Below are 72,089 nucleotides of genomic sequence, written 5' to 3' on the forward strand. Positions count from 1 at the left end.
CATTTAATATGCATATCTTGATTTTTATACAATATATTAAATCAATACCTTGCAGTTATTTCTTAATATTATGGAAATTACCCTGTCCAAAGTATGTTCGCTTCGCAAAGCAATGTATATGTGCTTTAACGTGAAAATATACGTGCTTGGTATTACGATCCGCTACAAACATTTCCAAGTTCCGTGCATTTTGCAATGGCTTATATAGACCATCTAGCATACGAGTTCACGTTTGAAATATGCTTATAATGTTTAACGTTACTCATGGTCATCATTTTTCCAAATAATTACATATATTTGAATGCACACTTATTTACGTATGTATAATACTGTACCAAACGTCTGATATTTAAATTAACATTATAACTTTATGAAATTACTTATACCATACATAAAGCTCACTCTTCATTGTGCACGTCAAGTTTAGGTCTTTAAAAAGAAGTCCTCGGGACTGTCGGTATGTGTCCATTGTTAAGCCCTCGCCACATCGGTCAATATACGCATGTTCACTGACAAAGTGGTAATTTCATTTGCTTTTTACCGAATATTTCAAACTGCTGCACCGAGTAGATAGTGTTTGATTTGACAGTGTTGCACGCATAAAAAGGTCTTTGAAACGTAATCTAGAGGAACGTATAAACAGACCCGCGAAACAATTATTACGTATAAGTTATTGTGTTAAACAGTTTTTCTGACATGACATTCGATACCGTCCAACCCAATTCTTAACCATTTCCAGTGACCAATTTTAATGTTATGTTTTGTAGTTAATCAATAACATGTAATTTTAGAGCGAACATAATCAATAACAGAAGCATCAGAAACGTATGCCCCACAAACAGGGCTTTTAACCTCGTGACCCGAATTTCAATAGGGGTCTTTACTGTCCTAGGACAATGCACATGTGAAGAATCAAGCCAAATCGTTCAATTTGTTGGCGTGTTATTGATTGGAAACAATGTTAACACTTATTGTGACAGACCTTGACCTTTTGACCTAGTGACCCAAATTTTCAATAGGTGTCATCTACTGTCCAAGGCCAATGCACATGTGGAGTATCAAGCCAATCGGTCAATTCGTTGATGAGTTATTAATCAGAAACGATTTTCACACTTATTGTGACAGTGACTTTAGAACCATATTTCAATAGTGGTCAAGCTACGTTTAAGGTAAATCACATGGGAAGTATCAAGCCAACGGTAAATTTGTTGATGAGTTATTGATCAAAACGATTTTTACACTTATTGTGACAGTGACCTTTGACCCCAATTTCAATAGTGGTCATCTGCTGTCAAAGGCCCAATGCACATGTGAAGTATCAAGCCAATCGTCAATTCGTTGATGAGTTATTCATCAGAAACGAACTGATCTACCGACAAACAGACGGACAGACAGACGACATCCAGCAAAACAACATTCCCCGTCTTTCTTTGAAGGGGGGCATAATTATACAAAAAGCAACACACTTTTGATTAAAATATTTTAATCAACGAGGTGGTAACACTACTCAGGTACTACTAAATATTATAAAGCTAAAAATGTCAGTTATATGACTTATCAGCTTTTGTGTTACTGAACACTGTTTTATTAAAATAATAAATATTTTTCGGTATTCCAATTTTCTTATTAGTATTAAATAAAATTTGTAAAACAAAACACAACTCTCAATTGAGATGTTCTTTTTTAAAACAATCAGAAAGAAGCAGGTTACCATAATTGTAACACTGAAATATTTTGAATGCAAAAAGTTACGTAAGTGATCTTTATGTATTTTGGAAAATATGCTGTCTTGAAAAATCCACAAAATGTCTGTCAACACAATTATTACATTCGTAGATGACATGTATGTTGTACTATATTTATGTAATAACAGTAGACGACATGTATGTTGCATTATATTAATAAGTCAAAACAAAATGATAGTATGGTCATGAGATCATGTACGACATTATCATCTTCTAATTCCAATCTATTGACATTCATGTCCACACGTAATGAGGCGAAAAATACCAACCACTCATACAATAACACACTCCAACATATATCGCCCCATTGGTGCAAAAAGGTACCATGTGCCTTCTAATTTCAATGTAACATGGTACCTTTTTGCACCAAGGGGGGCGATATGTCTCTTGAAACTTATAAATTGTAACATTTAGTGAAATTAAACACATCAAATATTAAGAAATAGTCCACACACTAAACCAATTACAGTCATCAATTTATCATTATATTTGACGAAATATAATTATTCAAACAAGTAACCCAGCACAAAACATATGGGTTTATTAATGAAACATCTTTAGGAGATAAAAAAAAGCTATTAACTCATTTTTTAATAAAAGGGCAGGGCGGGGCCTCAGAAGGGCAGGGCGGGGCCTCAGAAGGGCAGGGCGGGACTTCGGAAGAGCAGGGCGGGACACCCTTCCATTAAGGCCTAGCTGGAGCACTGCATGTAGATAATACAGACATTGAAATCACATGAAACTAGCTTACAGAAAAAGTTTAACTTTAAGCTACATGTAGTTCAAAGGCTGAAGATGGGGCAAGAAGAAAAGCCATTTCTTCAAAATATGGAGCTAAAAGCGCTTAAAGATACCATTGTGGGTTAAAGGTTTGTTGTACTTTTGCAAAATAAATTTAACAAAGAACATGCCTGTTGTTACAAAAGCGTATAATAAAAGTGCAGATGCTGATCAATACATTTATATGTATACTACTCTAGCAGTAATCCTTTTGAGTAATATGCAACACAAATCCAAAAAGTAATTTATACTAAGAAAAAACAGCTGCTACTACATATGCGCCATAACACACTGTCAATAATGTTACAAATCAAGTTACAAATCATTGGAAAGGAAGGGCGGGGCAACCTTCCATTAAGGCCTTGATGGAGCACTACATGTAGATAATACAGAAATTGGACTCACATGAAAAGCAGTCCCAAAAATAAAACAAAACTTTATGTGAGCACATCACGCATATAAAATGAAGATAAAAAAGAACAATTCAACACGTGTCCTAAGGACACTGATTCCCCTATATTCCAGTTGTCTCATAACTCCAATTATGTAGAAAAAAGGACCAAAATACACAGGGGAATAAGTTCTCATGCTGGGATATTAATGTTTGTAAAGTTTCATTCCTAGCATTTATCCTTTTGATTATGCGCAACAAAAAATCCGAAGGACATGAGTACAAGGTCGAATGTTAATGTAAATACGAACAAAAGATAAATAGTGATGAATGTTTATACACAATAAGCCTTGTAACTAAGGCATGCTTTTCAAGGAAATAAACCAGTAGTTCACCCCTGCTGGCTTGACACAAAACACACAGCTTGTTTAGTTTGCACTGTTTAATCTTCTCTGCATTGAAACTTTACATATTTTAATGTAGCTTTTCACTTGTTGCCAAGGTCTGTTCAACAATACAGGTTCTTTTTTTCGGCTCTCCTCAATCTCGTGTTTATCTGGCAGCTTTGAAGTGTGAAGATATTTTCCCAGTTGTCGCTCAACAGCAGCTTGTTCTTCAACAGACCACATTTTTCTTTTCTGCGCTTTCTTTCCGACAAAGCTGGTTGTTGCTTTGGTTGAAACTTTGGACTGGCTGGTTGTGGCTTTGGACTGGCTGGTTGTGGGTTTGGACTTGTTGGTTGTAGCTGTGGACAGAGCAACTGTATCAACAACTGGTGTATCTTCTTCAGATCTTCTTCCAAATTACTGTCTTCTTGGCAGCCGGCTCTACAATAAAAGTACAGTTTTTTAATTAACAATTAATTAAACTTGTATCTATAGGAAAGGAATACCACAAGGATTAAGATGATAAGCCTATTTTAGTTAGAGAACATTAATTTGGTACATTTTTTGGTAATTCAAGGGTAATTTAAAAGTGCTTCAGGTTATTGCACTTCACTTGGCTGAGAGTATATGCCCACAAACATTTTGACCACGATTGATGATAGGATTAAAAGTAGTATCTGACTGCTTATAAAACTTGGCCCAGATTTTATCAACAAGTTCATGATGATACAACTAAAACCTTTATGAGTAAGAGTTAACATAGTTCTCCTTGATGCTGCAGGCCAAACTGCCTGCTGCAGGTGTCCCTATAATATGATCAGTTTTTCAAGAGTGTATTGTTGTTCCTAAATAGGGCCATTATTATGATTGTGTTAAAAATATGACCAGCATTTTTTTGTGCACATTTTTACATGCTAGTGATAATAGTATGTTGGTTAAGTTTCGTCACTTTAGTAGCAATACTCTTTGAGTTAACAAGACACCAAATTAATCACCAAAAGGGACTCATTATTTAAGAAAAGAACTAGTACATGTTGTTTTGTTTCTACTTCTACACCAATATATTGATTTGCTAAGATTACTGCTAACATTCCAGATGATACCTAGTGTGTTAATTATGGCTGCTTAATAGTATAAGTTTGAAGTTTGAAGCAAATAAGATGTGTTTTGCTCTGGATGAACAATTAATAACAAGCCCATGCCCCTTCATATTATTGTGAACAATTATTCTTGTCACTTGTCAGTGGAAGGCACTACCTGCAACACATTTTAATATTAACACAATATTCAGCTTTTACTCAAGAAACATGATCATGAAATGCATAAATATACTCATATAACTATATGTCATGAAATGATACTCTCAAAGTTACATAAAACCTTCCATGATTGAAAACTTCATTTACATTTTATAAGTGACTAATTCAGCCCAGTGAAATGATTCTTGTCTGTGAAACTGATCATAGTAAACATAAAATATCAAAATATGTCCACCATCTATTACGCACTACAACTTCAAATTCCCTCAATGTCCTGTTCTGGACACAACCGACAGGTATTGAAATAATTTCAAGATTTATAAACATTTGTACTTCAAGTGTGACCTTGATCTGAACCAAGGGAACTTAAACTTGTTCAAGACACATCTGATGGTGATGGTGAACATTTGTGCCACACTTAATTATCTCCATGCATAAAGAAGACCTATACCATGAGCACGACACACACATATACACTCAATATCTAATATTAGTTATATGTACAATTATCAAGTGTTCACTGTGACCTTGACCTTGAGACGAAATTCAGCTGTACGAGTCATTAATTGTAGATGACAATCTGGGCTTCCAAAGAATAATAATTGCTAAAACTAGGGATGTCAGAAAATTTAAGGTTTTTGGAAACTTATGAGTAATTACGGTACTTATAACGAAACCCATAACCACGACTCACCACAAAAGGCATGTCTAAACCTGTCCCCAGCTGTATAACTGAATTATTTTCTTAGGTCTACCATGGAAATGTTTTTAAAAATTGAGGACCAACAAGTTTTACAAAAGTAAACACACAACAATTCCCTAAAACTGAGGTTTCCACTTTTTGAGGATGTTTTATAAAAATCAAATAACAAACTCCAACAAAATGAGGACTATACATTTTGATGACTTGCACACATGCTTCCCAGAATTCACGTCACAACAAACTTCAATATATACTAAGGACTTCAATATTTCATGGATATCACACATATGTGTTTCGTTATCAAACACACAGTCAAACAATCCCTACAGTAGGAGGACTAGAAATATAACAAATGATTACATATTTCGAATCACAACAAACTCCTAACAATGAGGACTACACCTTTTAAAAATCTATTCAATACTTCCAGTTCTACTCCATGCAAGAAGCGGGAAAGACTGATGGATTGATGGACGGACTGACGATTCTATATGCCTCCCTTTGGGTTCATAAAATCAACAGCAAGGAAATTGATACTAGAAAATGGAGCTGAATTGTTCCAAGGACACAAATAACAACAACTACAAAACACATTTGTTAACTGAATTTATGAACACTACTAGAAAAAAGCATTTTCTCACCAAATCGATTCTTGACTAACACTGGGCAGTCTGTCTCTAAGGGCTCTGCTATTCCGTATATGTTCTCAGCCATGACCCTGAACTTGAACTTGACTCCAGTCTTCAGTCCAGTGGACTATTCTGGACTTGCACATCGGTATGCCAGGCACCTTTTCCCAGAAGTCTGAGCCCTCCTGGCATTTCTCTACTGTGTAACCTAAATCAAGAGTGCATTCCATAATCTGTTTACATGGCAACATCCAAAACTGGAATATTGTTTCCAATTGATTGAAATAGGGAAAGGTAACTTAAAAGATATATTGTTGTGTCAAACACTAACACAAATATATTTTCTGTCATTAAATAAGTTCAGTTTATGCATTGAAAATGATTTCTTTACAAAACAAGAATATCAGTGAAACAGATGGATGCTCCCCGTTGATGCGCTTTGTCAATCTATGTGTTAATATCCACCTAACAAAATCTATGTTTAGCCTCGGTGACCTTGACCCCAGTGACCTCAAACCTCATCAAAAGGTAGTGGTCCATGCAAGGTACCTACATGCCAAATATGTAAGAGATCAGTAAAATATTGAAGGCGCTATGAGAAACTGTAACTAAAGTGTGACGGAAAAATCTATTACTAGCCTCGATGACCTTGACCTTGACAACAGTGACCTCAAACCTCATCAAAAGGTAGAGGTTCATGCAAGGTACCTACATGCAAAATATGTAAGAGATCAGTAAAATATTGAAGGAGCAATGAGACACTGTAACAAAAGTGTGACGGAAAAATCTATTATTAGCCTTTGTGACCTTGACCACAGTGACCTCAAACCTCATCTAAAGGTAGAGATTTCATGCAAGGTACCTACATGCCAAATATGTAAGAGATCAGTAAAATATCAAAGTCGCAATGACAAACTGTAACAAAAGTGTGACGGAAGGAAGGAAGGAAGGAAGGAAGGTAGGAAGGAAGGAAAGAAGGAAAGAAGGAAGGAAGGACAAACTGGCAGCTATATGCTCCCCGAAAATTTCCCGGGTGAATAATGCCCAAGAACAAAAATTTCATTTTCAATAGTTGTATTCATGGTAAACGAGCCTAAATCAGAGAATATAAATTGTAATTAATAGGACTTACCGATAATTGGTAAGTTTCTTTTGTCCTGAGGTGGTTTCCATGCCAATCAGCAGGAGTCCGCAAACACATCACTGACCTCCAGAGGACCTTCGGGGGGTCCACACTTGTCTGCAAAACAATTAGACTACTTGTAAATTTTATGAAGAGACTATTTGTTACAAAACAGAACACTGGCACGGAAATTATGGTAACAAACAAAACATTTTATGCATATAACCCTTTCCCGCTAGAAGCAAAGTGAAAATGGCTATGTGCAAACAGCATAAAACTGAACTGGTAAATGTTTTTTTTGTTACTGACAAATTGCAAAATTTAACATACCAATAATGATGAACGGAATATCTGCAAAATCTCTGCCATGATCGTTTTCAACAATCACAAGGTAGTTTCCAGTGTCCCCATGATGTGCTTTTAGGAGCTCTAGTGTAGTACAGTCATTAGTGTTGGAGGTGCGCGCCTACAATATGTCAACCAAAATAGACTTGACTAATAATAAAATATGTTGCAGCTGATGGAGGTTAAGGTAGGTTTGCAAATTGTTTATATTTGATGGTTAGTTTAAAACTAGAGCCCAGACATGGGGAATGCCTGTCCGTAGGACATTGCCGACAAACATTTCAAAAGGCCGAAGGTGAATGCAAGATCGTTAGCCTTACTGTCCAATAATGTTTGATACCAAAGATTGCAACTCCATTGCGGTGTTCAAAACAACATTATATCGTGATTAATGGTTCCTGATATTTCCGGAAATGAAAAGACAATTCTCGTCATATATCTTAACAACCGACATTAGAACACTGCAGCATCAAAACATTCTGGTAATGATTCCCAAAATAAATGGAGCTTCTTGAGTTGTCGGGAATGCAGAAAAGCCCGCCACATGGTCGTATATGATTTTACATGGCGTTGCACAAAAAATGTGCTTCCAAGATGGCAGACAATAAAAGCAAATTACGAGGCTCAGAAAATTATAATTGACGATAAAATTCATGACAGACATGATATAATTAGTATTTATTAATGTTAAGTGCGTGTCATTCAACGATGGAGGGAAACGTTTTGCATACACAAAATATATTTTAATTAGAAATAATCAGTAGTATTTTTAATCTGTTTAGGTGAGTACATGTACAATTACTTTTGTTTCACTCGGAAATGGCGAAACAAATTGAATATTATTCAAAACACTAAACTGGTCCCAAAGATTTAAATATCAATACATAATTACCCTTGGGATGGGTTTTCCTTTTTTGGTCCAGATGACAGTGGGAGTAGGAGAACCGGTAATGCCCAGTTTCATCGTAAGTGGCTCCCCAGCACATACACAAACTTCAGACGCTCAAGAAAGAGATGTGTTGGTCAGGTGAACCTTTGGGGACTCTGTAAAAACAGCAAAAGGAAAATTAAATAGGTAGCTGTTTTCAAATTTTGCTCTTTGTCAAGTTTAAGCTTCTCTAGCTAGTATAGTTGTAGGTGCAAATCAAAATATTTTTCTACACAAATATATTAAAACAAGAAAATTTCTCTTTATCTGGGTATTAGTCCACAAGTGTCGTGTTAAATGAGACAATTATGTTAAATGCGAACTTTGCTTCTTGGCATTATCATTATTTTAAATCCATTTTACATCCCCCAATTTTTGTTTTGTAGTGTATTTACAAATGAGTTTGAAAAGCTTATCTGCAGGCTCAACGTATTTTTTAATGTATTCATTTACAAATGGTTATCATTACCTTGGCTTGATTTCACATATTTATTGCTTTCAACCACCTCCTAAAACAAGTTTTTTTTAATAACAAATAAAATGTTCAACATATTATTTAAGTCATGAAAACTCTTTAAAATATAACAAATTAACAAACTTCACTTTCAATATTTTTTTTAACACAATTTTTATAACAAAATACATTCTTTATAAGTACTTTTGTTTTATAATGGTATTACATACTTTGTCTAAAGCCTTAACAAAATTCTAAACTGTGAAGACTTTCCTTTGACTGACAAATTTGTTTTATATAATTCAACTCACAACAAACTCCAACAATATGAGGACTTTACCTTTTGATATGTTTTATGTTTACACATAAGTTTTTTCATAATTCAACATACAACAAACTCCAACAATATGAGGACTTTCCCTTTTGATGACTTTTGATGACAAAAGTTCACAATATAATTAAAATACATTTGAACTTGTTCGACATTGCAAACATGTTTAAACTCACAAACAAGAAACATGGCAGGCATCCACACATGTTTCCAGAGCCACTCACCCTGCAGGGTAAGAATGCCTCAAAACCATATTTCCCCGCAGTTTAATCTCCTCGCCCTGCATTGTTTTTAAATTGAAAAAACACAACTTCTGAAAATAAGCAACCACGTCCAAAATAAAAACATCTTGATTTGCCATTCCTCAATCAATCAAACTTATATGGTGTTGAATCCGGTTTACCATGAAAATGATTTCAACTATTTAGGATTAACAAGTTTTAAAAGGTTTACACACAAAAAACTCCTTAAAACGGAGGTTTCCAGTTATTGAGAACTAAGGCAAATGTTGTATGGAAATTATTAATAAACTCACAAACCCCTACATAATGAGGACTATACATTGTTGTATTGAAATTCTTAATCAACTCACAAACTCCTACATAATGAGGACTATATATTTTGGTATGGAAATTCTTCATTACCTCACAAAAGTCCTACATTATGAGGACTTTACATTTTGATGACTAGCCCACATGTTTCTCTGAATTCATGTCACAACAAACTCCAATATTTACTAAAGACTTCACTTTTCCATGGATATCACATACTATATGAGGTCATCGTGGTGTAATTGATGTCTGCTGGGAGGTCACGTGTTCGATACCCACTGTGGGAAAGTTCTTTAGATCTCCAATAAAGACACAAGTACTGATTCTATGTCTTGGAAATGGACTCGAGAGCATTTCAATAACTCTGAGGCTTTTGATGCTAGCAAGCTAATATAAATAGATTTAACAAGAGCTGTCTCCATCGGAGGACATATGCCCCGAAAAAACGCTTTTTCGAAACCTAAACACAGATTTCGAAACCTAAACGCGAACCCTAAGTTCAAGTCAAAGGGGTCAAAATTTGTGTGCGTATGGAAAGGCCTTGTCTATATACCCATGCATACCAAATATGAAGGTTACATCTGAAGCGCCATAGAAGATATGAGCATTTTTTAAACCTAAACGCAAAAGTGCGACGGACAGACAGATGGAGGGACAGTGCGACTGCTATATACCACCCTACCGGGGGAATATAAAAAGAGTTCAATTTTGATATAGGACAATAATAATCCAACATGCACAACTTCATAACGTAAGGACAAAAACTCAATTTTCCGATGATTCAAGGACCGTAACTCAGGAGTGTCCTAGTCGATTTGGTTGATTATCATACTTGACCTAGATTTTATGACCTTACACATTTTCATGAAGTGTGGCGGAGATCCTATGAAATTTGCTTGAGTTATTGAGCGGAAACATGAAAAACCGCAATTTTTTGATGATTCAAGGGCCGTAACTCAAGATTGTCTGGTTCAATATGGAAAATTATCGAACTTGGCCTAGATCTTATTGCCTTACACATTTTTATGAAGTGTGGTAAAGATCCTATGACAATTGCTCGAGTTATTGAATTGAAACGAGAAAAAACACAATTTTTCAATGATTCAAAGGCCGTAACTCAGGAGTGTCTTGGTCGATTTGGCCGAATATCGAACTTGACCTTGATGTTTTTGCCTTACACATTTTTATGAAGAGTGGCAAAGATCCTTTGGTATTTGCTAGAGTTATTGAGCGGAAACCAGATAAAACCCAATTTTACGATGATTCAAGGCTGTAACTCAGCAGTGTCAGGGTGTCAGGGTGAATTTGACCGAGAATCGAACTTGAAATAGATGTTATTGCCTTACACATTTTCAAAAAGTTTGGTGAAGATCTGATGACAATTGCTCAAGTTATTGAGCGGAAACAAGAAAAACCCAATTTTATGATGATTCAAGGGCCGTATCTCAAGTGTCTAGGTCAATTTGGCAGATTATCGAACTTGACCCAGATGTTATTGCCTTACACAATTTCATGAAGTTTGGTAAAGATCTGATGACAATTGCTTGACTTATTGAGCGGAAACTAAACCGGACGGACTAACGGACTGACTAACTGACTGACAAACTAACGGACGGTGCGATTTTAATATGCCCCCAGAACCTATGTAATGGGGGCATAAAAACTATTTGTTTTGTTATTAAACACACAAGTCAGCAACCCCTACAACATGAGGGCTAGAAATATACACAATTTTACATAATTGGACTATCAACAATCTCCTACATACTGAGGACTACACCTTTTGAAAATCCCTTCAATATTTTCAGTTATACTCCACGCATGAAGAGAGCAAGACTGATGGATGGATGGAAGGACAGACTGACTGACAATGCAGTTACTATATGCCTCCCTTTTGGGTCATGAGAAATACAGAAAGCAAATGGATACTAGAATATGGAGCTGAATTGTTCACACAAATAACAACAACTACACAAGACATTTGTTAACGGAATTTGTGAACACTGACTAGAAAAAAAGCATTAACTCACCAAATCTATTCTTGACTAACACTGGGAAATCTGTCTCTAAGGGCTCTCCTATTCCGTATATGTTCTCAGCCATGACCCTGAACTTGAACTTGACTCCAGTCTTCAGTCCAGTGACTATTATGGACTTGCACATCGGCATGCCAGGCACCTTTTCCCAGAAGTACAAGCCCTCCTGGAATTTTTCTACTGTGTAACCTAAATCAAGAGTACATTCCATAATCGGTTTACGTGGCAACATCTAAAACTTGAATATTGTTTTCAATTGAATGAAATAGGTAACTTAAGAGATATATTGTTGTGTCAAACACTAACACAAATATATTTTCTGTCATTAAATAAGTTCAGTTTAAATCATTGAAAATGATTTCTAAACAAAATATGCCCAAGAACAACAATTTCATTTTCAATAGTTGTATTCATGGTAAACAAGCCTTAATCAAAGAATAAAAATTGTAATTAATAAGACTCAACGATTATTGGTTAGTTTCCTTTGTCCTGAGGTGGTTTCCAAGCCAATTGGCAGGAGTCCGCAAACGCATCACTGACCTCCAAAGGACCGTCCGGGGGTCCAGGCTTGTCTGCAAAACAATTTGACTATTTGTTAATTTTATGAAGAGGCTATTAGTAACAACACAGAACACTAGCACAGCAATTATGGTTACAACAAGAGATGTGTTCGTCAGAAACACAATGCCCCATATTGCACCGCTTTGAAATATTTTTATTTATTGACCTTTGACCTTGAAGAATGACCTTGACCTTGAACTTCCACCACTCAAAATGTGCAGCTCCATGAGAACAACGCTTTGAATTTTTTTTTGACATTTTACCTTGAAGGATAACCTTGACCTTGAACTTTTACCACTCAAAATGTGCAGCTTCATGAGATACACGTGCATGCCAAATATCAAGTTGCTATCTTCAATATTAAAAAAGTTATGGCCATTGTTAAAGTTTTCGGACAGACAGACGCCATATATTTGACATTTGACCTTAAAGGATGACCTTCACCTTGACCTTTCACCACTCAAAATGTTCAGCTCCATGAGATACACATGCATTCAATTATCAAGTTGCAATCTTCAATAGTGAAAAAGTTATAGCCAATGTTAAAGTTTTTGGACGGACAGACAGACGCCATATATTAGACATTTGACCTTGAAGGATGACCTTGACCGTGAACTTCCACCACTCAAAATGTGCAGCTTCATGAGATACACATGTATGCCAAATATCAAGTTTCTATCTTCAATAATGCAAAAGTTATGGCAAATGTTAAAAGTTTTTTTTCGGACGGACGGACAGACTCACATACACACATACTGACATACACACATACTGACATACACACATACTGACTGATGGACAGTAAGTTCGACTGCTATATGCCACCCTACCTGGGGCATTACAAGACATATTATGCAAATAAATAATATATCTTTGATAGAGAAATTATTAGCAGTTTGTTAATTTTTTATCAACTCAGATATTTATTGATGCTTTTGACAATTGCCAGTGTAGAAACTTGAACTTGCTATTCAGACATTGCAAAATTTAACATACCAATAACTAAGACCGGAATATCTGCAGAATCTCTGCCATGTTCGTTTTCAACAGTCACAAGGTAGTTTCCAGTGTCACAATGATCTGCTTTTGGGAGCTCTAGTGTAGTATAGTAATGAGGTGCGAGCCTACAATATAAGTCAACCAAAATACATTTGACTAACAATAACATGTGTTGCAGCTAATGGAAGTAAAGATAGGTTTGCAAATTGTTAATATTTGATGGTTAGTTGAGAACTAGAGCCTAGACATGGTAAATGCCCGTCTGGCCGTTGGAAATTGCCGACAAATATTTCAAAAAGCCAAAAGTGAAATGCATGAGCGCCAGACTTACTGTCCAATATTTTTTGCTTCCTAAGATTGCAACCCCTTTGCAGTTTTCAAAACAACATAATTTCTTGATTAATGGTTCCTGATATTTCCGGAAATAAAAAGGTAATTCTTGTCAAATAATGTATCATTATCAACCGACATAAGAACACTGAAGAAAATATAAAAAATCCGAGAATGATTCCAACGTCAATGGAGCTTCTCGAGTTGTCGCGAACTTTGGCGGTTGTATACGATTTTACATGGCGCTGCACAAAAAAATGTGCTTCTAAGATGGCAGACAATAAAAAGAAATAACGAAGCTTAGCAGAAATGACAAGTAACCATAGCATTAACAACGGGCATCATATAATTAATATTTATTTTATGTGAAGTGCATGTCATACATGTACAACGATGAAGGATACGTTTTACTTACAAAAAACACATTTTAATTAGAAAGTCAGTGGATTAAGTATTATTTATAAACCGTTTAGGTAAGTACATGTACAATTACCTTTGTTTCACTCTGAAATGGTTAAACATATTGAATGGGTTACTGGTTTAATATAATTGAAAACACTAAACTGGTCCCAAAGATTTAAATACTAATAGATAATTACCCTTGGAATGGGTTTTCCTTCTTTAGCCCAGATGACAATGGGAGTTGGAGAACCGGTAATGCCCAGTTTCATTGTAAGTGGCTTCCCAGCACGTACACAAACTTCAGACACTCCGAAAAGAGTTGTGGTGGTCAGGTGAACCTTTGGACGCCTTGTAAAACAGCAAAAGGTAAATTAAATAGGTAGCTGTTTTCAGAGTTAAAACATGCAAATTTCTCTATATCAGGGTATTTGTCCAAAATTGTCATGTTAAATGAGATAATATATGTTAAATGCAGTCTTCACGGTAATATATTTCAACCACTAGCCCGGCATATGATGCTTTATTAGAAACAGACAAAAAATCCAATAGCCCAACTATATAAATTATTAATTTCTAGTAGCCCGATTAACATTTACCCAGTCCCGGGCTGTCAGGCTTATAGTTAGCGTGAAGACTGGTTAAATGTGAACTTTGCTTCTTAGCATTATCAATATTTTAAATCCATTTTTCATGCCTAAATTTTTGTTTTATAGTGCATTTTCAAATGAGTTGGAAAAAGCTTATCTGCAGGCTCAGAGTATTTTTAAATTTATTTATTTACAAATGGTAATCATTACCTTGGTTTGATTTCAAACATTTATTGCTTTCAACCAACTCCTACATTGAGGATTTTTTCCAATGACATAGAAAATATTTATCATATTATTCAAGTCACAAATACTCTGACAATTAAACAAATTAAGGAATATCACTTTCAGGATACTTTTAATATAATTAAAAAAAACACTATAGTATAGGAGGACTTTTGTTTCACAATTGTTTTACATACTAGAACTCACCAACAATCATGAACTGTGAGGACTGTCCCTTTTGATTTCTTACACATTTTGTTTTACATTAGTCAATACACAACAAACTCCAACAATATGAGGACTTTACCATTTGATAACTTAACATGTTTTTTCATAATTCAACATACAACAAACTCAATCAATATGAGCACTGTCCCTTTTGATTACTTACACGCTTTTTTAACATTATTCAACACACAACAATCTCAAGCAATATGAGGACTTTAACTTTTGATAACGTTCACATTAGTTTTTTCATAATTCAACATACATCAAACTCCAACAATATGAGGACTTTCATTTTGGATGACTTACACACTTGTTTTACATAATATTATATACAACAATCTCAAACAATATGAGGACTTTCCCTTTAACACAACAAACTCCAACAATATGAGGACTTTCCTTTCTGATAACTTACACTCTTGTTTAACAGAAATCAATGTACAACACACTAATTTTAGATTTTAATTAAAAACAAAATCAATCACAACCTTAGGGCTGGAACACAAAATATGTACAAACTTTCACAATATAATTATAAAACATTTGAACTTGTTCGACATTGCAAACATATGTTTCAACTCACAAAAAAATAAACATGGTAGGCATCTACAGATTATTCCAGCATTGATTTTTTTTGCCCAAAATTACAGCCGATAGTCGGCTGCTTCCCAATTGCAAAAAATGACGTCTTTTCCCAAAAATTGATTAAAATTTCCCCAAAAAAGACAAAATTTTCCTCATAAAGCCAATAAGATTAAAATGTAATTTATCAATAATTTTCGAACGAGTGCCGATCGAGCTTGTCGAGTCGTCGCCGAACGACAACTAACTTACGTATTGTTCGCGAATTTAGCCGAATACAATTTTACGTTACTATCCACATCTCTCTCACTATTGCGGAGGATACCGACGAGAGTTGATGTATCCCGATTGTAAACGCCTGTTATTTTACACACGTTCAAGATGGCGGCAAGCAGAGGAGAAATTTGCGATGAGCGGCGAAAATGATTAATGACATTCAAATTAAAAACGGATATCATATGGTTATTACGGAATAATTTAATGCGTGTGTCCATTAACGCAAAATACAATGTTGAGATAAAAACAACAAATATTTATTAGAAATCTTCACAGTGAATGTGCATCACGGAAATCAGTGTTGGGAAATTGGCATAAGTCTACCTAAAGATGAGTATCGTTCGAAAATGGAAAGAGACAAACATGATATAATTTATATGTTAGTAATTCTGTGTATAATCAGATTCATATGCATATTCTGCTTTATTATGTTTGTCACGCTTTACAGTTTACCGAAATAGCATTTAACAGAGGATGTCAAGTGCAAGATGTTGAAAGGTAAAGAAATGAAATAAATTAGTTTAACTCCATTTAATACATCATTGACATAGCAATACCACTAAAGCGTTTTTTTTTAAATATTTGTTCATGTTTTCACCATATGATATTTAATTAAAAAAATACTGAATTAAATTCTTACTGTTAAAGAGGTTATGATTAAATGGTATAATCAAGAATCTATATAGATTATTGCAAGTTCAATATGCATGTGGAAGGATATTAACTTAACATTGACTTCATTGTAAGAACACATTAAATTAGCACTTTATAATATAAAAATGCTGTCAAACATACTTTAATAATTTTAATTCTGTTCTTATAATCATATTTACAATTTTTCCCAATTTCATGGTTTATCGCGCTATTTTTCCCAATTTCATGGTTTATCGCGCTAATTTTCCCAATCTAAATGGCACAGGCTGTAACAAAAATAAATAAAAAATCACTGTTCCAGATCCAGTCACCCTGCGTGGCAAGAAGGCCCAAAATCTAATCGCCCTGCAGTTTAATCTCCTTGCCCTGCATTGCTTTGAACCCGAAAAAAAACGAACTTCTGAAAACAAGCAACCAGGCCCAAGATGAAAACATCTTGGTTTGTCTTTCTACGGTCAATTAAACTCATATGGTGTTGAAACCGGTTTACAATGGACATGATTTTAACAATTGAGGATTAACAAGTTTTTGAAAAGTTTACACACACAAAAACTCCTTAAAACAGAGGTTTCCACTTTTGAGAACGAATGCAAATGTTGTATGGAAATTATTAATAAGCTCACAAAGTCCTACATAATGAGGACTATACATTTTGATGACTAGCCCACGTGTTTCTCAGAATTCATGTAACAACAAACTCCAATTTATACTAAAAACTTCACTTTTCCATGGATATCACATATATGAGGTCCCCATGGTGTAATGGATGCCTGTCCGCCGAGAGGTCACGCGTTCAATACCCACAGTGGAAGCGTTTTTTAAATCTCCCATAAAGACACCAAGTAGTGGTTCTAGTCCAGGAAACGGACTCAGCATTTGGGAAACGGCATTTTAAGGAGTCTGAGGCTTTCAATGCAAGCAAGCTAAAATAAATAGGTTTGAAACTGTCTGTTATGACCTAAAGATTTTTGCAAATTTATTTTTAAAACTTGAGATATCTGCAAAAATAAAGTTGTTAACTGTGTGTTTATATTATGTCTACCCCATATGTAATCCCCTTAAAACCCCGTTGATCCTGCACCCGGTTATACTAGTACCATCAACTTAAGAGTCTAAAATAAGTTTCAGCTTGAGTGGCTCATCAGCATGTACACAAACTTAGGATGCTTCAAATAGAATTGAACATTAGGGGTTCTGCAAAAAACAGCAAATAGTACATTTTAAAGGTAGTTGTTTTCAGGGTCTGCTCTTTGTTTTTGTTTCTCTAACTTTTTTACATGTATAAGTAGTAGGTGCAAGTAAAAATATTATTCTACACAAATATAATTTATTCAAAACAAGCAAACTTCTCTATTTTGTTTGTCCAAAATGTTCATGTTAAATGAATCAAATTATGTTTGATTAAAACTTTGCTTCTTGACATTATTAATATTTTAATTCAATTAATCATGCCTCAATTTTGTTTTAAAGTGTATTTACAAATGAGTTTGACAAGCTTATCTACATGATCCTTGAAAAGCTTATCTGCAGGCTAATTGAAAAGATTTTCTGCAGGCTCAAAGTATTTTTTTAATGTATTCATTTACAAAGGTTTCATCACCTTGGCTTGATTTCACACATTTATTGCTTTCAACCAACTCCTACCATGAGAACTTTTTTCCAATGACAAATAATATGTTTTACATATTATTCAAGTCACAAAAGCTCAGACAATTAAACAAATTATAGAACTTGACAGTCAGGATATTTTTTACTTAATTTTTGTCAAAACAACTATACTATAGGACTTTTGTTTTACAATTGTTTTACATACTATAACCCTACACACCTCAACTGTGAGGATGCCTTTTTGAGGCTTAAAAGGGCCTTTTCACAGATTTTGGCATGTTTTGAAGTTTGTCACTAAATTCTTAATATTGATAAATGTAAACATTTGATCTTAAATTATCCAGGAAAAATCAAGAATAAAATTTTAAAATGCAAAAAAAGGTAACCCTCCGCAGGGCTCAAACCACTGACCCCTGAGTCTTGGAGTAAAAAGTCTCCCATTTAAACCTCTCGGCAATCCTTTATACAATGTCGGATGCATTTTATACTTTATATAACCATTCCTCGTAGTTTCACAGAATATAACAACAACAACAGAACTCTCCGACTATTAATTTGTTTCACGTTGCAATGCTTTATAATTTTCAGGTTTTTAAACCATCAAAAGATGCATATAATGGCTATTTAAGAGCATGGTAAATGTTCAGAATTACACATGTACTGTTTTCTCACAAATATCATAACCAAAACGAAAATTTGTGAATCTGAAACAACTTTTTTCAATTTTGTCAATTTACCCAAACGTGAACAGGCCCCTTTAATAGGATAAATGTTGAATTCGAAAATTAAATATATTTTTTAAACCTTTCATTTTGAATTTTTAGGTCATATTTGGGAAAAATTTATCCTTTTTTCTATTTAGAATGTTGCAGAATACCAGCCCCAGTTTGGATGAAAAAACACACTGTTATGTCACGCTATAAATCAATAATTTTAAACTTTATATAATGGCAATAAAAACTGCAAGTATGTCGGAATAAATTCTTGACATGTGGGGTGTTTTGCTATTCCAAATAGTCAAATGCATCTAATAATACCATATAGTATAAAAGTCACATGACTGTTAAATACTGCAAGATTATCATTTTACAAATGAATTCGATCTGGATGAATACAGATCTGATACATTAAGAAACAGAACAGTTATTTAGAGATGTGTTGGGGCAGTATTTTGTTAAAAGTATGCTGTACATGTTAAAATTATCCATCTTCCCAATTACGCTGCCTATTTTAATCAATTCTAAACTTACTTAACCGTGATTGTCATTCGTAACTTAAGAGATGAGGTAACATATAAACATGTTGGGACTGTTGCAAAAGGGAAATGTGTTCGCAGCTGACCAGTATAATGTTTAGATACTTACACACTTAAAATATTGTTTGTTTGCAGTATTGATCTAACAAGAATGTTAAGATAAGGTATGTTTGCTACATTTTCAAGTTACAAAATATCCTACAATGTTAGGACTTTACCTTTTGAGTACTTACACAAGAGGTTTGCATCATTCACTTCAAAACAACTCCTACAATGTGAGGACTACATTTTGGGGAGTAAAACGAATGCTTAACAGATGTCAACTCACTACATCTCTCGCAATACAAGGACTGCATTTTGTTGAATAAAACAGATGTCTTACTGACTTCAACTCATATTAAATTGCTACAATATGAGGGCTACAATCTCTTAACTAACACAATAGCTTTGCAGAAAACAACTTATAACAACTCTCAATTTACTCATACAATAAGAGGACTACATGTACCTTTTGAGGACAAACAAATGTTTTACAGAATCAAACTCACAACAAACTCCTACTGTGTGAGGACTTTACATTTTGAGGAATAATCCCAATACCAATAATTTACAGATTTCAACACACAACAAACTCATGCAATACGAGGACTAAACCTTTTGATAAAATATACACATATTTGTATTGTTTGAGATCATTCAATATGATGACTTAACAAGCAACTTTAGAGGCCAGGCACACATTTTTAATATTTCAGGTACCTATACAAACATATTGTAGAGGTCACTGACTGTAGGTATTATGTGGATTAATAGAACCCGATAGTACATGTAATAATTGTGTTAACACAATATTACTTGTTGCACGCATGATAGCTATTTTGTATGCACTCGATAGCTAAAGCTAACAAGAGCACCGCCTTGCGGGTGCAGACCGCTCATCTATTTTCTTTTAAAGGTGAAGGGACTCTCATTTTCAATCACAAAGGAGGGAGGGGTGGAGTGAAGAGGGGTGTATAGTGTGGGGTTGTGGACATTTATTACATTTACTTCCAAAAAAAGCGAGAAAAAAGTGAATAGTGTGAGGGTGTGGTGGTAATTTGTGAGATGATCTTAAAAAAAAAAAAAAAAAAAAAAAAATTGGGGTGGGGGGGGGTGGGGTGGGGGTATAGTGTGAGGGTGTGGTGGTCATTTGTGAGATGATCTTAAAAAAAAAAATAGGGGGGGGCGGGAGGGGGGGAGGGGGGGGGAGGGCACGGGGGACGGTTTGGGTGGAGTCTATTGTGGTATGTCAGGTAAGAGTAGTTTGGTCAAAGTATCAATCAAATCTAATCATAAATAAAAAAGTTATGGCAATTTTAGCAAAATTTAATAATTTGACCTTGAGAGTCAAGGTCATTCAAAGGTCAAGGTAAAATTCAACTTGCCAGGTACAGTAACCTCATGATAGCATGAAAGTATTTGAAGTTTGAAAGCAATAGCCTTGATACTTAAGAAGTAAAGTGGATTGAAACACAAAATTTAACAATATATTAAAAGTTACTAAGTCAAAAAAGGGCCATAATTCCGTAACAATGACAACCAGAGTTATGCAACTTGTCCTTTTACTGTACCCTTTTGATAGTTTTTGAGTGTTCCAAGTATGAAAGCAATATCTATGATACTTTAGGGGTAAAGTGGACCAAAACATAAATCTTAACCAAATTTTCAATTTTCTAAGTATAAAGGGCCCATAATTCCGTCCAAATGCCAGTCAGAGTTACATAACTTTGCCTGCACGGTCCCCTTATGATAGTTAATAAGTGTTGCAAGTATGAAAGCAAAAGCTTTGATACTGTAGGAATAAAGTGGACCTAAACACAAAACTTAATCAAATTTTCAATTTTCTAAGTATAAAAAGGGCACATAATTCTGTCAAAATGCCAGTCAGAGTTACATTACTTTGCCTGCACAGTCCCCTTATGAAAGTTAGTAAGTGTTGCAAGTATGAAAGCAATAGCTTTGATGCTTAAGGAATAAAATGGACCTAAACACAAAACTTAACCAAAATTTTCAGTTTTCTAAGTATAAAAAGGGCACATAATTCTGTCAAAATGCATGCCAGAGTTATCTAACTTTGCCTGCCCAGTTCCCTCATGATAGTAAGTAAGTGTAACAAGTTTGAATGCAATAGCATTGATACTCACTGAGAAAAGTGGACCTAAACGCAAAACTTAACCAAAATTTTCAATTTTCTAAGTATAAAAAGGGCACATAATTCTGTCAAAATGCACGCCAGAGTTATCTAACTTTGCCTGCCCAGTCCCCTCATGATAGTAAGTAAGTGTACCAAGTTTGAATGCAATACATGTAGCATTGATACTTTCTGAGAAAAGTGGACCTAAACGCAAAACTTAACCGGACGCCAACGCCGACGCCAAGGTGATGACAATAGCTCATAATTTTTTTTCAAAAAATAGATGAGCTAAAAATGAAGTTGTTTTTCAGGCACTTTTTCAACAAACAAAATGAGACAAGGGAGGGAATTTTTGTTTTATAATTTATTTAAGATCATATTTTATTGTGTTTTTTAAAACTATTTTTCTATATAAACCTTGAAAAACATTATCAAACATATCAAAAACAACCTACAGATTACTTACAGTTTTAAGTTTTTATACTAACACAGTATGTATTTTAAAAATATTATGATTTTCAGTTACAACATAGCTCGATCAAAATGTGTATTGCCATGGATGTTATTTCTTTTATAATTAAGAAAGCAAATTTATTCATAAAACTCGTGTAACAAATTCGCTCTTAAAACTCACACTCAGTCTCTATCATTTCAAAAGGTAATATTAAAATTTACGTTTAAATTTAAAAAAATGCTTTAAAGGGGCCTTTTCACAGATTTTGGCATTTTTTAACTTATTCATTAAATGCTTTATATCGATAAATGTAAACATTGGATCGTAAAAGCTCCAGTAAAAAATCAAGAATAAAATTAAAAAAAGGAAAAGAACATTGCCCGGACCAGGTTTCGAACCAGTGACCCCTGGAGTCCTGCCAGAGTCCTGAAGTAAAAACGCTTTAGCCTACTGAGCTATTCCGCCGAGTAATTATACATGGAGTATTTTATACCTTATATAAGCAATCTTCGTAGTTTCACAAAATTTAACGACAAAAACAGAACTCTCCAAATTATTCAATCGTTTCGCGTTGCAACGCTTTATAATTTTTAGGTTTTAAAATCGTCAAAAGATGCATATAATGGCTATATTAGACCATGGTAAATGTTCAGTATTACTGTTTCCTCACAAATATCATAACTAAAACGAAAATTTGCGAATCTGAAACAACTTTTTTCAATTTTGTCAATTTACCAAAGCGTGAAAAGATCCCTTTAAGACTTTAAATAAGTGGTGACATATAAGTGGTGATTGAACATGCTTAAACACACCAAACAACATGTCACCACAGGGCCCTCGTTTTTGGAACCCATTTCCCCCTTAAAATATTATACTTTTGTCCCCTTTTTCAGCTAAAAATTCCCCCTCCTAATTTTTTTAAATACTTTTATACCTATGTTGCCAGCTGGTATCGTACTATTGACCTTTGATTTCATGTATATTTATGCAAATTACATTAACATATAGCTTTTTTAAGTGTTGAAAAGTTGGTGAAAAGATCTTCTAAAATTCCCTTTTTGCCCAAAACGACGCGAAATTCTCCCTTCTAAGGGCCCCAGTCCCAATCACCCAAAGTGAAGTAAGGGCCCTGCATCATCACTTAATGATGCTGTCAAATAGAACTTATCCCAATTTTGGGACATATATACAGCCATAGAGACATGGCTTAAAGCCTCCCACTTCCATTTATGGAAAGCAATGGCAATTGATATGTGAAGCAAATATCGAGCTGGGTACATCTAGAATAAATGTCTTCAGAAAATTGACATCTTAGAACCCTGTAATGTACATGTACCAGTCTCCTCAACATCAAACTGAACAAATTTTCCAAAACCCAGACGGCACCATTTACAATAACATAAAATTCAACAGTTTTAAAAGTCATTTATGAATCTAAAAACCTTTTCAAGAGATTAAATAATGTGTCGTCTTTACAGACAGTATATCCAATGACTCCAATATCCAATAACGCTTTCATTGCTTTGACATCAACTTCAAGGGAATTTCTGGTCAGGAAGGCTTTCCCAACAAACCGAATGTACACAAAAGTATACAGAATTGTACATCTGCCAGATTTTTCAGCCAAGTTAAAATGTAAACATGAATATTTTTTTTGTTATAAAATAATTAAGGAGCAGGCCATAATAAAACAAAGCAGCACTGCCTGAAAACTAAGTCATTACTTTTTTTTCCCTAACCCAATTTAACCAATGTTTAAATATATGTCATTATTGATTACTTATTACATGCAATCTTAATAAATCGCATGCAAACGTTATAACTATTGCATGGCCAGGTAATAGCTATCTCAGGTGCACTGATTAGATACAGCTAAAAAAATATTTCTTATGTCTTATTTATGCCACTGTAGATTTTTGTCATTAAATAAAAAATATACCAAATCAGTCACTTAATTAAAGATTTTTTTTGGAGATTGCATGATAAGAAAGAAAGAGGCATAACACACTTAAAATTATAAAAGTTGCATCTGAGCAGTGAGAATTTTCGACTATCTGACCAGTTTTTGCATAATTTACTTAACTAGTATATATCATAGAAACATTGTTATTTTACAATCATGAAAACAAATCAGATCACTATACATCATAGTCAATGATCATATTGCGTCTTTACAATTTCGAAACTATGTTTTCTGTAATTGTATTTACGTCTTTAATATGATACTTTAAACGTAGCGTGGAAAGAAAACAATTTAAATTTAGTTGGCCTTAGTCCCTTTTCCGCTACCCTAGTGTTGAAACATACCCTTTGCCCCTGAAACTTTGATGACAGGGCCATAGGTTTGTGTAATGTCGCGTGTGTATCTTAAACATGAATAATGAAAAAGAAAACAAAAGATTGTGAGAACATGCTGTGGCTTAGGTTCAATGATTCAACACCCACACATACACCAGACACCTTTTTTAATGGATGGGTCCAGAGGGGCATGGGCTTTGAACTGGATACAAATCATTTATGCTACTTGTAATGTGAAACAAAGCCTACTTGTTGCTAAAGGCTAAACAGTGATGGTCAATCTTAAATTGAGTGTTCGCAGCTGACCGGTATAATGTTCAGATACTTACACACTTTTTTATGCATTTCAATCAAGAATGCTAAGGTAAGGTATGTGTGTTACATTCTTTAAGTTACAACACCTCCTACAATATAAGGACTTTAACTTTTGAGTACTAACACAAGAATTTTGCATAATTCACTACAAAACAATTCCCACAATATGAGGACTACATTTGGAGGAGTAAAACGGATGCTTTACAGACTTCAGTTTACAACAACTCCTACATACTTGAACTCATATTGAAGTGAATATGAGGACTATAATTTGTTGACTAACACAATTTCTTTGCTGATACCACTCATAAAGACTCTCCATATACTCCAACAATACGAGGACTTAACCTTTTGAGGACTTACATGTTTTACAGAATCCAACTCACAACAAACAAACTCCTACAGCATCAGGGCTCCCACTGTCATTCGCAATTGGCACCAAATGCGAAAGTTTTAGAAAAGTGGTGATAAAATCTTTCAATTTGTAAAAACAACTGGCGCTTAAAGTCAATTGTATGTTGAGGCCAAAAGAGCAGTCTCTGGCATTGTTTGCCCCATTTACAGGTCATGCAAAGTTAAAAATTTAAATGGAAAGTTAGGAGCCATTAGACATTGAAATTGTTCATAGATGATTCCTTGATTAATTGCCTTGACAAGTTGTGCTATTTAAATATGCTTCTGCAAATTTAAATGAATCATTAATATGGCACTCAAGAATGAGAAAATGGGAAGAGATAACCTCTGCTAAAATATAGCTGTTTTCCTGGCACTAGCAAATTGCCAATAAATAAGGGACTCGTGTACAGGTCGGTTTTGGAATAGCTGATGTTAAATGAGATTTTAAATGATTTAATATATATATATATATATATATATATATATATATATATATATTTATATAAATTTGTAACAAAGTATACATTTGATACAACATTAAATTGCTGAATATTTACAAGGAAGTGAAAAAAGATACTAAACATTACTGGTTTAATTACATTTTTTGTAAGATACTAATACACCTGTACAAAAAAATCACAATCATATGGTTTTATTTTACTTTTGTCTTAAAGAATTGAAATGCAGCCTGTTCATTTTTTTTTTCGTTAAAAATCGTGTCTTGTATTCAGCCCAATTCCAAATTGAAAAAAGTATATATTTTTCCAAAATGGGACCTAAAAATTTACAATTGAAGTTTTCAAAAAAAAACATAAAAATATATTTTTTTCTTTATAGATTTCCAGCCATAAATATAACTAAAAGGCTCATATTTTTTAAAAGTGGCAAAATAAGGCGTTAATGTGTGGCAAAAGAAAATTTCAACCTAACCTAGCGAGAGCCCTGCAGTATGAGGACTTTATATTTTGAGCAATAACTAAAAAAAACAATATTTTACAGATTTCAACTTACAACAAACACTACATTATGAGGACTCAACCTTTTGATGAAATGTACACATTTTTTAGATTATTCAAGTCATAACAAATTATTTCAATATGATGACCTTGCATGCACCTTTAGATTTGTTTGCATATTTAAAATCTGCTATAGTGCGGGAACGTAATACTATCACATTCACATTATTGTAATAAGTATCACATACATTTTGTACAATGTAGTAACAATGGCATGCAAATGATAAACCACTACTGTACGAAAGTTAGCATGTAATATCGTTCGCATGAAACTGTAATAGATACCGCTAAATTAGAAAAAATATGTGTAACAATTATGCCATTGTATTAAAGAGAATATTAAATGTTCTCTTTATAATCCAATTTATTTAAAGCCGCACACAAGGCGTTGAAGTAAGCTCAACTTTAAACTGGTCATCTCACGTAAATAAAATTAGTAAAGCAAGCCAGAGCTTAGGATTCTTAAAACGAAACATTCATTCTTCTAAAATGGAAACTAAGGCAGCGGCATATAACAGCATTGTTAGACCATCCTTGGAATATTGCTCTAGTGTGTGGGACCCTTACCATCAGAAAGATATTGATAAAATTGAAAATGTTCAGCGTCAAGCTGACAAATTTGTAACGCATAATTACAGCAAGACACAGGGCACGGTCACAAAATATAATTAAGGATTTGAATTGGAATACATTGCAATTAAGAAGACAACAAGCGAGACTCATTTTGTTCTATAAAATAGTACATAATCATGTTGGCGTCAATCCCCTTCACTATCTCACTCCATACATTAGACACTCACGCCATCACCATCACATGGCATACCAAATACCACCAAGTACAGCTGATTACCACAAATTTTCTTTCTTTCCAAGAACAGTTGTACGATGGAACACACTTTCATCTATGTAGTCAGCGCTGATACGATCGCTGGATTTAAATCAGTGCTGTCTACATCAGTGTTCCTTCCTTATATCACATGTTTCTGCTTTTATCCTGGTTTTAACTTGACTAATATTCTCACCACATGCACAGTTGTATATGTATATATTTAAGTCTTAAGGGCTTAAAGTGTTAGGTTTTGCATCTTTTTTATCACTGTCGATAGGATTTTCCTGAGTGGATTAAGTAACTTGGGAAACCTATCAATCTATTTCTTTTTAACCCCCCACGCATGGCTATAATGTATATGTATTGAACATAGCCATTATTATAATAGAAGAAGAAGGAGAAGAAGAAAGAAGGTGTCGCAAGGAAAAAACATGATCATAAGTATTTAACCAAGATTGAAAGTCGGGGATATTTTTTTACTTTTTGACCATAAATATCCTATTATGCGGACATGTTACACTGCTTATTTTCAGGTACATTCCGTAACTGCTGTGTCTATGCAGACCTATTTCGAACTACGACCGGAGAGCCAGCAAGCGCTTGGTTTGTTTACCTACCTACATGTATATATAAACCGGTATTCTAAGTCGCGAAAACGTATTACCTTCTTCGTGGACGAAAATCAGCAGTCAGCACGAAGGAAGATTTGGGTATTTTGTGTTTCTTTTGCTCTTTCGGCTCCGGTAGAATCCAATGTGATTCTTTTCCGCGTCAGAATCACTTGTCGCGACTCTTTGACGAAAATTTATTTTCGATTTCTTGAACATTTGCGCCAGTTTACACACTACACTAGTTTAGAGGTTACACTACACTAACATTGACGAGTTTGAACAGCCGCACACGATTTAACCAAATATATTTGCAAGCACGATTCTCAATAAAAGCTCGATAAGACCATCGATTATTTAATGTTGTACAATTCTTTGGAAGCTAGTATTTATCCTGATTTAAAATGAGAATAATCATTGCCATTTAATTAACCGTTTTCTTTAATCTGATAACAACTGTTTGATGGCAACTAAGCTCAGACTTTAGTGTTTACGCAAAAGTCGACAAAATCCATCACATACAAAAACAAAATGACAATAAAATGATTACAGAAATTATTTGATCTAATTAAAGTTCAACACCCGATACATTGTCTTTTTGAAAGGTGAACAGAAAACACAAAACAACAACCATCCTGCTACAATATACAGAAATTGAACAATAACCAGAAAAGCCATTTGAAATCTAAGCCCAACCTCATCAACTGCAGGTATTACGTGAATCTTAAAATGAAGAAAATCTTAAAATGAAGAAAATGAACTTTTAGGAAAATATATTCAGAACCAGACTCTGTAACTAAAAATAACTCTTTCACCGTGAGACATAAAAAGCCGAATAAGCGCCTTAAAATTAGTGATATTGTTTAACCTCCCAGAAGTGTCTCTAACGACCTCAGAATTCATCGTTTCATTCACGTTCATTTTTTCGGCCGATTTTCAAAATAAAAGTGTCCATTTGTTGGAAATTGTATTACAATTGCGACAATATTAAATAATTTATTTTAACTTGCGAAATAAAATCACCAGATTTCGACTTTAAAAAAAGAACGAAAAAATAGGCCAAAAAACGCCCAAAACTTCATTATTACACGCCCCCCTTATCCCCGGGCGGACCTCCCGGGCCTTGTAGAGATTCACACCTTGTACGTACACACCTAAAATAAGGGGTCTATGTATGCAACCTACAGAGCACTAACATTAACCAGATCAAAATTCGGCAAAAAAACCCATAGACTTTTAACGTTGGGTGCGCCAAGGTCCATAACTCTTGAACGAAAAGTTCGATCCTCAAAATTCTTTCTGATCCATAATCGGGGTGCAACCAGCTTTCAAACGATGCCCATAGTATGAAGGTCACTTTAGTATGAATAATGCCCCCTTTACTTGCCATTTCCTAGCCAAGAAAATCTTGAAGTGGGAACTTCACCAGTACTAGGGATAAAGTCCTGGATTTTGATTTTTTTAATTAGGGGACAGGTATATGGAACCGTATATTGGGTGGACCGGTATGATTTGGCTATGAGTTTGGCACCCGGAAACTTGGTTTTACCACCCACAATTTGACCTTCACCCCCATAATACATTTGTTCAAGTTCAACTCTCAACAAATTCATACAATATGAGGACTTAACCATTTGATGAAATATATTAAGCATATATTGTTACCGAATTGTACCCAACCTCATGAAAAGAAAGTCATACGTAAAGCTTAAAATTAATACGATAACTTTTTGTAAATAACAAGGCACGGTTACAAGAAATAACTCGTTCACCATGAGGCATAAAATGCCAATGAAACGCATATAATCATATTGTTAACATAAAATAAGTTTGCATAGAATAACATAAAAATCGTCAATCAAGTGTTCACGATCGTTCCTCCATAAGTTTTGACCCAATACAACACCATATCAAACTTAAAAATCTTGCATAAAAAATATATAGATCGAAATTGCAGCGCTCAGTCAAATTCTTCTCTGAAGTTACTTCAATCTTGTTTGTATGATAGAGAATCATTGTTTACTTTATAAGAATACTTGAACCCCAGTATAAGTTTCAGGAGAGAAATTAAGCTAGTGTTTTATTTATCTGGGACGAACCTTTACGCAATTCATTTAACCCAGTTTTCCCACAGTGCGGCTCATCAATAAACAACATGAGACCTCTGCCTAGTCAACTGGCGCTAATATATGAGCCGACTATGACAAATGACGCACTACCAACAAACACACATATTGCACGTCTTTTTTTGAAATTACCGTGTTGTTTGAAAATATGTTATGGGCATCGTGCCCCTCCCATTTAGCACTGTCAGTTTTGTTCAATTCCTAAAGCAATTGTTCAAATGACACCATGGTTAACAAACTCTATCCAAAAAGACACACATGTTAGGGCTGAGTATCGGTGCCTACCAATCTCATATCTGACCTAGATTTATTTATAACGAATTCCAAATAAAACAACACTAAACATCTATTTGAATCTCGCTATAGTAAAACGGTGTTTAATGCATGTGCGTGCAGTGTCGTATCGCACAGACTTATTTGTAACGACACTTTCCGCCGAAACTGTATTTTCGTTTAGAATAGACTTCCTTTGAACTACACAATGCATAAGACCGTAAATTACTGTCTGAGATAAGCCTGCGCGGACTTCACAAGCCAACCTGGGACGACACTTTACGCACATGCTAATGTTGGATGTTAGGTTTATGCCTTCTCATTACCATTGTCGTGCTCGGAGGTGTGACAATTTTCGTCGCCTTCATGATTGCGATGATTGGTGAAACGCTTATACAGGTACGCACAAACATATGGGCCGTGCTCTGTGAAAACGGGGTTTAATGTATGTGCGTAAAGACTCTTTCCGCGTTCGTGATATTTTGCGTTAAACGAAAGTCTCTTCCCAGCTAAAATCCAGTTTAGACGGAAAGTGTCGTTCCTGATTAGCCTGTGCTAATTGACCGCTGAACTGAGCCTGTATATGCGCATGCAAAATTGAAGGGTCTTGTCCACAGTTTCGTGAAAAGTGTCAATTATTTAAGAAAGAATGTGTATATTATGTTGAAACAAGCAAAATAGCACTCCGGACTTTTACTAATCGTTAAAATATTGCTTCATTAATGAGCAATCATCGATACTTTCGAAAATACTTTGAGGACTAGCACAGTGTGTATGTTACTGTTTCGTTTTTCAATAATAAATCCAGCGTGGAGAATTAATACATTATCTTATGCTTCAACAGACGTTCGAAAACCGGTATTTCAATATGTTTTAGCCAAATGTTTGTTATTTCTATTATAATAAGTTAAAACTATTAAACAAATAATATATTAGTACGTAAACAGTGTTCATGATGTTTGTTAAAAATACGAACATCTGTGATTAAGTTCCTTGAAACCGTATCCTCCCAAAAACCCGTGCTCTAAAATATCCATTTCATCTCTAACGGTTGGCTACCTCATTGTGCAAGATTCCCGTGCCCGAACGTACATGCCGACTGTGGTTGATGACTTATTTGGAAAGATTCCCAGTGTAGTCAATACAAACATAGGTCGCCATTGCGTAGTGGATATGGTGTCCGCCTAGCGACCGGTAGATCATGGGTTCAATACTCACTGTGGGAGCGTTCTTTAGATCTCCTCACCCCCCAGAGACAGCAAGTATTAGGTTCTAGTCCCAGGAAACGGACTCGAGAGCTTTGCGAATAAGCGGTAGGCATTCTATGCAATCGAGCTGAAATAAATGGGTTTGAGCCGAACGTAGTACACACAGCTACTGTACAGAGTGAATAATTATTAGAATAATGCATTCAAATGATAAACGTTACGGTAAGTACATGTATTGTTAATTTAATCCGACTGAAATGAGAATTAAAAAAAAACGTTTTATATTACTTTGATAAACGTGTTTAATGCGATGATAAATTGCTTGACAACTAAATTAATTTGTATCTGCTTGCTTTTCAAATATTGTTGGTGCATTTACAATAAATCGTGTTACATTACACACAACTTTGACAACTAGCATGAACTTACTTAAAGATTGAAATCAAGCCGTGTTGCAGTTACTGCACCCTTAGCCTATTTTTAAGCCGCTCTGGGAAAAGTGGACTAAATGCATGTGCGTTAAGTGTCGACCCAGATTAGCGTCTTCATGTTGCACAGTATTATTAGCGACATCACCTTCCGTTTGTATTTTTTTGTATTTTTCGTTTAAAGTAAGTTTCTTTTAAGCAAGCATCTTGGCGGAGAGTGTCGTCCCTGTTTAGCCTGTGCGAATGACATCGTAAGCATATGCTTTAAGCCCCGTTTTCGCAGAGTGTGTCTCATATTCACTATATTTCAGATCGCTGGAACTCTACCTGCCGCGTTTGGCGGACCATTGACGGGGATGTTCACGCTCGGCGCGTTCGTGTCCATGGGTTAACTCCCATAAGGTAATATTATCTATGATAATATTCAGCTTACCGTAACTCGCGTATGAGCCACGTTTTGAGAAAACAGGACTAATTGCATATGTGAAAATTGTCATTGCTGTCCGCACAGGCTAATCATGGACGACATTTTCCGGTTTCATAGAATTTGTCGTTTGTGGGGGGTCTGTTTTAAACGAAAATCCAGTTTTGGCTTAAAACGTCGTCACTGATTTTCTATTAGTCAACGACATTATGTTGCATTAGGCCCTGTTTATCAAAAAACGCTACTTTGGATTTGTCTAACTCGAGTGTAAAAGTGTTGGTGTGTGTTCATAGTTTAGTCCTCGTAATATTGGTAAAACAAGCGCAGTCGTGTCATGTCAATTTACATCAGTAAGATATACGTTTATGTTGACTTGTTAATTGCGTATTTCGTATCAGTGTATACGTTAAACAAAATAGTTTTGGGTCTTAACATATAGAAGGGCGATCTTGACCACTCGATCGACGATTTCTGCTTTCAAGTATGTTCACGAAAATATAACTCTTCTCACTGTTCTATTGTTTCCAAACAGAGGATTGAAAGAACATGTATCTTACTAATTAAACATTTTTTTAAAAACAATATCACTAATTTTAAGGCGCTTCATCTGCTTTTAATGTCTCACGGTGAAAGTGTTATTTCTAGTTACCGAGTCTGGTTGTGAATATATTTACCAAAAAGTTTATTTTCTTCATTTTCAGATTTACGTAATACCTGCAGTTGATGAGATTGGGTACAAATAAGTAACAATCATTGCTTCACACAACCACGCGCTTTTTGCATAGCTTGTTGCAGATTGACTTGTAAAATAGTATGCATATAATTCCATTTACGTTAGATCAGTTTCATAAACAATATGTGTTTGTAATCAATTTAAAGGCAACCAGGGCTTCGATTTCAACTGGCTTTTCTGGGTATTGTTCAATTTCTGTATATTTTAGCAGGACGGAGTTTCTATTGTGTTTTCTGTTCACCTTTAAAAAAAGACAACTTATCGGGTGTTGAACTTTTTTTAGATCAAATAATTTCTATGAACTGATGTCATCTCAAGATGCTGATATTGTTAGGAAAGTCTCTCTTTATGTGTACCACTTGATGTTATTGATACCTCATGAACATTGAAATTTGACACAACTCATACTGTTACAACTGTATTAATTACATGGTTTTTGGACCGGAGGCCTTTATTTTAAAATAAAGAATGCTGTTTTTATTGTGTTTTCTGTTCACCCTGCAAAAAGACAATGTATCAGGTGTTGAACTTTTTGAGATCAAATAATTTCTGTCATATCATTTTGTTTTTGTATGTGATGGACTTTGTCGACTTTTGCGTAAACACTAAAGTCTGAGCTCAGTTGCCACACTGTTTTGTTCATTACCGTTATAACAACGACACAAGACAGATTATTATGGTATTTCAACAGATATCACCATATATTTATAGATAAGTGATAATTCAAATTTTCAACTGTACCAAGAAAGACCAAAACGACAAATTGTTCAGTCTGTTACTGTCAACAACATACACACACACGCCGTGTCTTCATTTTCTGATATTGTGAGGACATTGGCACTCAACTTAAGGTTCTCCGATATTTTGAGGACTGGATTTTTTTATACTAGCACCGGTTTAGAAGCAAATCTGATTGGTCACTTTCAGCTCACAAGTAGACATTTGATTGGTTACCTCTACGCACACTTTATGAAGGAACTGTAAAAGGTGTGTGGCTAGATGCACAAACTCGTAACATGTCGACTTTATGGGGACCATTACGAAATTGCAAATTTCAAACGAAGTCCTTATCTAGATGATATTCCTGAAAAAAACATTTCGAGGACTCGAGGGTAAGTCCTCCCAACGAAAACAGTCCTCTGAGTGTTGGTGTGTGTCAATAGGGAAGTCCTCGTAACATTGGTAATACAAACGCACACACACACACACACACACACACACACACACACACACACACACACACACACACAGAGTACGTTAGTTGATCGACTCTTTTTTAATTTTTGAATATAAATCTACATCACATGGAAACCAGGATATGTACACTTGTAATGCTATATATTAGGTAGAAAACGACTTTCGCTATACAGTGATTTTTTTTTTTTTCAAAGAGTCATCATCCATTGAACGGTGTCATATATACGTGTTTTTTTTTCAGATCACTACCTACATTTATACGATGTTGACAGAACCGTATTTAATCATCATCCCTTAACATAATATTTGTATTTTGTTTGTACATATAACCTTTTGTGTTGTTTTCTTTTAATCTATGTATGTTTGTTTAGAAGAAAAATCTTCTTACATATGATAATGTTTAGCAAAACACAATGTTTTTCTTTATGAAATAGCTATTTTTGTAACTTGGATGGTGAATTGTTGTGTACAGTGTACTTATCTGACCTTTATTTCTATTTCACTAAAATATCTTTTGAAGAAGAGACAAAAACACTGTCTTTATAATTTAATGCCACCTATTTTTGTCAATGAATGATATAAATATTGCGTCGTTGAACTGTCGCGGTCTATATGGGAGCAAAAACGAAAGGATAAAAAAAAAGAAAGAAAAGGACTAGCATATTCATGTTTGCTATAAAATTATTATTATTATTATTACTATAAGCTACCATATAATCTACGGTGTTATACATATATACTTTTTGTATCTCAGATCACTAATTCAATTAGTTTGTGTATTTCCAGTGTAAGGAAATGCGCTGTTTATGTCTCTATTGGAGACCAGTCGTTTATTATTGTTATAATCTCACATTTATGATTATTTTTTTTTACTCCTTCTTTTTTATGGAATATTCATCCTTTTGTATCCCTTATTTTTGTTTTCTAATTTTGTTTGTTTGTGTAGACATCTTACTTCTTATAATAGAAACCAACTGGACACGTTTTCAAATAGAAACTAACTGGACAAGCACACATACATTATCACTTACATCACCCTTTTTTAAATGATCAAGCTATGTACTTTAAATGTAAAAGGGCTAAACAGCAAAGATAAACGCATAAAAATCTTCAAATGGTTAGACGAAAAAAAATATAATGTATGCTTATTACAAGAAAGTCACTTGACACACACTTTAGCGCAAACCTTAAAAAATGAATGGGACGGGGATATCTACCTCAGTGGACAATGTACTAATAAACAAGGCATTGCCTTTCTGATAAAAAGTAACATAGGGATCACAGTTGATAACCTTAACGAAATAATAATTGGCAGACTAGCAAGTATAGATATCAAAATACATGAAACAGAACTTACATTACTCAACGTTTACGGTCCCAACATAGATGATTCCGCATTTTACGAAACATTACAATCCTTTATAATTAGTAACCAAGATAAAAATATCATAATCGGCGGTGATTTCAATACTGTCCTGAACCCATTATTAGATAAAAAGAATGGAAACATTTATACTCATCCTAAAAATAGAAACATTTTAAATAACATAATTGAAAACTACAATATGATAGATATCAGGCGTACAGTATACCCAAACGAAAGCAAATTCACCTGGCACTCAAACACAAAACCAACAATATTTTGTAGATTAGACTATTTTTTAATATCTGAATCTCTTTGCAACATTATTGACACATGTAACATAAAACCAGGATTTATGACTGACCACTCTATAGTTGAACTTAAACTGCACAATATACAACCTGAAAGAGGCCCAGGATACTTTAAAATTAACAACAGCATCTTATTGGATACACAATATCAAACACAAATAAAACAGGAAATATTAAATACAGTTCAAAATAATAAAGATGCAAACCCAAACACCTTATGGGAAGTAATTAAAGGAAATATACGTAACACAACAATTAGATACACATCATTTAAACGTAAAGAAACACACAAACTTGAAACTGAAACCATCAAAACCATTGAAACACTTGAAAAACAATTGCATCAAACAAACACAAAGGATACCACCGACATTGAAAATGAAATAACATTAAAAAAACAAATATTAGACGGAATTTATCATACACATCTCAATGGAATAATACTAAGAGCGCGTGCACAGCATGTTGAACACAATGAAAAAAATACAAAATACTTCGCAAACATTGAAAAACGTAGAAGTGAACAAAAAACTGTACACAAAATAGTAGTCAATGGCAAAGATATAACAAACATGACTCAGATACTAGAAGAACAACGTTTATTTTTCGAAACACTCTATAAACGAAAAAATGTTGAAAATAACACCCTTTTTAAAAATACACATCACGCTTTAAACCAAGAGGAAAAACAACTGTGCGACGGATTACTTAATGAATATGAATGTGGATTAGCCCTAAAAGATATGCAAAATAACAAAAGCCCAGGATCTGATGGCATCACAATCGAATTTTATAAAATATTCTGGAATGATATAAAAACACATCTAATTAATTCACTTAACTATTCATTTAACAACGAAAACTTAACTACGCTACAAAAACAAGGTATTATATCACTCATTCCAAAACCTGGAAAAAACTTAGAATCCTTATCAAACTGGCGCCCGATTAGTTTACTAAATAATGATTATAAAATTGCAACTAAAAGTATAGCAAACAGAATAAAAAAAAATATTACCATCAATCATTTCAAAATCTCAATCTGGTTTCATAAAAGGACGTTACATTGGTGAAAACGTTCGTCTTATCCAAGAATGCATAAACTATTTTAACAATTCAAACAATCCTGGTCTTATATTCTTTGCAGATTTTGAAAAGGCATTCGATTCACTCGATCATTCATTTATGTTCTCTTGCTTAGAAAATATGAACTTTGGTGAAAGTCTCATTCAATGGGTTAAACTATTCTATACCGATATTAACAGTATAATCATTAACAATGGCTTCTTTTCAAATAGTTTTAACATCGAACGAGGGGTTCGACAAGGATGTCCACTCTCATCATCGCTATTCATTATTTGCATCGAGTATCTATCACATCACATCCAATCAAATAATCACATAAAAGGCATATCACTAGATCCTGATAAAGATATCAAACAGTCCCTATTTGCTGACGATGCAACTTATTTCTTAAACGACAATTACGATTCTTTCCATAACCTAATAGAGTCACTAACCATCTACGGAATGACATCGGGTCTTAAACTAAACAAAAGTAAATGTACTGTGCTACGAGTAGGTAAATTAAAACAAAGTAATGTCGTATATAAAAAAGAAATGAAATTTAATTGGACATCCGATGAAGCCACAACGTTAGGAATTACTTTCACAAATAATGAAAAGGATACAGTTCTTAAAAACATACTACCTAAATTACAGAATTTCAAAAACTGCTTAAAATCATGGCATCACCGTAAACTTACACTAATCGGAAAAAACACAGTATTGAAAACATTTGCACTTCCTAAACTAATTTATGTATTAACAGTTCTCCCAAATCCACCAAATGATGTTATTAACGATATAAAATATTTAATATTTAATTTCATATGGGACGGTAAGCCTGATAAAATAAAACGAACTCAGTTAATTCAATCTGTAGAAAATGGAGGTATTCAATTAACGAACATTGACTCATTCTTGAATGCAATCAAATGCAGCTGGGTTAAAAGATACCTAGATAATACCAATACGAGTAATTGGAAATTATTCTACCAGAAAATCCTAAAACAATATGGTGACTCCTTACTCTTTGAATGTAACATCAGCAATACTATCTTACACGAAATTGCAAACAAAAACATATTTCTGTCTGATGTTCTATCAGCATGGAGTGATGTCACTCATAACCTAGAAACCAAAACCAGCAGTAAAACTATTTTATGGAACAATAAAGACATAACGTCAAACAATAAGACGTTTTTCTATAAAGATTGGTTTGAACGAAGCATTAAATATGTCGACCAATTATATGACTACAGAATCAAGGATTTCTACTCTTTTGATGATAAATGCTACATATACGGAATACCTTCAAATAATTTTCTGAAGTACTACACACTAATCAAAAGCATACCCATGCATATTAAATCTGAAATCAATACAAATAATACACCATGTACTCAAACAACATTCGTAGAAAACATACTTGGAAGAAAAAACAAACCGAATAAAATATTTTACACACTGCAAATTAAAAAACCTACAGAAAACTCCAAAACCCAAAATAAATGGCAAGCCCTTTTCGGAGAACATGAACTTAATTGGAAACACATATTTACCATGCCATATAAAGCAACTATTGAAAGCACACTGAGAAATTTTCAATATAAATACATCCATAGAATAATAGCTACAAATAAAAATCTCTTTAAATGTAAATTATCTAACTCAAATCTGTGTGACTTCTGCGGTGAAAACATCGAAACTATAGAACATCTTTTTTGGGAGTGCAAACACATCCAGCCTATTTGGAATCAATTAGTATCTTTTCTTGAACAACAGCAACTAAACGTTAAACTATCTTTCTTAAATGTAAGTTTCGGAATTTACTCATTGAAATCAATAGACTGTAATAATATTGTGAATTTTATTCTTATATTGATGAAATATTTTATCTTTAACATGAAGTACAAAAAACAAGTACCAAATTTTAATTGTTTTGTCAATAGTCTTAAACTAAAAATCCAGATTGAGAAAGAAATAGCCCTCAGTAATGACACATTACAAATCTTTGAACAAAAATGGAATCGGATTAAATTCTTATAATGTTTGTCCACTTATATACATTTCACTCTAATGTTAGTTTATATTTCTAAAATATTTTTGTATATAATTTTTTCCATCTTATAAGATCATTGTGAATATACAACAAAACACACAAGTCCAGTATGCTTTCTTCCGACTTTATACAACTCATCATTTTTCATAACTATTCTTCTGTTGTTCTTTTTTTTCTCTTTAAAAAAATATATATTAGCATATCTTGTATAACATGTCTAAACTTAATTGCTTTGTACAACCACTATGTTGTATGATAATATACATGTATACATTGTATGTATTATATTGAATAAAAAAAAAAGAGTGAAAAAAAAAAAAAAAAAAAAAAGTTATCATTTGACGCTGTGTCGTCGACTGGGAGTGGCTGCGGGGTAATAATATTATCAATTATTTGCTTGTGGTCAATGTTTGTAGAGTCGATTACGTTAATTTCGCGTGTTTGGTCTTGTTTATTTATTTGCGAATTGATCGTAAAATGTTTATCGTTAATATCTAATTCTAGTTCTGTTTGATCGCATTGATTATTCTTTATTTTGGTTTTTGGAGGTCGGCTTAGAAAGTCGGCAATAATATTCTTTTTTTCCCGGTATATATTCAATTTTGCAGTTGTAACCCGCTATACTTAAGGCCCATAATTGTATTTTCTTGTTTTGCATCGGACTTTCCAATAAATACTTAAGCGGCTTGTGATCACTCTTTATAACAAATTAAGCATTGTGTAAATAATGGTGCAATTTACTTAGACTGTAAAATATGCTGTAACATTCTTTTTCAATGGTACTATATTTGCATTGTGTGGGGCTTAATCTGTGCGATATGAAAAATATCGGCTTTTCGCCCACATAATCCCCGGTCTCGTTACTGTCGCATTTTTGAGTCAAACAGGCTCCGACGCATTTATCAGATGCATCCGTATACAGAATATAACCTTTTTTTGGATCAGGGTATGAAAGATAAGGGATTTGCGTAAATGAGTCTTTTAATTGTAGGAAACTATCTTCGCATTGTTTTGACCATTTAAATGGGACATCCTTTCTCGTGAGATTAATGAGTGGCTCGACTACTTCTGAATACGACGGACAGAATCTCCTATAAAATCCTGCAGCACCTAAGATGGATCGTACATCGCGCACGCACTTTGGCCTAGGGAATTGTCGGATCGCTTCCACTTTTAACGGATCCGGCCTTATACCATTTTGATCTATGATGAAGCCTAGGTATCTAGTCTCTCTTTGTAAGAATTGACATTTTGATAGTTTTAGCTTTAGGTTATGTTTACTGAGACTCTGTAGTACTGTATCTACGTGTGATAAATGAGATTGCAAGTCAGGTGAAAATATTAGAATATCGTCTAGATACGCCACAGCGAAGCTCTCACAACCTTTGAGTACTTTATTAGCCAATTCTTGAAATATAGCACCGGCGGAGGAGGCACCGAAGGGCATAACATTAAATTGAAATAGACCCCTGAATCCCGAAGCGAAAGCCGTTTTTTCTCTGTCCTCTTCCTTTATAGGTATTTGCCAATATCCCGATATCAAATCTAAACTGGTGAAATATTTACTTTTACCTAATAACGCCAATATATCATCTATTAATGGTAATGGATAGGCAATTGGTTTTGTAATTTTGTTTAATTGTCTAAAATCAACACAAAACCTTTTCTCGTCTTTATTATCTTTGTTTGAGTCATGGTTATTTTTCTTTTTATCTACTAAAACAATAGGGAAGCTCCACGGACTTCTTGATGGACTTATTATGTTTGCGTCTAGCATTTCGTCGATGGCTTTATCTATGAATACCTTATTGTTTAATGGTGTTCGATACGGCCTTAATTTAATGGGCGGATGATCCCCTGTATCTATGGTAAATTCTATCGCTGAAGTTTGTGTTAATTCTAAATTTTTTCTTGCGAAGAGAGTTGTGTTTTAAGAGTATCGGTAGAATATTTTCTTTTTGATTTTCATCTACACGCAAATCTGATAAGATTTCATCTTTAGATAAACCTGATTTCGGCTGATTATTTTTAATAACTTCTTGTACTGAGCATATTTCATTATCATTTACCGAAGTTATTCGCCCTATGGCACAGTGTCGTCTAAGCCTTATTGTTTTGTGCGTATTGTTTATAATTAAAATGGGAAATTGTCTATCACGCGTTGTCTTGACGACTGAATTAACAATTGTTAAACCGGGTTCATTATCAAAGAAAGAATTGCTTATTCCATTGAATTCATAATTCGTATTTGAACGTATGCAGTTTCTTTTAGCTTGAGCAAAGAGTCTATATGCAGTTTGTGGTTTTAACACAGTATGCCTAGTTAATCTCGCTATCGTTGAAAGATGTACATCTTCTTCTAGAGGTACATAACAGTTATCAATCCTCAGACATCCTAAATCAAAGTATAAACGGACACCATTATTTTGTAAAAAGTCTCTTCCTAAAATAACATTTACGTTATTTACGTCTATTTACGTTACTTACTACAAAAAACATGTGCTCTTTATATATGCTCCCTATTTTGAATCTCAATTTTACACTTCCGTGGACATGTAATGAATTTCCGTTTACCGACTTTAGATTTACTTTTTTTATTATCAGTGCTGGTTTGTGTTTTAACATATCATAAGTACGTTTACTTATCAATGAAACTTCAGCGCCGGAGTCTACCAAGCTCCTAAATTGATAACCACCTGTTGAAATAACACAAGAATTTGGACTACCACACAAAGCGATATTATATGTCTCGACTTTTTCATTCTTACCATAGACCACTTTTTGGTAAGAATTTCCTAGTTTTTTCGATTAATGTACGTTTTTCTTTGAGTACATTCTCTACTAAAGTTTCCTAATTTACCACAATTCCAACAATCAATTTTATTTTTCCAATTTTTGTCATATTCTTTCTTGCGCCTTTTATCGTTTTGATTTATCGTATGACCGTTCCGCCCTACCGTATATGCACTTATCTCGCGTTGCCTACGGCGACAGATTTCAATAGAATGACCGTGTTTCTTACAATATGTGCAAACAATAGATGACCTAATATAATCGATACCCGTCTGAATATTATCGGTCGTAATGTTATCAAGTCCATTTATTTGTGATCGTAACTCAAACCTAGCTCTGACACTTTGCTCATGTATAGCGCTTTTTAAAGCATTTGATAACGTTGCATGATTTTCGCGCATTAATTTAAGTCTCAAATAATCGTGCGATAATCCGTCAATAAAAATTTCTACTAACTGTTTTTCTTTATATTCTAAATTTCCTTCAATATTTTCGTATGCATCCGTCGCAAGAGATAAAAGTCGCTCAGCGTATATTTGAACATTTTCGTCGGTCTTTTGTTTAGTCGTCTTTAATAATGAGAAAGCGTATTGTGGGTCTTGAATTTCCGCGAATCTTAATTTAAGCTGATCCTTTAAATCAGTCCATGTCCCTGTCGGATCATCAGTCAAAAAACGATGTATGTAATCACTAACAAGCCCTTTACTAGATTGGTAAGCAACAAATTTTAATTTATTCTCATCTAAATTGGTAAGCATTCCATATTTTTCTACATTTTTAATCCAATTTTTAAATTCTTTTGAATTTCCATCAAATGATTGTACAACCTGTGAAATAGTCTGAGTGCTTATGGCCGTTTTAACATCTTTAATTTGTTCATTTAGATTTTGAAATAATTCAGGGATTATTTGATTTGCCATTTTGATACAAGCGTTAGGAAATAAAACAGTCACTCACCGGAAGTTGCAGAATATGTGCGGTCTGATGTCGTTGTTCCCGGCTCACGGTTGTTGTTACTGGTTACAGAAATTGCCGAAACGGAGTTTCTTCGCGTTGTTTTTCATGGCTTCGTAATCGTAAGTGGTAGTATTCCTTTGTTCGAATCCTTGGTTCACGAGCACCATTTAACGTCCTGTGTCCCGTAATCGTTCATAGTTCATAGACGACACATAGTTACTAACAATGTTCGTTACTCTTAAATTACCGGTATGTAGCCTATCATTCGATATCTCGTCATGCGCGAATTGCCAAGATGACGAGTTTTGCATTAACTACCATTTTCTCGTGTCGCGCATGGGACAAGTCGGTCCCATTCTATTTATGTTAATTTCTCTGCATTACGTAGGACAAAATATTCAACAACGCCATGTATCAGTTTCTAGTCCAATTTAATGTCTAACATACTTAATATTTTCGGTTATACAAATACAGTCTGATAGCTACATGATCGTATCTTTCTCGATCCGTACACCTCCAAGTCTAAACGCTAACTCAACCGCGGAGTGCCGCTCTCCTTCCAAACATCCCCATTTTGTCCCCAAATTAATTTGCATATTTTTCTTTTAAACTTTTGATTGGTCCTCAGCTAGTATGGTTATTATTCATTGGTTGATTCGTCAGAATATTCTAGAAGGAACACTTTTTCATGTATTCACTTGCTTGGCGGATATACTAAAATTTAATCAATATATATTGGTACTTATCAATTTTTATTGATATAGAGTAATTCTGTTACTTTCGTCAGTACTATAACTTTTGTACCCCAGACAATAGGTGACCTTTTCATCTGTGCTGTTTATTGACCATGAGTGTTACTTATAATCTCGTATCTATATGCCGACTCTGGACTCAATGTGTTCTTATTTGGATTTAATCAGGTCTGACTTTCCATGTTATTGATTCCAATTATACCCCACCCTGAGTGTGTTTGCTTTCTTACTTTAAATAAATCTTAACCAGGTCTTAGTTTTGTAAATACCTCCCATTATTAATTGTTCAGACTTTATCTTAACATTGCATATATACATTATTTGAATATACATATTATCCTTTTTAATTTCTAAGAATAAAGTCATAAGAATAAACGATAAACGATATGTTTGCATACTCGCTACTGATATACTTGTCAATATTTCGTACATAAAGAAAACTCAAATATTTCACCCAATTTCTCATCATTATTTGACACTAACTTGACAGCCAGCTGGGGGGGGCGGCCCCTAGGCCCCTGGCCTTCGTACGGGCCTGGTCTGGTCTGTGTTCAATAGATAATGGGTGCATACTTCCATCTCAAATCAGAGTTATTGTTTAAACCTTAAATGTTCAAGAAAAATATCTAAATTAATAAATGATATGTATATTGTTCATTTAAATTTTGTATCCAGGTAAATTGTTTACAGCGAGCAGGTGGTCGAGAACCACTAATTGTGTGATCCAATGTGCCTAACACATATCTGCATACATGAATATAACAATGATGATGATGATATATCGAAATCTTAATAAATCCTTACCTGGGACCTATCAAGACTATGCAGTTAAATTGGACAGTAAGTTCTCCCACGATAACAGAAGGCAAAGGCAGGCTACTATTAATGACAATTTGTACCCTAACACCGGTTGACTTAAAAATGCGTTGTAAAATGTTGAATTGTGATTCGTCAGCTTGTATACTGTACTATTGTATAGTGTACACTTGTTAGATGCTGACTTGTAGAAGATTACTTAAACCGATCGTACAACTTAGAAAATAGTCAACATGCTAATGTAGTTTGTCATCAACTTACTTTCAGATGGATCTTTTATATTTTATTTATTATCATGACTACAATATTATGTATAGTAAGATACTTTATATATGCACGATCTTTATTTTCAGATCTGTAGTTTAAGAAGTGACATGTTTGTTTTTAAACATTTAGTAGAATCGGAACATACAACATTTTACACTTTACAATTGTACAAAACCTATATTAAAATGTTGTATTTAAGTATTTTAAAAAATCTCTGTTAAACAAATGAGCTGAATATTCAACACGTGCAATATTTCTGGTGATGATGATATTGGCGGTCTTTCCCTTCCATATGTATGTGAGATTATATATTTGCCTAAAAAAGGTAACACAAAAACTACGTTCACAACTATCGACACATTTTTATTACTTGTATATTCTAGAAAATAGTTTCCGTTATTTTAGAAAAAAATAATAAATACGATGTAATAAACAAATGACACATCAATAACACAATAAAAATAGCTTTATTTTTTATTCTGAATTATAAAATTAATAATTACAGTATCACGATAAACGAAAACGTGTTTGTGCCGTTGCAGATTTTTTATCTTTTAAAAAGGAATGTATTTCTATATAAACATTACAACATAACCGTTCATAAAATTGTGTAAATATGATAAAGTTTATTTACAGAAGTGTCAAATCATTTGTTAATGCGAACTAGGCATTAATTAGAAGTAATTAAAGCCATAATTATGTTTAAAATGTAACCTATCTATTTTGTTCAATAATATGTTTAAACAGGGAAGGTTCCTATGTACATTGTTATTTATTATAATTTTGATTGAAATACACAAAAACTTGTACTAGGATGACTTAGACTGTGTAATTTTTGAAAAATTCGAACTATAGTATTCTGTTGTTTGTAGGCTTCAATGTCTGTTAGATCGACAGCATGCTTATTGTAATGTATGTGGTTAAGGCGTGAATATAACACAACAAGGGAACAACATTTGTCTTGTAGTAAAGGCAATAGGGCAGAAAACATTAATAGAAGATAAAATATCGATAACTTATCGCTAATAAATATGTTATTTTTTCTCAGTGTTGAATTATAAAATATGGTAGTTTCTATATAGCATATATAGGCTTGTTGCAACAGACATCTACAGCTATGCTTGCTTGCCTTCTGAAGTTTTTTCATCCTAGTCCTGACATCGAAAAGCTTCATCTTTTACATAGCGTGTATCGTTCCGTCTTGTACCACAGCAGGCAACTGCAAAAAAATTGCAGATAGCAACACACGCCCCTCTTCCTAGCCTTCAATTGACTGACCTAAGCTTTCGACATTGTAATCAGGTATGGTCTCTTTGCCGTCCTGGCAAAGCTTTGATGCCCACCGAGAACATGAGCGTGATCTAGTCGTTACACGACAACATTAAAGGTACTGTGCAGTTTGACAGCTCGACGTCAGATGCCTTCGACATTCTCAGCGGTTTGATGCAGTGATACACAAAAGGATTGGCAAGGCTTCAACAACTCAGGCTATTAAAGAAAGTGAAGGACAACACCATGCTGACAACAAACTCAAATAAAGCTTAGTATAAGGCCTGCGTGGTAAGCACTATTCTATATGCCAGCAAATCCTGGACCTTTTACGCATCCCAGGAGACAAAATTCAGCGCCTTTCATATGCGCTTTACTTGGCATCTCATTGAGCGACCGCGTGACCAACAACGATGTACTGGAGAGGGCAGCCATCTCAGCATGGACAATCTTCTCCGTCAGCGTAATCTTAGATGGTTGGGTCATGTGCATCGGATAGTCAACGGCTGAATCCGCAAAGACATCCTGTACGCAGAGCATGCCTCAGACAAAAACACAAGTGGTCGGCTACATTCCTGCCTTAAGGAAGTCTGCAAGCGCGACCTGAGTTATTTACGTAAACCCCGGCAACTGGGAAGCGCTTGCTCAAGACAGATGCAACTTACTGTGCATATAGGACTGGGGTGGGAGAGGAGATGATCCGACAACTTGAAAACGACAGGTGCAACAGGCAAAAGGGCAAACAGCTCTTTCCGACAGCCAACTCGGCATTTATATGCGCAATGTGCGACAGAGACTGCCATTCTCAAGTGCGTTTGCACAGCCACTGTGAACGCTGCACAAGAAACCAACAAGCGCATGCAACCTGTGCTCAGTAAACAATTGTGACATCCTCATTGGATGCAAGTGCATTGTCTCTCGAGACTAACGGACGCCACCAATTTTAAAGCAGCATATGGCGACTTTGGTAGATTTCATATAGAACTTACAGACCAGATACCTATAATCAAATACAGGTTTAATTAAAAACAGAACTAAGGCAAAATTCCTTAAAAATAACTTTTGCGATTAAATGACACTACAGCTCAATTGACTTATTGGGGGAACAACTTAAGCAAATGCTCGGTGAATAAGGATGGGCATATATGTACTTAAACGTTCATTTAACTATTGCTGAATTTGCCAACATATAAAAGGTATAAAGTAGGTATAAATTTAGGCTAGTAATATTAAAAGTCTTCCTAAGCTTGAAAGTTATCGAATACCTAAAGACAATGCAGTTTTTTCATATTGATCTTAATGATAAGCATAGAAAGACATTGTTCATTTTTAATTTATTAGCTAATAAATTATTAATTAAACAAGGCAGATATAGTAATTAATTAATTGCTACTAGTGTTATATAAATGTCACTGAAAACGGATAATAATTTTTATTATTTACGACGTATAATATTGATCTTAGAAATATTTACTTACTTAAATATTATCAAAGGTGACTTTCCTTGTCAAATGTAAACTCTTTTTATCCGCAAAGAATATACAGATTATTGCCATCTTTTACACATTTTACCACTTCTTAAAGACAATATCCGATTAAAAATATCTCGTTATGTTCTCCTCAGATTGAGGCGACTTTCTTACACACAGTGAGGCTTTCAGGAAATACGCGGGAGAGCCCGAAGAATCCGGCCGATATTATACGCTGTGTTTTCGCAACGAGCCATACTCGGAAAAAACAAACACATTATCTGCTTACATGTAATTAATATAATTATTTAAGACATGAACTTTTCGGCAATTCATTTGATAACGAGGAATTCTAACAAGAGTCAAATTACACTTAACTAGAATTTTTATTTACTATTCAACATGGAAAAAACTACATTTGTGATAAGGTAACAAAACTGGACACATATACAATATTGTCAATAACTTACCATACTATACTGAAATATTGTTTATGCCCCCCCAAAAGACTGCGATTTTTCTGTGTTTGTACCTTTGTAATTGTATCTACTTATTATCGAATTATATTTGTAGTATTTCTAATTATGTTGATAGTGACTTAGAGTGGAGCCTGCGAATCAAAGTACTTATTTGATATATCTACTGGACTAAAAATCGCTTTAACAAAATTGAATAAAATAATATAGCATGAAAATAATGAATACTAATAATGATACTAATATTAATAATAACACGAATAATACAATATTGTCATGTTACATGCAACATATTTTTTTATAAAGTTATAGACTTTCAAATTCAAAATCATTAAAAAGCAAAATCACAAAAAAATGCCAGTTAAAATTGGACGTCGATATTATAGTGTATATTTTATCATACAATTTTATTAAGACTCATCTTTAGTCCTGAAACAACTTTAACCAGGGTTTATTCATTCGAATGCTTCTATGAACTGACGTAAAGACATTTTGTTATTACATTCGTTATTCATTGGCGACTATATAATATATGAATGCCTCCGTTCTCAAACATGACATTCAGTATTTCGCGGTAGGATTATGAAGATGGGACCAATTTCTTACTCCTTAGTCAAATCAAGTTAGTTACTGTGAATGTTTTACTTTACGTAAAATTTTACATGTGCCACGTTGCATCATTTACACTAAACTTTAAACATATTTTGTATGTATTTGAAATAAACAGTCATATAATAGTCATTATAAGCCATTTGTAAATCGTTGTCTTTATAAATAATCATGTTCTTATTCCGCGACTGATTATGGATCAAGATGCCAGTTTCATATTCCTTAATCAAACCAACTAAGGAAATGGCATTGCATAACTTACAAATAAATGTACCTTATCCAAAATAACCAATAACTGTGAAAATCAGTGTATAGTTGGTAAGATATTAACTAATTTAAACAATTTTCTATTTTGATTTCAAATCTAAATCAAATCAATGTTTCAAAATCCGGATAGCCATTTTTGCACTCCATACGAAATTAATTCAAACGAAAGAACGCGTACAATGGATAAATAAAAATTATTGCAAATGTAGGTAGGATATCTAAATTATTAATGCTAACACATTCTAATAAGTTTTATTTAATGTTTACCCAGGGAACAAGTTCCTTATTTAAGATTTAACCGAATCAGGAAATAGCATTATTGTGCTTTTAAAAAGTTAACGTGATGCAAAGTGTACTCATATCAATGAAAATCATTGCATATCTAGGCACGACATAAAAACATGTATTGAAATTTTTTTATCACGTTTATTTAATGATGATCCTATTTCTGTTTCGCGAATGAAAAAAAGGAAGTTAGTTCTTATTCTTTATTCAACCCGAGTAAGAAATTGGCATTTTCTTGCTTAAAGAATAAATTAAAATGAATCAAAATGCACCAAGTACCAATGAAAATAATTGATTTTGTAGGTAGAATGTTGAAATATGTTAGAGTCATTTTTTCTTTATTTTTGATAGTTATATTACCTAGTTCTGTTTTGCGGCTAAGAAAGGAAACCGGAATTGTGTTCTTATTCCTTAATTTAAACGAGAAAGGAGCTTGAATTGTCTTTCTTACAAACAAGATAAATGAAAATGACCTCAAGTTCACCACGTATCAAGGAAAATCATTGTATATGTCGGTAGGATATTAAGATATTTTACATTTTTTGTATTCGCGGTATCAAATTACCCATAAACCATTTCCGATTTCCGTATCCAAACCGAATACAAAGAACTAAGAATAATTTATAAATATGATTGTTCCTTTTTTGCGGCGGAATAAAGAACAGGGGATCAGTTCCGTACTCCTTTATTAAACATAATTAGAAACTGACATTCTCAAACGTAAGAGAACACTTCACATGTTACAAACTGTACCGCATGACTAATACATATGTTGCTAATTCTACAACATTGATGCTTAATTATTCGTCTCAATACCCAAGTTCCTTTTACTCGACTGAATATGGAACTGCAATTGTCTTCAAGTAATACATTACTTCATATGAACCATATTGTCAAATTAAGTATATCATACATGTCTATAAACATACATACTTATGTATTTAATCATCATAATCATCATTCCTTGACCTTATAATCATCATTCCTTGACCAGTCTTGTTGTTGGCAGATATGCGGGAAAATGACACAGTGATATTCCGCCAGTCAGAACTCATTTGAGCTGTTGGGAGTAGCCTTTCCATTGGGAGGGACGTCAACTCTTTTATATTTTAAAGCAAGCTTTTCTACTGACGGCTTCGCTGGCGACCTTCCAAATCCGTACCCTGGAGCGCGGTCTTGCATAGCGAGTCGTGCCTTTTGTCGTGTCCAAACCAAGTCAGCTTACTTCGTTTCGATGGTCGCCAGGAGGGGTTCCTATGGAATAACTGGTGAAACTGTCATGTTCCGTACGTACTCGTTGGTCTTGTGCTCTATGTAGGCGATGCGTAGCAGTCTTTGTAGGCACTGTTGTTCAAAGGCCTTTTTATGCATTCTGTGTCCTCGTTAAGTATCTAGGTCTCACAGACGCACAGTAGCATCGAGACTATTGGGACCTTTAGAGCTTGTGTTTGGTGGTGAAGCTGATGGAGCTGCTTGTTCGCAACCCGCTCAGTCTGGTTATCACTGCGGTCAATATGGACATTCTTAATTGGACCTCAGCTCTACTGGAACAATCAGTGGACAGGACTGCTCCCAAGCATTTGAAGCTGGTCACTTCTTCCAGCTTCTCGCCGTTAATGTCTGTACTGGTTTTATTCGTGCTGTTCACCGTGATCGTCAACTTCTCCGTGCTTACCTCCACCCAGTATGCTCCTGCTCTTTTATAAAGTCAGTTGGTGAGGTCTCTGAGTTCACAGATGGATATATCCATACGGTCAATGTCATCAGCAAATTTCACTTTGAATATGGTTTGCCACCGATAGAGTATGGGTTGTGGTGGTTATTTGGGGTCTCCTGCATTATCTTCATAAGAAAAAGGTTAAATTGAACAGGTGAGACGGACGCCCACTGTTGTCCTGACGAAGTCACCCATCTGTTCATTGAAAAGTACTGTGTCGCTGGCGTTTTCGTAGAGTTTTTTGATGACTTTCATCAGCCCTTCGTCAATCTTTATTCCTCGCAGAATCATGCCACACGCGGTCCAACACTCTCTTTCAGTCGATGAATTTGTCGAAGAGCCTACGTTGGATTTGCATGTGTTAAACAATGTTTCTGAAGTTGAAGATGTGTTCCACTGTGCCCCGCCAAGCTCAGAATCTAGCCTGCACATCTTTGTTTTTAATAACGACATTTTAACAATGCCATCAAGTTTTCTCAACGTTTTCGTATAATCATTGTCAACGTATGTTCTGCTCGTGTATTGTTTTCGGTATAATATAATAATTATTGCAACCCATAAAGGGTAATACAACGGCGTGTCAACCTTCGAAATGGTAATATCAACCTTGTAAGCCTAGTGAACGTTATTATACTCGGGTTGCCAATACGCTGTATCACCCTCTATCAGTTAAAGAAATTCTCAACACTTACTGTACAGGTTAAATAATTCTTTTAATCAGTTACTTACTGACAGATACTTCTCCAGTGTAATGTAATTTTATGTACTCAATACGGACTTCTGGAGCGGGATAAAGGAACGGTACCCATAACAGAAGAAATCAAAAAGTCTACTTATGCAGGCTGCCTGACTATTCATATAATCAACATAAAGCTTAGAATTTGATCGAAGAAATCGGAGAAAATATCAGGAGAGAGGGATTGAAAGTATATTTAATAAATACGCGTGTGTCTAATTGTAATAGTAACAGACTGATTGCGAATTCATATTTAGTGATGTTATCTATTATCGGTCTTATTTGCTACCGATTACATTTTATTTTCTTACTCGGGATCTTTCGGATATTTTAGGATATCTTGATGTTTATTTAGTGTGCTAAATGTTATTCATGAAATGTTATTTCTATTTCCGCGTTTATATAAATTCTACGTTATTCTTTACATACCGAATAATCATGTAGAGTTAACAATATAATATTATTAATTATAACAATACAATCCAAATACAACTAACATCAGTTATTAACTATAAATTACCGCACTTAGTAAAAAATACAAACAACAAATGAATATCCAAAATATAAATAATTGCAAGAACCATACCTGTAAGCAAGACAGATAAATACGTATTGCGCGAAGCTTATATACTGATAATAGGGATGTGATTTTGATCGTGATAGGTCGGCTATCTCCGGGATTTCCGTAAGATAGTTTTCCACAAAAGTGCTAACTGGTATTAATCGATTTTTCCTTTTTTGGCAAGTTTCTAGGTATATTTTTCTGCCGAATCAGTGACCAATTAACTGGTATTAATAGATTTTTCTGATTCCTAGGTGCTGAATCAGTGATCTGGTTTACGTACTATTCTTTCACCCTGATTGATATTCTTGGAATTGGGAATATGTGTTTTGCTGAACCGAATAATCTTATATTTATAGGTCTTTAATCTCAACCGAAATATATGTTGTGTTTCGTTTTTGTTAATAAGAATTTGCTTCCGAAGTATTTTCTTGCTGTAGGTAAAGACAGGTGTAAAAACAAGTACTTAATTGTTTTGTTTACTTGGTAACCATTTGCTATTCTAATATGATTATGGTATATGATATTTATATATCGTATATCATAAAATAATAATTATATTTAATATAAAAAATAAAATTAACAATTAATGTAAACATGTTAATCCATGAAGTCAGTATTTTGTTTTTAAAGTGATTACATATCTATATTTTCATTCCCATACATAACATCGTACAGTAGTGTCTACTTCGCCAAATACATCGCCAAAACTCCTCGATCTTTCAACATTAATTCATACACGCAAGAGTACATTCTAAAAAGTTATGATGAGACTGTCTAATTTAGCATGGTTATATGAATTCCTTCTGTGACGTTAAATTTAACAAATATACGTATATTAATAAAAAAATCGAAGTAAAACATATCAGTTGAAATAAATTGTATAAATACTCTTGGATACTTTTTTAACGCAATACGTATTCAAATCAATATAGCTCCTTTATTTTTTAACGGATCTTGTTGAAATTTAGACCAAAAATAATTCAAAACATAATTATAAATGTCTATAAATTTAATGGAAATTAATTGACAAAAAAGGTATAAAACTTTACAACTTGAAAATATCATTTAAGAAGTCAAAATCTCAAAATCGAATAAAAATAATCGAGTTGCTAATTCCTTGTATGTCCTCCCGTGGCTGTTACAACGTGATCACATCTCTTTCTCTTTGAAGCCACGCAGTTTTTTTAAATAAAACTTTGACCGATGTTTTGTCACCCTTCCACAAATCTACACTTGATGACTCTTCTGTTGCAACACTTTTAACACTTGAATATCTCATTAAATATTAAGATTTTGATTAAAAATGTACATGTGATACTTTGCCAACATTGTGTGCAAACTCACGATAAAATCATTCATCCCTGACGATCTTCGTCGCTTTAGCATGTGGGGAAGGTATCCTGCCACATGCCAATTGCGCGGTTGCGCTACGGAATATTCATGGGAGCCATATTGTTTTTTAAAATTAATTTTATGTTTTCCTGGTGTAGGAACCCACCTAGAATTATGAAATCGAAATAAAAATATAATTATATCGCGTTTCACCATTTTCATGTGCAAAAAAGCGAACCGATACCTGCCCCCAACGTGCTAAAGTATCCGATCGTCACGAATGAATGGTTTTATCGCGAACTTGCACAGATTGTAATCAAATGATTACAAGTAAAAAAAAATCAAAATCTTTACTCATAAGTGAGATATTCAAGTTTGAAAAGTGTTGCCTTAGAAAAGCCTCCAAGTGTGTATATAAAAAATAGAATTCTATTAATCGAATGTTTCTGCATTTATACACTCATTTTATTGATAGATTGTCATAATACCTGACCTGTCCCTGTTTATTTTTTTGTTATTGTATTGCATATATCAGCATTGTATACTTGAATAGTCATAGTCAAGAGCGACAGAGTATGAATTCTTAATCGAATTTTACCGCTCGTAGCCTATGTTTACCATGCCCATTATCTTGGTAGGAAAAATGTACCTGACTGAGCCTTTTTTTAAAAACCATTTGGTAACTAGTCCTGTATTCGAGTATTGGTAACACTTGCGTTTATAAATAATATATATGTGTATTGGCCATGATATAACGTGGTATTTAAAGTAAAACCAGATGAGGGATGATCGAATGCTTCCTAGTCACAGCTGTCGCCTGTTGAAAATAAAAACGTACGCAATATCTGCCGTTGAAGCTTTTAATTTTGTAATCCACACGATGCTTACACATCCATAAGATGGACGTGTTTGTACAGACATTGGTCCGCGAAAGTCTTTGGACGAGTAACTCTTGAACATTTACTATATTGAATCCTTTCTTGTTTCAGAAATGTGTCAATCAATCAATTAGTCAATCAATAAATCAATCAAACAAACAATCAATCAACTTATCAATCAATTTATTTAGCAATAGTAATTTCTTGCATCATATATGCTGACCGTGTTTGTTTATTTTTTAAAACAAATGCACTGTTTTAAGGCTATGTGGCCCTACAAGATATAAACTGATAAAAACTTATTATCATCCGGGTCATAAGGAAGTGTTTGCGTTTTCTGAATGTTTGAAATAGTTTAACGAAATGATTTACCAATTCAGATCGATCACACAATTTTGTATTTCGCCTCAAGATACCATAAGATGATCAGCGTAATTATTTTTTCCACATTACAATGTTGGTTTGTTTCTGCCATGGGACGTTTATAGATTTCATCTCGTAAGTTTCCCTTTATTATTATCTGAAATAGAGTTGTAAATGAAAACCGATAGAAGAACATAACTCAGAACATAACTCAGGTGCATTACTTTTTTTGATGAGCACATAATTATGCATCATAACGAATATAAATACATTATTATGAAAACAACGGGTATTTATAAAGTGTTTACAAGTAAGGACGTCCTCATTCTAACATTAAGACTCGTTGGTGTGCATACCCACTAAAGTCTCTAGTCTCTCGTATTTGCAAGAGCACACACACGCACCTACGCATCCACGCATGCAGTCACACGTGGGTTAATAATATAAAAAGGAAGTCATATTATACAAATGAAGAAATATGCAATAAATATGCAACAAATACATGTCTGGTTACATACACATATCGGACAATAACATAGTCATGCTGTTCTCCTTTTAAACATAAATATTGTGCTGTTGTGGTTTTGTTAACTGCATAAACAACAAACAATACATGTATCATATAATTCATGTACAATAATTGTAAACCTAAGGAATATTACAATGATATTTATACTTATGCGTAACTCTGCATAACATATGTTAAGTGCAAGCAATAATCGTACAAGTGCTACTGAAAAGATTTATTAAATTGTGGGAGTTTAACTTAGTTAATGTTCATTTATCGAGTTGATCAAAGTAGTTTTAGTCATTAATAAAGATATATTAACAAATCATATTAAAGTAGTGTGCATACTAATATGACCAAATGGTAAAATAATATTCTACTAAATAAACTAATTGAAATTATAAAGTATCAAACACATCTAGAAATCTATAAGCAGTCGTTGATACATGTTGATGAAATATATTTGTCAAAAACGGTTGATGAAAAACTAGTACCGATATTACCCAAACCTTAAATTGATAAATGTCTTTTTGCATGGCTGTTCACTTAAACAAGGGGTTACACGATGTTGCTAGGTTTTGTTGGTTAAGTATTTTGCCTGACCCGCTGATGTTGAAAATACCTGCGCCATCACTACAAGACAGCCGGGACCGGGGTTGGTCATGAGAGTTTCTTCATTAAGCTGGTAGAACTATCAGTAGTAGTTTTAAAATCAAACTAGTGTGTTTACATGCCTTTATTTATGTCTAGTTTTTGTTTAGAGCGATAACTTTTCTCGATCAAGAAACTCGCAAGTGTTTTTTTTTCGTCGTTTATAGTATCAATTGTTAGATCTGGTACAATCGTACACATCTAACAAAACAGCTTCATTTAACTGTGAGTTTAAACAAAGCAAACATGCTATTTTAATGTATCTACAACATATTTCAAAAGCGAATATTTATATACAAAAGTTTACACTGGACCAGGAAAATCCTTACGCATATTGTTTTACCAAGTCCATTCGTCAAACCGACGTTCGCATCTGCAATATTTTAGTTTGTGCATCCCTGCTGGCCACCTGAAATGTAATATTTATTGGTTGATATATATATATATGTTAAATTATATTTATATTTTTATATCGAAATACACCGTCGGATTGAACCAAGTTTGTAAGTGATTGTACTATAAAGATTATTTGTCAGCAAAATCGAGTTTCGATATAATCAGTGGAATATTAAGGTTTCTTAATAATGCTCGTTGGTCGTTGTCGGTTCCGGTACTACTAAAAAGTACCTCTTGGTACTATTAAGCATACTACACTGTGCACAAGGTACGAAAACAACGCTTAAAGGCAACCGGCCATACTACAGTGTGCTTTTTAGTTGCCTAGGTACTTTGTAGCAAACTTATATATATAATAAAAGTAAAAACACGTGTCATCTATCGCATTTTACAGACTGAGACCGGTCATATAGATATAGAAGGACCAATATCTCTGAGGTGTAATATTACAATATATTACAACGTCAAAATGTCATTGAGATAACGTCATATCAATTATGACGTCATAACGTCAATAAATATTAAAGGAATTTAATTGGGGTTTAAATTCATGTATAAAATGTTGTTCTTTTGCTAACCTAGCTGAAATATTGTTCGAAAATAGCTTATAAAATGGAAATATTTTTAATTTGGTTCATAATGTAAACATTCATCTAAATGTTTACTTAAAGGCATCTGTCTTGTTGAGGGGTCTCGCATTAGTTGTTCATGAACTGATCGCATAATTCTAAGTTCATCGCCGGTTTGGCCTATATAATATTGTTTGCATATATATATGATACATTGATGGAGAGACGGACGGAAGGATAAACTGATGGATGGATTGAATAATGGATGGATGGCTGAAGAGACATATTTGTCTGTGTTTTAGTGTGATTTTGTGCTTATTAAACATGCATTTACGTGGTTCCGTATATTTTTTAAATATGCCACTTCTAATATTTTAGAAAAAAAATACTGTTGTTTCGCTTTAATTTTATATTATATTTATTTGTACCGGTGTGCTTAAACACGCCATATTTACGTTTTTAAAGTTCGATAACTTCAATTGTAACACAATTTTCTATACAAAATATACATGCATGTATGTATTTAATATGTTATTTTGTTGTTGTGTTTTTGACAAATACCATTGGATGTTTAAAACATAGTTCTTCCAAGGTCTTAATATCAATACGCACGCGTGTAGATATAAGTGTAGGGGCATTTAATACCAGAACAGTAACGGAATGGCATCGTACCCACGGGTTGGCATTTGAAGGTTGTCATAGTTGCCAGGGTTAACAAGTCGTCGTAATGATGTTGAGGAGACGGTTCTGTATTAGCAGTTGTCCCTCCAGTAGATCTTTAATGTATAAGATATATCTACCTTTACAGTAAACTGTGGTGAACATAAGTCAAGCTTAACGTTTTTGTTTAGTATAAGTTTCCGTTGCATTTGGATTACACTGCAGTAAAATTAATTGACATTACGTAAAACTTAATTGGTATTACATTACTTAGCATGACTTAGTATCATTCAGAATTGTTGCATTACAAAAAAAAACATAAAAATATATTATTTTTCTCTTCATTAAATTAAATTATATTTAACTCGGAAAAATATCAGTGTATATGTGGCACAATAGGGACGGAATATGGTGTGTATTTTATAACCAATCCTTTGATACAAAGTATAGCTACATATTTTACATACAAAATGCATTCTAAAACAAAGGAGTGCGATCATGTGCTCAAATTCACCTAATAACTATTCAGATCGCAATGATAGTATTCTGTTGATGCTGCGTGCAGATAACAGAGAAGTATGTAATTGAATGTAGGTTGGTCATGATGATAATTCAAGTGATTGAACCGAAACTGAGTTTCCTGAGAAGTTTGCTTATATATTAACAATATGTATACATACTGGCGATGTCGTCTTCTGATGTACACCACAATAAATATTATAACAGCAACAAGCCCAACGCCGAGGAACGAAGACAGAGCCAACGTTGCAGCAAAAAAGGGGTTATGCGATACATCGGCTGCAACATACATATATATCTTAACATGGGTGCGATTGGCAGTATATCATCGATTAATATGAGAAAAAATAATTGGCACATTAAGAAATTATACGTAATCAAATAATAATGATTAAACAATTATAATAATATCAATAATGATAATAATAATTTCAATAATGCTTATTACCATATTGTTATCATTATTACCAGTGTTCACGTGTATATGACATTGTCGTTGCAAACCTCTAAAAGTACTAGGCCATGCGAACTATTACCCATGCTACATAACAAACTGACGTACTTTTGCAACAGTTATTTAATTTAATTCTTAGGTTCACAGGCTGTATTTTCACAAACTGGGCACCGGAAGAAAGAAGTAAACATTAATATAAAATGGATCAAAGAGCATGGGGGTGAAGAACAGAAATACAATTAAATGTATTTTCATTATTACAACTTCGCGTACTTGAGACAATATGCTATTTTCAAGATTAATGAATCTAGAATATGGAGTATTAGGTGTTACCAAATTGTTCCGTATTGCTTGATATTTTTGTAAGTAACACTTTGATTTCCAATTGATATATGTTTGACATATTTCTTATCAATCTTAAATGTACAAATATCTTACTCTCTGAATTGTATTCCATATCATGGGTATACAAACAAAACTTGTTTTGGTCTGTCTTTAAAACTTCAAACTGATTTAAAAAACCAATAATATGGGCCGTGCACTAAGAAAAATGGGTTTAATGCATGTGCGTAAAGTGTAATCCGAGATTAGCCTGTGCACTCCGCACGGAGTGCACAGGCTAATCAGGGACAACACTTTTCGCCTAAACTTGATTTTAGCTTAGAAGAGACTTTCTTTATACGAACAATATCATTAATATCATCGCATGCATAAAACTCCCTTTTCAGAGAGCACGGCCAATGTGTGTTAATTGTACTGGTAGACGACGTCCCAGAGGTTGTGTTTCTGGTTGGGCTATTAGTCTTTGTAATCGGGGTGCTGATTGTGCCTGTCGGGCTCGGATTGAAAACATAAGGGTCTCGGATATCAAAGAAGTACAGTGGACAATCTAGTCAGAAATAAAAACAAGCATCGAGGCAAAAGTTATGTAGATCTTTTCAAAATGTAAACAAATGAGTCCACATATCCCATATTAAACGGAACAAGTATGTTATATTTCAATATGTTTAATTAATGGTGTTCATTCCTATTGCATAGCTATGTTACTTATACCTTTAATTAATCCGTTTAGAAGGAATTCTTTTTACTGCAAAATAATTGATCTTAAGTTAAAATACCTTTTTTTGGACAACACATAAAATACCAAAATTTGAAATATGGTACAAACAGTCAAAAACTATTTGAGCGCTTCGAAAGATTACTGTCCATAACGTTTATACAACAAGAAATGTGTCAGAAACACAATGCCCCCTACTGCGCCGCTTTGATACATGTTTTATTTTACCTTTAACCTTGAAGGATGACCTTGACCTTTCACCACTCAAAATGTGCAGCTCTATGATATACACATGAATGCCAAATATCAAGTTGCTATGTGAAGGGACATAGAAGTTATGAGCATTTCTCGAAACCTAAACGCGAAACCTAAACGCAAAGTGTGACGGAAGGACAGACGGACAGACGGTCCGATCACTATATGCCCCCCTTCGGGGGCATAATAAAAACTGTGCTTTTAAGATATATAGAATGTATGAAAAGAGATAAACATTATTTGAATAACTGTCACCTATAGTTGCAAAAAACATTTCGTGATTCTCATCTGTTCAGTAAGAATACGGATACACTTAAGTTGTATCATTATTTTACTCCTCTGTGAAATCCGTACATACAACAATTAAACCAACGGAGCACTGTTTCACTTAAAGGCAGCCATTCAAATCAAGGCATATGTATGCATGCAAACACCAGTGCAGTGAGAGCCTCGATGTAATCTTCGCGGTGTCTGACATGATTTAATACGTCGTAGAGTTGTTCAAATAATAATTGAAATCCAATTTGACTTCAAGACTTAATCTAATCTCTTATTTTACAGCTATCTACTACCATCTACAATGTAATCTAGGCTATGAATTGATCAGCCAATGTATACTCACAATGCACAATGTGTGCTCTGCATTAATCAGTCATTGTATATGCTGGATCCAGTTCACGGAATAAGACTTACATATCCAGAGAGACTTAGGTGTGACAATAAGTATGTTCGTTCTGCATTCAGTTTAACATTTTAATAGTATCAACTATAAATTATTGCAAACATGTGTTTATCCAGTTTAAAACATGAATCACGCAAAATAGAAAGGATGAATACATTCGAGTAATTTAGCCACTTAATTGATTTTCGTAATACGCTACTCAAATTTGACTTTACTTGCCAAAAGCAATGACCAGGGTGGTCTAAAGGTTTTCAAGACTAAAAGACAATGCTTGGTCATACTGTCAGCTACTAATAAATAAATATAACAAATATACCTCTTTCAAAAACGAATAAACACATTTAGGCATGTTGCTTTCTTACTTTTTTCGCTTATTATAGTAAAAATGTAATGTGTTTTTAAACTAAATACTTTGCAATGTTGATCAGAAGCACATTTTAAAAAGAGAAACATCAATGAGTGGAAATTCGTGAAAACAAACAAACTGGAAAAAAGTTTTCTGTATTCCACAAAAAACATTTAAAAATAATTTTTTATATAAACTGTTGAGTTGTTTGGCCATGCATGTTTACATATAAACCAAGAACAAAGTACGGTATTGACATATTTAGTGCCAGAACGATATATATATATAATTCTAGTGTTCGTCCACTTGACAAACACTCAAAAGGCTATGCAAAAAAAACATTACAGAAATATAGAAGCTTGCATATAAGAAAACGATCAGAATGGTAAACAAAAAAAATATCAATAGGTTTAACTCAACGATACATCACGTACTTTCGCGCAGTTCTGAGCTAACACAAGTTTAAAATTAAATTTAACTTTTAGTTGTACTTAAAAATATCGTAACTCAACATACAGGTTTCTTAATAAATCACTTGTAGTGTAGAGGTGGATGTAATAAAATTGTAGTATGCTTTAACCTTGAAATGAAAATAAAATAAATAATTCTTTACAATTTATCTTAAATTATATTGCACACCCACGTGGCAAAATCTTATAAAAATTCTGTACCGTAAGTACGAAATAATGAAATATTATCAGAACAAAAAAATCACCTTTTGGTGCTCCAGTCTTTTAAGGAAATTGATATTTGGCTTTGCAATAAATCACAAGACATTCAGAATAACATTAAACGTAAACATGATTAAAGATCGGGTCATCGCATTTGAACGGTATATTTAAAGCATTGTGGGTTAAACCCGGTTTGAACGCCAGACTAATTTCACATCTTTTCTAGAATTAATCAGTAAACACATGAGGAACTCATGTCACAGCCTTTATATTTAGCGTCACTTTTTGACTTGGCAATTGAACTTAATTTAACTTAATTGAAATGCAATATTCCGGAAGCGAATCTTGACAATTAGTTGAATGATTTCAGTGTTTCAACCCACTATTCTTGATCTGACCATTTATTTTTGTCATGCCTGTGTTTGTTAAGTATTCATCTCAAATCATCAATGAAGGATGGTACCGCGTGACCTTCTGATTGTTTAACACAATACATTTATTGGTTTTAATTATATAACTCACCGCGATTAAATGTTTTTTATTCAAGATTAAAATTTTCACATTATGTAAAAGTGTGACAGCCCTTTATAAATTTGCTGTATACGTTCGTATAAAATACAATCGTAAGCAATTAAAAAAGTACTGTTCATTGCTACTTGAAATTTGAGCAATATACACTAATTTAACTATTACTATAACGTCCCAATTATAGCGAAAATGTTATAGAAAGAGAGTTTGTTTGTGAGACAACCAAACAACCATCTTGTGTGTTTAAAGAAATATGTTTCAATCATAGTCTTTCTCCGATTACGACAGTGTCTAGGCTAGATGAATAGGACTTAAATCACGTGTGTGAAGCAGATTTTTGTTTGATATCATGTATCTATACGCCTTAGCGAGATTATGGTTACAACAAATTATGTAAGGAAATATTATTTGATTGTAACTTGATATTTTTATTTATTTTAAATGTAAGCTATTGCACCATAAGTTCATTTATTTTTTACTCCCTCAATCCGTCTAAAACAAAGTTTATACGAGCTTTTCAGATAGATCAACGGATCTTAACTAAAAATATAACGTAAACTTCATTAAAAATAATGAGCCTAGAGGGCGTTAGATTCATTTATACAAGTCAACGATCCAATATCAAAATAGCAAACACAAACACAATATGATATCGATGGTCCCAATTTAAAATGTCGAACTTACAAAAACACAAGTTTTCAGGAGACGTTTTTTTGTTAAACACTCTTGCACAAAATCAAATAAATATTTTTAAAAGTGTCTCATGATGGAGCATGTTCGTATGGAATTACTTTGAAGTTAATAAATCTGCTGTAAAAGGTATCTTCGTCATTTAGACTTGCGTTTATGTGATGTTTCGGCAAATTGGACAGCTAATTGTAATACATTTTGTTTCAATAGAATAAATCATTCCACTGTTTTACATTAGATATGGCAAAGCAATGCGTGTTTTTCTGTTCACGGTTGCACAGAGGCGACAACCGAAATTTTTTATTTATATTGTGGCCTCAACTTAGGAACTTGTGGGGACAACTTATAAAGTTGAGGGAACAACTTCATAAGTTGTGGCCTCAACTTAATAACTTGTGGAAACAACTTTTAAAATAACTTGTGGAAACAACTAAGTACGTTGTCCCCACAACTTATTAAGTTGAGACCTCAGCTTAGTAACTTGTGTCCACAACTTCATAACTTGTTCCCAATGGGGGGAATCACGTGGTCAGAATTGAGAAAACATGGCCGCCGATGCCTCGCTTAAATTGAAAAATTGAGTGTTCAAACAGGTACATCTTCCTTATTACTTACTTGTTTTTAATCGGATAACGCCTATCATAGGGCCAGCCGAAAGCGGTTTTATAGAGTATCAACTGTTTCCCTCTGGTTGGTCGGAGTGTGGAGATTACTCATGGAATATTTTGCGATTTCTTGAACCGTCAATTGCTGTTGTACACGGTCTACGCTGTTTGCAATGTCCTTTTTTCAGGACGCTAGGCATGAATGGGTTAACTTTATCTTTCAATGTAGTATACATGATGAGTGCGACTTGGTGATTTTGCAATGCATTTACATTGTACTACGAAAATGAGTCAACAGATGTCAATTATTTCCATGTTTGTTCAAGATTTCTTATATATGAATTTAATATTATTTTTATTAAGCCTTTTTGTATTTTTTTATTGATTCTTTAAGAGCATTAATTAGTTTCTTTTTGGATAAACAGTAAATACGTATATTTTTCGCAGTAGTTAAGTAACCCAAATTTCATGAATCAATAATCTATTCTGACACAACCGGTTCACGTGTTGTATGTATAATAGTTTCAAACTTAATCAGACAGGACATATTGATAATGGATACGAACAATTATACCAGAGTGTTGATAACGCGTTTGTTATATGCAATTACCAGAGCAGTCACATTTCCATAAAATACAAGGTTATTCTAAATATACGTAAAATTAACAATAAGCGTTAAAGTACGTTCTCGCTTGTCTTACTATCACGAAATACCAAAAGGTAGATATTAGTTATCCCCGTAACCGGTACTAACTGTATTTTATTTTGCGCGTAGGAGTTAGCCTTTTCTTCGCGATGCTCGCGTTTAAAGAAATTTTTTCTTCCCTAAGGTCCATTGACAAAGCGGCATTTTTAGACTATCTAACACCAAATGATTTGTTTCAACTTACTGAATTTTTTTTCCGTAAGATACATGAGGTAATCATGTGACATAAATATTGTTTGCATCTGGGGATTGGTTGATTTCCACATTAAGTCAATCAACTATACGATCATCACCACAAGATATAGCTGATTTTAAAAAGGGTCGATTCTTGGACAGTATCATGGAAACTGCTGGCAACACTAGTGTTGTTAATAGCCTAGCACTTTCAGACACTGACTTAGAGAAAATCGCACTAGTACTAAAGTCAGCTTTCCAGGATGATATTCTAAGCATTATCAAACCGGTCGTTGATGGCGTGGATCATGGTCTACAATCTAGACTAGATCTTTTGAGCCATGAAAATGCAACTCTTAAACAGTAAAACGAAGATCTCCGATTACGCGTCAACTCGTTGGAGAACATGATAGATGACGCGGAACAGTACAGCCGCAGAAATTGCTTACGACTTACTGGTATACCCGAGACAGAGGGCGAGAGTACAGATGACATCATTATCAAACTGTGTAAGCAGGTCAATGCTGACATAAAATTGTCAGATATTGACAGAAGTCATCGTGTTGGTAAACCCGGCCCTTCCAAAAGCAGACCTATCATAGTCAAATTTGCAACTTATCGGTCACGTCAAACCCTTTACAAAACTCGTGCGGCGCTAAAATCGACGGGCTTCTCCGGTGCCTATCTAAACGAGGACTTAACCCGTAAAAGAAGCCAGATCATGTACACCGCCAGGCAACTTGTAAAATACAAAAAGCTGGAGGGCTGCTGGACTACAGACGGGGTCATTATGGTCAAGGACCTCAATCACCGTGCCCACCGGGTTGTTCGACATGATGAACTCAAAGTGTTCGAATAAGTCCCCTTTTCTGCCCTGAACAGTATATTTACCGTCATTACGTGTTTATTCAAGCATCACACTATCAGATAGACTTCATTCATTGTTATACAAGTATTCATACGGAACAGTTAGCAGTTGTTAACACCTAGCAAAAAGTTGATATCCAAATAGTTGTATTCGCGCATGACTGAATGTGATTATATGTGCGCAGCGGTGTGTAAGTCTTGCATTCCATTTCTTTGCATACGTGCTGAACTTACACAGTGACTTATCACATGTACATGTACCTATTGTAGTTATCCCTGCTTACGTTTTTTTTTCACTGAATGGTGCGTGTTTGTGACAATATTATGATATTTATAATATAATGATATGTATAATATGTACAATGAATGAGTGTGTGTGTGTGTGTGTGTGTGTGTGTGTGCGTGCGTGCGTGCGTGCGTGCGTGCGTGTGTGTGTGTGTGCGTGCGTGCGTGTGTGTGTGTGTGTGTTCGTGCGTGCGTGCGTGCGTGCGTGCGTGTGTGCGGCGTGCTTGCATTCGTGTGCGTGTGTATTGTGCGTGTGTATTGTGCTTGCGTACGTGTATATACGTAAAGATCATCCGTATTGCATAAGATACCCTGTTTACATTCACTTCACACTCTATGCCCTGCGTTTAAGTGATAATAAGTTACCACGATGGGTCTTCCTATGAACACATTTTATTTCAAAAGTGTGTGGCATTTACATTTTTGTTTCCGATTAACTGTGCGATTATGTGTTGTGCCTGCGTGCCCACTTATGCGTAGCCATCGTTAGTATGCGATTAATATGTTGCATTAGCTAACCTTCTTGTACTTATACTTTGTGTCCCTCTCACTGAATAAATATTGTATAAGCTAAACTTGTGTACTTATACTCTGTGCGTGCCCACATATGCGCAGACATCGTTAGTATGCGAGAAATATGTTACCCGTATTGCATAAGCTAACCTTTTTTACTTATACTTTGTGTCCCTCTCACTGAACAAGTATTGTATAAGCTAACCTTTTTGTCCTTATACTTTGTGCGTGCCCACTTATGCGTATATATCGTTAGTATGCGATAAATATATTACCCGTATTGCATAAGCTAGTTTTTTTGGAACTGATACTTTGTGTCCTTCTCACTAAACATGTATTTTATCAGCAATCCTTTGTGTACTAATACTTTGTGTCCTTCCTGTTGAACAAGTATTGTATAAGCCATAAGCTAGCAATTTGGTACTAATACTATGCGTCTTTCTCACTGAACAAGTATTGTATAAGCAACCCTCTTTGTACTAATACTTTGTGTCCTTCCTGTTTAAGTATTGCACATGCCAACATTTTTATATTTAATATACTTTGTGTCCTAGTTATTGAACAAGTATTAATTGGCTCTCTTACAACGAAATTAACTGTCCAAATTTTTTACCATATCTTCTTAAATTAAAAACATTAATTTCTTACTAAACATGTATAATATCAGCAATCCTTTTTGTACTAATACTTTGTGTCCTTCCAATTGAACAAGTATTGTATAAGCCATAAGCTAGCATTTTTGTACTTATACTTTGTACCTGTCTCACTGAACAAGTATTGTATAAGCAACCCTCTTTGTACTAATACTTTGTATTCTTCCTATTGAACAAGTATTGTATAAGCCATAAGCAAACATTTTTGTACTTATACTTTGTGTCTTTCTCACTTAACAAGTATTGCATAAGCAACCCTCTTTGTACTAATACTTTGTGTCCTTCCTGATAATACGTAACAGTTGTCCGCTTATGAAATACACATTCCGTTATCTTCAAATAACGCGTCCTAAAATCTTTATAAATTGTTTAACGGTAAATATAGATTTCTTCTCGTCAACTAATTTAAAATAAAATTTCACTGCCTAACAATTATAAATATGTTCTTATGTACTCAATGAGCATCCTATTTATTTACGTTTCCAAAACATGCCCTTATGAAAACAACATTACTTTGAAGCAACTCAAATAATTAACGACTGCATGCGCTTGTGTTAAATACATGTATATACATGCATTGTACACTCCTAATGTTTTTTCAAATATTATCAATCATCATTTACTTCATTTACTTCCTTTCTTTCTTCTCTCGTATGGCGGCTCACTATCTCTTGTCTCTTTTCGATAACATCATACTCATGCTGGCTCATCTCCTTCCCTACATCATCCCCAGTGGAGTAACATGAAACTAAGAAAAGTCAAAGCCAGCTTGAGTATCCCGAAATTTAACTTCAGATTTTTAACACTTTTTATGATCGCCATTTACTGTCATCAAGATCACCGGTCTGCCTTCTCTATATATCTTGCTGCTACGCAAAATGCCCATATCAAGTTTCAGACAAATGCCAGGCGATCCCGATTCCCACCAGATGAAGCCCAGCTGCAAAACACTATGTTTACCAAGCGGTTGATTTGTACATGCTTGCTTACGAACTCACTGGTTGTTCTTCTTATCCTGATGCTATCAGGCGATGTCCATCCAAATCCAGACCAACTATCGACGTCTCGAACATCGTCGATCTCCTCCGTCACTTCCTCTGTCGATTCCGACATTGACCTTAAACACTATTTCTCATTTGTCCATTACAATGTTCAGAGCCTACTTCCCAAGCTGGATATCCTTTATACTGAATTGAACGATTTCGACATTCTTGCCTTCACTGAAACGTGGATTAATGATGATATTCCGAGTACAGAACTTCTGATGAACTCTTTCAAAGTTCCCGAACGCAAAGACCGTCAGGATAGACATGGGGGTGTAGCGGTTTATATCAAAGAAACCTTTTTCATAGGCGGCGAGTTGACTTTGAAATAATTGGTGTTGAATGTTTTTGGATTGAAATTACTGTCTCGAACCGGCCTCTGATGTTTGGAGCCTTTTACAGACCCCCAAATACCACACCCCAACAACATTACGCTCTCACAGACTCAATACATCTAGCTTTCGATACTGGTATCCAATACATTATTATAACTGGCGATTTTAATCTGAATGCCAATGTCACAACATCAGCATCTAAGCTTAAGTCAATATGTGATCAGTTCTCACTTTCACAAGTAATTTCTGAAAACACGCACTTTACAGAATCTTCGGCAAGCTTAATTGATCTAATATTAACATCAAACCCAAACATCATTCTTTCTAGTGGTGTTGCAGACCCATTTCTAAGTCAAACAACAAGATATCATTGTCCTATTTATGCTCTATTAAAACTTCATAAAAATCGACAACGTACTTACTCAAGACACGTCCGGCTCTTTGACAAGGGCGATTTTTCTAAACTGCGTCATGATATTTCCAATTTTGATTGGGACTCATTACAAAACGAAAATATTGACATCTATGCAAAAAACTTAAGTGACAACATAATTAAATTATCCAGTCAATGTATCCCTAACAGAGATGTCCTCATTCGTAATAATGACCCACCCTGGCTAGACAATAATATACGGCGTTATATTCGGAAAAGAACACTCGCTTATCGTAAAGCAAAAAATATTAATACACCATTTTTGTGGCAAATATTTAGAACAATTAGAAACAAAACGACAGAATTTATAAAATGCTCGATAGGATTTTTTTTAACAAACTTACCGAAACATTAAAATCAAGCAGCAAAAGTTCCAAAAATTGGTGGGCCACATTGAAATTTTTTATTAAGTCCTCGGGAAACTCCGAAATACCACCAATCCAATATGGCAACAAAATAATTGATGATGCATTCGACAAAGCAAATATTTTAAACAATTTTTTTTACATCCCAGTCAAATATTGACTACTGCCAAATACCAACATTACCGACCGTCACAAATAAAACCCAATCAAGCCTCAGTCAACTTATTCTTGAACCATATGAAGAAGAACTAGTTCTTAAGTGATTGCCTGTAGGAAAAGCTTCTGGTCCTGATGGACTAAATAATCGATTGCTCCTTGAATTGTCCTTAGAATTGACCAGTCGCCAAAGTATCGATCGCTCCGCCCACATTCTTCGATCAGCCAATTAGATATCGATTTTTCACACACCCCTCAGCAACGCTTATCTGGCCGCCATTTTGTCCGACAAACAAAGCGTATCGTACATATGGAATGGACAAAATTTTTAAGAGTTTACACAGATTTTATATCAAATGCATGATCATTACTGTTCTATCATTATTCAAAATTGTAGGTGCTATACATACTTTATAAAAGGTTATTATGCTATATTTATTTCTTGAACATATGAACGAGTAGTGAGAAAACAAACACAATAAAAAGTGTAACCACACCAGTTGTGTGTTCTATAAAACGTGTTATACCGTTTGATGCACAATATTATTAAGCAATTTGGGCAACATAATAATTGCCACACGTGCTTATAAATCTCGGCGTAATTGTCGATGATTAATAAATGACAGTATGTTGCGTGGATCTCAGAATGAATGAACATTAAGGCATTGTTAGGTACTGTATACAAGAAAAGAAATATTTAATTACTTAAATGATTTCCAATTATATATTCAGTGAAATGTAGCAGGTTCCCATTAAACATAAATGAAATAAAATGCATATTAGATCTGTTAATGAACCACGAAATAAGGCCTGTATTATACTATGGTTACAATCAAAATTTAATTTATATCAAAATTTAAAAAATCGGTGTCTTTTTAAAAATAACACAATAAAACAAAGAGCTAAACATTTTCAATAAACAAAAAACCCATCATGATATGGATGTGTCATTTGCATTAAAAAAAAATATTTTCAAAATTATATATGAATAGCAACCGGATTCACTGCCAGACGGTTTTAATACAAGTTCAAAATCAATATGAAATAAATGCTCATTTTACCACTGATTTTTTATCAACTTCATATAATATGTATAAGAAACGTTTCTGATAGTTAACTCATTTATTTTGATTACGCCATTTCTCTCTAAAGCATTTATGATTGTATTAAAGTTGTACAAAGCAGTTCAGTTTAGTGCTCTTTAAAAAGAGCATGATACATCGTCACAAGTATAGTATTTCACTCACGTAATGCGCTATAATTGCGATATGCTTGTCGGATTTTTCTAATCACTAGACCACGTGACTATGTGGGCGGAGCGATCGATAATTTGGCGACTGGTCAATTGGCTGGTCCTTTGTGTACGCACTTCAACTATTCCCTTCGCACGGGATCCATCCCGTCAATTTGGAAAGACGTAAATGTTTGCCCAATTTTTAAATCCGGCGACCCGAGTCTTGTAAATAACTTACGTCCAATATCATTACTAAATACAATTGGAAAAGCCTTCGAAAAAATAGTTTTCAAGCATACGTTCAATTACTTGCATGACTACAATATCCTAACGCCGTACCAATCGGGGTTTTTACCTGGCGATTCCACAACAAACCAATTAACGTATCTTTATAATATGTTTGCCAAAGCTGTTGATTCGGGGAAAGAGGTCAGAGTAGTCTTTTGCGACATATCAAAAGCTTTTGATAGAGTGTGGCATGACGGCCTAATTTTTAAATTAAACAAAATTGGAATATCTAACATTATGCTAACTTGGTTTAAATCGTATCTTTCCAACCGTAGACAACGAGTTGTTCTAACAGGTTCCTGTTCTCAGTGGAATGTTGTACCTGCCGGTGTCCCCCAGGGCTCTATACTAAGTCCCTTGTTATTCCTTATCTACATCAATGACATTGTTAATGACATTTGTGCAAACATTAGATTGTTTGCTGATGATACCTCACTCTCAATCATTGTCGAAAATCCAACTCTTGCCGCAAACACTCTGAACGATGATCTACAAAAATATCCGTCTGGGCGTCTAAATGGCTTGTAAATTTCAATCCGAACAAAACAGAATCTTTGCTTATATCTAGAAGCACACATAACCATGCTCACCCTACACTCATTATGAATAACACTCCAATTAAAGAAGTTTCTTCTCACAAACACTTAGGTGTTATTATGACAGAAAATTTAAATTGGTCAACCCATATAAATTATATAAAAGAAACGTGTTGGAAATGAATTAACGTAATGAGAAAACTTAATTCAAACTTGATAGACAATCCCTGGAAACTATATACATCTCGTTTATTCGTCCATTTCTCGAATACGGTGACATCCTATTCGACAATTGCACACAGGCCGAAAAATATGAGCTCGAAAAAATTTAACACGAAGCTGCAAGAATTGCTACTGGCACAACAAAACTAGTATCTATTGAAATACTTCAATCAGAAATCGGTTGGGAATCTTTAGAATCTAGGCGAAATAAACACAAACTCATTATGTTTTACAAAATGAAAAATTCGCATGTTCCTGATTACCTTGCTAACCTTGTCCCGCTTACAGTAGGTCAGTCTGTCCCGTACTCTTTAAGAAATAAAAGTGACATTTAAAACGTCAACTTCCGAACATCATTCTATAAGAACACATTTCTACCCTCAACCATCGCCAGTTTCAATTCCTTGCCAAGTCATATTCTAAATGCACCATCTATTGCCGCATTTAAAAATATGTTGAATACTAACACTAAACCTTCCAGTAGTCCAAAACATTTTTACCATGGGCCGCGAAATCTTCAAATTTTACATACACGTCCTCGCACCAATTGTAGTTCTCTTGCTACCCATCTTTTTAGAAAAAAAAACATTAATGACTCGCCTAACTGCAATTCTTGTGACGTAATTGAAGACTGCAGCCACTTTTTCTTTCATTGTGCTAAGTTCAGTGTAGAACGATCTCAGATTATAAATAGTGTATCGCAGATATGTTCTCCATCACTATATGTTTTTCTGTTTGGTGATCCATCGCTTTCTGCCGATGATAATTGTATCATATTTGACCATGTTCAGCGCTTCATAAAATAAAAGAGATTCTAGCCGCCATCCATTTTCTTCTTTCTGCCACCCTTCTTCTCCATAAATTTCTACATGACCGTTTAGAACCTCGGAATCAATACTTTTTTCTCTCAATTTCTATTTCTATTTCTTTTCCCCTGTAAAATTGCTTGTGTTTCTTACATCAATGTTAGTGGACTTGTATATACGTTGCATTCTGTATTATGTTTTTTGGACTTGTAAGTTGCATTCTGAATCTTGTATTGTCAATTTACTACGACGTCATGACATAATGTCATGCGTAAATATATTATTTATCGGGAGAGGGCTCCAATAAGGTTCGCCTTTCATCCCAATCCTATGTCAATGTCATGTAACTCGTGAATATGTTACTATGTCGTAATAAATAAGTTTAAACCAACTATACGATGGTGATTCATTGTGCAATCATTTGCAAATTAGCTGCAATCTGATAAAGTAAATTTGATATTAAAATAAAGATTCATCAATAATTGCCTCTAAAATTGATACTGAGAATATATAAAAAAAATCACGAGACTGTTAAAGACTTTCACTGCCGGTTTGAGCAAACTATATTTAGTTTTACATATTAAACAATAGTATTCATTAATGTAGTATTATTTCTTATTCGACGACTCAAAAATGCCTGTTAGACATGTAAACTGGTAAGCATCCCAAATAGAACAACCGTTTAAC

General features: G+C 34.2%; 2 long non-coding RNA genes across 3 annotated transcripts; one reads left to right on the forward strand and one right to left on the reverse strand.

The window, feature by feature from the left end:
- Window positions 1-6,018: 6,018 nt before the first annotated feature.
- LOC127864022 (uncharacterized) lies at window positions 6,019-27,717 on the reverse strand. Of its 2 annotated transcripts, XR_008041384.1 has the most exons (9): window positions 27,514-27,714; window positions 14,151-14,301; window positions 13,219-13,346; window positions 12,127-12,233; window positions 11,656-11,850; window positions 8,254-8,405; window positions 7,347-7,482; window positions 7,026-7,133; window positions 6,019-6,101 (listed from the first exon to the last, which is right to left on the reverse strand). It is a non-coding gene; the product is annotated as an uncharacterized LOC127864022 (long non-coding RNA). The 2 variants fall into 2 exon arrangements; XR_008041383.1 differs by having other exon boundaries at window positions 11,656-12,233; window positions 27,514-27,717.
- Window positions 27,379-33,090, forward strand: LOC127864023 (uncharacterized). The gene is made up of 3 exons (XR_008041385.1): window positions 27,379-27,452; window positions 31,804-31,894; window positions 32,618-33,090. It is a non-coding gene; the product is annotated as an uncharacterized LOC127864023 (long non-coding RNA).
- The last annotated feature ends 38,999 nt before the right edge of the window (window positions 33,091-72,089 follow it).

The sequence above is a fragment of the Dreissena polymorpha genome, unplaced genomic scaffold (genome assembly GCF_020536995.1).
Source record: "Dreissena polymorpha isolate Duluth1 unplaced genomic scaffold, UMN_Dpol_1.0 chrUn085, whole genome shotgun sequence".
NCBI lineage: Eukaryota > Metazoa > Mollusca > Bivalvia > Myida > Dreissenidae > Dreissena > Dreissena polymorpha.